This window comes from Hippopotamus amphibius, chromosome 2 (assembly GCF_030028045.1).
Source record: "Hippopotamus amphibius kiboko isolate mHipAmp2 chromosome 2, mHipAmp2.hap2, whole genome shotgun sequence".
NCBI lineage: Eukaryota > Metazoa > Chordata > Mammalia > Artiodactyla > Hippopotamidae > Hippopotamus > Hippopotamus amphibius.
The window spans coordinates 160,728,799-160,800,887 of NC_080187.1; the positions used below are offsets into that span (position 1 = coordinate 160,728,799).

Consider the following 72,089-nt stretch of genomic DNA (forward strand, 5'->3'; position numbering starts at 1 on the left):
TATCTTGTTATTTTCTCTTTCCCATCTCTTTTTTTGTTTGTTTCTTCTTCTTTTCCTGACTTCACATTAAATATTTTTATGATTCCTTCATATCGCCATTATTAGGTTATTTTTTATACTTATTTTAAAAATATCTTAGTAGTTACCCTAGGGTTTATAGTTTACATCTTTAATTTATCACAGTCTGCCTTCAAATATTATACTGCTTCATGTGCAAGGTAAAAACCTTACAACTGAATACTTACAATTCCTCCTTTCCAATTTTTGTGCTATTTTTTCACACATTCCCTTTATATGTGCTATAAACTCACAATAATTTGCCACTATTCTTACTTTAGACAGTTAATTATGTTTAGGACAAGAAAAGATAAGAAAAAATATCTCATATATCACTTTATTTTAACCATTTCTTAAGATCTTCATTTTGTTGTGTAGATACCAATTTCTTTCTGCTGTCATAGTCCTTTTGCCTGAAAAACTTCCTTTAACATTTTTTATAGTGCAGGTCTGCTGGTAATGAATTATCTTCATTTTGTTTACCTTTAAAAATCTTATTTCTCCTTTATATTTGAAATGGAGATATGGAGCCTAATTTCCTTCCTCTTTGGTATGGGCCAGACATTGTAACTTGCTACTAACAAGTATGAGGGTGAGTCAAAAATTATCTGCACTCTGGTTATATTAAAACTTCTGTTGGCTGTACTGTCTTATCAGTGCTTTCCGTTCAAAGCTACTGTCTCCCACATTACTGCTGTGCAGGTGTGAATGTGTTACATCAGTTCATTTGTAACTGTGGTGCGAGCAAAAATGGATGCCCCACTTGTGATTTGCATGAAAGAAGAGCAGTGTGCAGTGATTCATTTTTGTGGTCTGAGGGTGTACCTGGTGCTGTTATTTATTGAAGACCTTGTGTGCAGTATGGAGAAAGTGTTTTGTCGCGAAGAAGTGTGTATGAATGGACAGAGATGCTTACTGAAGCACCAAAGCCTAAGCTTCAGATTAAAGAAAGAGGACGGCTATCCAAGGGCATTGTGATCTTGCATGACAATGCACGTCTTCACACTTTTGCCCACACTGTCAACACTCTGCACAATCTTTGTTTTGAGGTGTTAAAGCATCCTCTCTGTAGTCCTGATCTTGCTCCATCAGACTTTCACCTGTTTGATTCCCCTGAAAGGAGCCCTATGAGGACAGAGATTCACTTATGATGAAGAAGTGGACAGCAGTGCATTCATGGCTCGCAGCTCAGCCTAAAACATTTTTTAAAGAGGGAATATAAAAGCCTGTTGACAGATGGACAAAGTGTATTGAAAAGCAAGGAGATTATATCAAAAAATGTATTTATCTTTTCTAAAATTTAATTAAAATAAATTCTACAGCCAGAGTGTGGATAATTTTTGACTTACCCTTGTAGAATCAGATAGAAATGACAGTGTGTGACTTGAGAGACTAGGTCCTAAAAGGCACTGTGGCTTCTCTCTTGCAGCCTTTCTCCACAATGGGTGACAGAAACACCACACGAAGTCACTCCTGAATTTCTCACCCACAGAAACTTGGTGATAAGAAATATTTGTTGCTTAAAGCCACTAAATTTGGGGGTAATTTGTTGCACAGCAGTATATAATATTAAGTTCTCTGGGTTTCCTGGATCTGTGGTTTGATGCTTTCACTACTTTTGGAAATTTCTTGGCCACCATCTTTTGAAATGTTTCCTCTGCCCCAATCTCTCTCTGTTCTCCTTTAGAGGTTCCAATTACATGCATATTAGACTGCATGATATTGTCCTGCAGTGGTTGGATGCTCTATTTTCAGCTTTAAAAACTTGCAAAATCAGCCCCATCATTCCCCCTTTAAGTCATCAATCCAAGCTGAGCAGCACCCCCTTCTCTGAGGGACTCCACAGGGATGTTTCTCTAAGCTCCTAAATTTTAATAATTCCAAACTCTTCCCTTTGTTTCCACAGCCCTAGAGGGGTTAGCTGCTTCCTGAATTTGCTAACACTGTGATAGATTATTGTTTTCTTGTTATCTTTTCAGTTAAATAACAACTTATCATAAGTAACAATTTCTATTAAAATCTTCTCTGTTCAAGTAACAGGTATGTTTTCTAAACCTTGAATGAATCACAAATTAGTATGGAAAGTCCCAATAAACCAATCCTCAAAGCTGGGATTTTGAAATTTGTTTAGTTGTGCACTGGACTTGATTGTAGGGCTGAGTTTCTTGCTAATAGAAAGTGCAATGTTGTGATCTGTTGCAGGACATGGCAACACAATTAGTTTTACTCCAACTTCTTTGATCACGGAAACTTTTGTTGAAAGAAGCATTTTATAGAGCTGGTATTCAGTAGAGCAAAGTGGGAAATGATGGCTTCATCATACTTCTCTGTCCAATGTATCTTCCTTAAACACATCAACACATGTTCAAGTTGCTGCTCCTGTTTTACCTAAATTGAGAATTTGTACTCATCATTTGAGCCTCAGACTCCATATTTTACATCAAGTGTTTAGAGCTTTTTCTGACACTGAATCCAGATACCTCCCCAAAGGAACTAATAGGTTGTATTGCTTTGTACATATCTCTAATATGATCATTGTCACATTATATCATAGTTGTTTGCATATATATATATATATATGCCTCACCCATGAGAACTGGAGCTTTTCAAGAGATAGTCCTTGCCTGATTCATCTGTGTACCTTCAAACCTGGTCAGAGTGTCTGGCATATAGTAGGTATAATTAATTTGTATGGGTATCATTTGTGAGAAGGTTATGGAGGCTAGCTGTATTTATTCATTAAGAAAAATTTGAGCACTTTGAATTTGCTGTTCCAGAGGAGAATAAACAGACACGCTTGATTATTTGAAATGAATTGTTTATGGCATTTTTACTACATGTTACAGTTTCCCCTCAAGTAGGAACTTTTTTTTTTTTTTTCCCATTTTACAGATCTGTTCAACTTAGGCAAATAAATTCAGCTCAACAAGCATATGCTCTGTGCCAGAAACTATGCTAGGCCTTAAGTATACAAACATGATACATTTAAATTCTCATAGCTCAGTGGGGAGACAGATTCATAGTCAAGTAAATTTCAGTATCAATGTGATAACTACAATAATGGAAGCATATAAGAGTTGTAGGAATTGTTTAACAGAGAAGATAAACTCTTTATGCCAAGGAATATGAGGAAAGACTTCACAGAAATTTCTGAACTGGAGTTTTTAAAGGAGGAATAGGAGTTTTCCAATCAGATAGGAGGCAGGGGCACAGTTAAAAACGTGGAGGCCAAAAAATAGTAAAGCTTTGAAGAAGTAAAAGCAGTTTTGAGGGCATTAAGCACCAGATGGTTTGTGGCAGAAAATGAGGCTGGAAATTTAGGCAAAGGCCAGATCGTGAGAAGAGCCTTAGTTACAATTCTAAGGAATTTGGGCTTATCCATCAGGTGATAGGGAGCCAGAGAAGGCAAATTACATTTTTCCTTTTCTACATTAGGAAAAAGGTGTATTATATACCATCTACTGAGCACATATAATATCTCAGGCTGAGATGTACTTTATTAACGATGGTATTCTTATAATATGCAAAGCAAGTTCCCAAATGTGTTTCACACCAGTGTCCTGAATATTTGAAAACAAAACAACCTTATACTTAGATGAAAATGAATAATCTGAAACTGGTTGCTAATATGTTTCAAAACAAAAACTTCTAGTTGCCTCATTAGAATTATTCTCTAACAAGAGAACCAGAGCCATAGAAAATATGCTAACATTGCAGAGAATCATGAGCTTAGGTTAAATATGGGGATGAGTGGCTTGAATGAGAAGGTTGCTCAGTTTGGGATTAGATATTGTGAAATCTTGTTATGGGCATCTCTAGACATAGGCTGGATTATAAACTGTATATCTTGCTATGAACAAGGGAACAGACAAGATTACTTAAGATTACTTAACCTTTGGGAAGGAAAGCCTAATTAAGAGGCTCCCTAGAGACAGGTCAAAGGCATTCTTTTATCCCTACTGCCCTTAATCCCAGTTCCTTGATGCCTTATTCCTCCCCTTTCATTCAGCCTACTCTAAAACTGAAGAATACACATTGTGCAAGTTTCCACCTCTGCTGCTTCTACAGTAAACAGATTAGACTATTAAAATTAAGAATTTTAAATCCCTTGTCCCTTATCTCTAAAGTAATGATCTTTATTTTTCAAGTGTTTTTGAATAGGCTTTAACACTAAAAACTCTAAACTTGTTTTTTCAATTGCACAACAAAATTTTTAATGTTGGAGACTGTAGCACTACAGAGTCCTTCAAATATCTTTTACTAAATTTATCTGATAAGTAATACTTTGTCAAATTTCAATTAGGATTTATCTCTTCTAATCTCAAAGATTCTGTTGTATGTAATTGCTTACTTGGGTTAAATTCCTGTTAGAATCACATTGACAGTTTCCCTTCTTTGAAACAGTTTTAGGATGAGCGTCTCTACCGTATTACCCAGAGAATAGCAACTGATTCATCGATTTTAAAACTTGACAGAATTATTTTGCAGATTTAAAGTAATATTCCCTTGATAGCAAATGAGGCATAAAAGTTTTTGCTTGTTTTATATCCTCTTCCTCTCATGAAAAATTAGTGATGTTAATTTGTGTACAGATGAAAACATTCTATCCAATTATGACAGTTCTGTGTGAAAGAGTTCTCAATGTTTAGAAATACGTGTGGGCACCGCTGTATCCCTGACCAGCGATCTTTCTACAGGCCACTCCACAGAGCCATATTAAAATTTCGACTTTTAATTTGGGACTAAAACTCTAACATTTAAGTTTTCTCTAGCAACACTCATAAGCAACATCTGAGTCAAGGTAGGCTCCACGAAGCCCACCTTATTAGAAAACGACTCCAATCACCATCTCAAATACTGTAGCCAGCCTCACGCAGGTTGGCAATCATCCGCTCGCGGTCCTCGGCGGAACCCTGTAGCTGCACCTGATTGGTGCACGTGCTTGTCAGTCACGTGGAGAGGGTGGGTGCTCAAAGCCCGGCTCCAAAGGAGACGCGGTGCTTTTACATCATCGCGCTGCGACAAAAGCAGAAGAGGGAGGGGTGGGTCGTGAGCGCATTTCGGTGCTGGCGGGGGCGGCCTACGAAAGTGTCATGGCTGCTGCCGCTGAGCTTAGTCGACCGACCATCGGTGACAGGAGCCTGGAGCGGAGCTGCAGCCCCAGTCTCTCCCAAGAGGTGGTCTGCGAAGTCTTTCGCTCCTTGCATACGCTGACTGGACAAGTGAGTGGTGGTCTGTGGGAGTAGAGGTCTGGGAACCGTCTGGCCCCTCCTCCCCCTTTTTTTCCTCCCGCGGAGGCAGGGGGCGGCGGAGGCTCGGGGCCGCGGAGGCCCGCCGGGTTTGCGACCCGGCCCGAGTGGCCGAGACCAGGGGAGGAGCCCGGGCCCGGCCGCCTGCGGTCTGAGTGAGGTTGGCCGCGCGGGTTAGTTCACGACCGGTTGCAGGCTAGATTTCTTTGCACCTCTTCTCCCCAAGAGTGAGTGGGGATAGTGTAAGTGAAAACCCGGTTCGGTGACGAATAGGCTTGGAGAGAAATGGGTGAGGAAAAGCTCTGAGGGTTTGGGAGGCGCCTGGCGCTCAGGATCCGTGTTCTTCTAGTTCATTCATTATAGAAATTGATAGGTTAGTACGGCCTGAGATTTCTGGAAAAGCTCTCTCTGCCTTTTTTGGATGATTTGCTCTTGTGAGTCACTTGCTTTTATTTCTTTTTTCCTTCTGGCTGTTGCTTGCATCTCTTCCCCTTTAGAACTGGGTGGAAGCGAAAAGGAATTAATCTAAACTACTCTCGCGTAAAGTTGGCTGAGTTACCCATGGTTGATACTGCTTGCATCACAGCTGTTGTTTAACTAATAATTTAACTGTTAACTAGTTTAACTGGCTGATAAATAGCTTTTGTAGAAATGTCATAGTAAAATCGGGTTTAAATAAAAGTGCTCCTTACACTCAAGTCACTATTTTGTTTCATGATGTAAAGTGCAAAGCAAATTTTAAACGAGAAACAACTTGAAAATACGTTTGTCTGTTTTCAAAAAGGAATTTTTTTTTTAAATCTTAGACGGAATTAGACATTTGTGTTGAAGATAATGGTAACTTCCTTTATGAAAACAGAGCGTTTGATTTGTGAAAATTATTTTTAAAAGCCTTGGGTGGATGGAGACTCAGTCTTTTAAAAGGTTATTTCAGTATTTTTTAAAATCCTAATGTTCTGACTTAAAAAGAGCATTACTCTAAGTTAAACATTCAGTTTGGTGTAATGGAACAATTATTACTAGAATCGGGCTAAAAGTTATAGCTTTTAAACTTGTTTGTCAAGGACGTAAACAATTTTTTTTTAAGGCTTGGGGACATATTATTTCAGTCTCAAGACTTAAGACCTGTAAATGGTTTAAAAGTTTGAGAACTTTCTATGGCGTGGACATTGGAACTTTAAGGATTTTTTAAAATATCCTAATATCAAGATGAAAAAAGTTTATACTCACCTATAGTTTACAGAAATTTTTTCCCCCCACTGATGAGATACTTTTTAAAAATAACATTAAGAAAAAATTTAAACATTTCTTTTGAAATAGTTTGCATACTGAATTTTTAAAACATTTAAAAATCTTAAACATTCAGATATTCTGTAGGTAAAAGTAGAGATGTGATTAAAATTTACTTACGTCACCTGTCAAAAATGTTTAGAGTAAATATTTGGTGAGTTTTCATGACAGTGAAGGGGCCATTTATACAAGTGTCAAAAAATAAGATTGTCTCATCAATTAAATGCTAGCCAATTTGGTAATAATACTCTTTATATTTTGAGATGTGTTGTTTAAAGATAAGAATGAAAGCCAGAGTACTATACTTATAAAATTGCCCATGGTGGAAATCACTATTTCCTTTTGAAACAAGTTTAAGGAATTTTTAAAAATGTATGTTGTAAAATGCCTAGTTCATTCTGTATAGTATCATTGTGTTATTAGCTCTCCTCAATAGGAAACATAAAATTGAAAGTTTAAAAAGTATTTTCTATCCCAGATTTCCAGTTTACTAATTTTAAATTTACTGCTTGCCTTTGGTTGGTCCATTTTACCAAGCTGAAGAAATATTTATTGTTAGCTTGGATTTTTGTATTGATTTAATAAAGTTTTACTGAAATATATATTTTAAATAGTCCATATTGATGGCAGACGAATACATTTTCAAGTGAATGCCTTACAAGTTCTATAGGGTAAAAATGCATAGAATTCATACTACTAAAAGGGAATTTGTTGAATAATAGTTGGATGTATTTGGATAGTTTTAAAGCTAATTTGTGACATTATTATGTGATTTTCTTAAGAGATCAAGTATCTAACTGCACTTGAAAGCTTACATAATTCTGCTGAACTGAAGTGAGAATGTGATCCAAACATTAATTTCTGTAAGCTATTATTTTCTCTAGAAAATTTGATGCTTTGCTTTTGTTGGGGATTTGCCTGCATTATCCCCAAAGAATTGTAAAAGTATAGTAATAGTTTACTTTCATGTAAAAGTTGTTGTCTAAGGAAATCTTTATAGGCATTAAATAATATAAATTAAGATTAATGTGGTTATCTTAATATAAAACCTTAGTTAATATAATATAATGTTTGCCACCACAGTCTACACAAAACTTATTTCTTTACACTTGTCTAATATGAACTTTAAACATTTCTGGTCAGAAGGTGGTAAATCTGTCATTAACGTTCATTCATATAGTGCCTTTTTTGAGAACTTTGGATCTTTTCCGTGCCTTATACATCGATTCATCTTTTTGTTTTATTACAATCACAATTCATAAGGTCTGTATTTGAACTAATGTAACACATCTTTATTTTGTAGAAAACATGACTAATTTTAAATAAATGATTTCTGAAAAAGTAATAGTTAACTTGATTCTGTGATGTAGTATATCCTTATAGTATGCTATAAACACGTGTCCCTAAAAGTATGCTATAAACACGTGTCCCTAAAAAAGTTTTTGGTGATTCACTTGAAAGACTACAGATGGAGGCCTACTCTCTAAAGTTTTCACTCATTTTGATATTAATTTTACATTCAGGTTCTTGGTAGTTTTCTGTATGTAATTTTATTGTAATAGGTCACACATAACTAATTTATAAGAAATTTTCATATAATGAGCCCTCATACTTCACTAGAAAATACTGTTTAGCAGTAAGTCTGGCCTTTCCATCTGGTCTCTGGCCATTTATTTCACTATTGTGGAAAAGTATTTGTTTTTCAATTTCAGATTTCCACAGCTAAATAATAGTTTAATTTTTATTTGAAGTAGATAAACATGTTGCCATGTATTCCTAGACTTTATAATATGTATGGATATAAATGTATGAATTGATTTTTAAATTATTTTTAAAATTGGTTAAAATTTAAAACAAAAATGTGATTCAGAAGACATCAGAGGATTGGCATTTCAGTTATGTATTTAAGTGCATATTTAACAAAAAAATGTCTATCAGGACTTCCATAAATGTACCTACCCCCTCTGTTTAATGCTCTGAGCTAGAAGCAGTAGGATTCTCAATCCGTTTGCAAGGCAGAAATACAGACACAGATGTAGAGAACAAATATATGGACACCAAGTGGGAAAAGCGGGGAGGGTTGGGGGGGAATGAATTGGGAGATTGGGATACCAAATTGTACACTCTAAATATATGCAGTTTATTGTATGTTAACTGTATCTCAATAAAAGTTCTTAAAAAAAATAAGAAGCAGCAGTAGGATTCTGAATAGGGCAAGCCTATTTTGATACCTATCCAAAGTTTTTTAGATATTAAATAATCAAAAAAGCCTCATCTTTTCACCTTTTGTGGATAGTTTCACCTATAAGATGGTCCCATTATACAGACCCAAGAATAGAATTAGAGTGAGATGTCATTCTGTTTTTTTATGAAAATTGCACCTTTCTCGGCTTTTTAAAGTGGTAACTAGGTAGAGCATTTTTATGTATCATTGAAAACTTGAGAACTTTGAGCTGAATGGCGTGTTATTTTATAGAAATCTTATTTTATGACAATCCCATATTTACAGCTTAATCATGTAATTTTTGTGATGTTGCTCGTTTGCTCCTTTGAAGCTTAACCTCAGAGATGATGTGGTGAAAATTACAATCGATTGGAACAAGCTCCAGAGCCTCTCGGCATTCCAGCCCGCTTTGCTCTTTAGTGCACTTGAACAACACGTTTTATATTTACAGGTAAATTTCGTGTTAAAAATGTTAACTAGATACTGAGACTAGAAATTAATTGTAGTTAAATTGTAAGCTGGAGTATTTGTCAGTTCTATCTTAACACTGTATTAATAGTGTTATTAATAAAAGGTTACTTCAGCCAGATTGGATCCAAATCTGTTAATTTATGTAGTGATCAGGACAGTTACAGGAATATAGCCCACTAGGCTGATGTGGGTATAAAGAGTGAATGAATGCAATTCTATTCAATTCTAGACTTGCACTGAAAATTCAATACAGTTGCATCTATGGTGGGTTATAATTAAGCAATAAGACACGGCAGGTGTGTGTCATGCTATGATAATGATTCCATGCCTTGGGTGAGTTTGGAGGCTCATGGAGTGCTTTCAGTGGTTCAAGAAGTGGCATTATCCCAGCATGACACATCCTGGAGTGTCTATTGCAATTAAACAGTTTCAGCATAGTTTTTAAAAAGAAAGTAATTTCTGTGACATTAATGTCTCATATTAGTAAGTAGCCAGTCACTATTTTATCATCTTTTTCTTGAGTTTGAAATAATTCATCCTTTATATTAAATCAACACTGAATTGTTAATTTATAATAGTATTATATTTTTTAATATTTCAGTTTAATAACTGAACAGTATTATGACCTTGCTAGTTTCCAGCTGAACATCTTTGCAGTTATAATTGATGTAAGTTTGCTGTTTATCTCTAATCAAAGTATAAAATATGAAGTGTCGAAAAGGTTTGGTCAGTTTATTGCTATTAAGATGTTATAAGGGTTCAGAAGAGTATTTGGTATAGCAAAAACAATGGAAGCAAAATTGTAGGTATAAAAAATAATTGGAACATTGACAGGTGTTGGTGTGTTTTGATTCATGGAGTAGACATTAATTTTCAATCCTCTATTCAGTGACTTTATGGGAAATTTTAACTCTGATGTTAAAAGTAATAGTTAACCCTAGTTTTAAAGGGTGGAAGCAATGAACTATAGGACTCAATTGAGGCCTAATTGTGGTTGGCTGGGGGGGAATGGGTAGTATAATTTACATTATACAACAGGGTTTTTTCCCCCTCTGGTATCCTGATAGGCATCTACCTCTCTTCAGCTATGGCTCTTGTTCATTTTCTTTTTAAAAATTTAATTTCATGACCCAAGAAGATATCTCACCATTTCAGGAAAAGCTTGAGTGTTCACTCAGCATAACACCTATATACTTCATGTCTATGCTCTCTCAATTCACTTTGGCCAACTGCAGTTTCAAGTGGAGAATCTCCAGTGATATAGTGATAATGCAGGGCTTTGCTGAGTGAGAGCACTGGCTCTCGTGTTAAGGAGGAAAAATACTAAGCCTTAGTGTTCTGAGGAGGCATTTGAATGACATGTTAATTAAGTGGCATTGGTGCCAGAAGCTGAGGCTTTGATTTGGCACAAAATAAAAGATGAGTGACAGAATGATTTCCTCAAAGAAAATTTTTTAAATTTCCTCAGGTTTTCTTTCTCTTTCCTTTCCTTTTTTTTTTTTAAACAGATTTATAGCAAATGATATTGGTCACAACAGCAGAGAACAGCAAAAACATGTATATATGTATATATGCCAACTTTTTATGCTTAGTTAATTGATATTGAATATTGTCTTTACGTAAAAGAAATTTATATCAATATGGTAAATATGTGAGTAATTTTGATCAGTTTGAACCTCAGCAGATGGAATTGTGTTCTTCTCAGCCTTTTTTAGCAAAACTTCAGCCTCTGATTAAAGAGGAGAATACAACTGTTGTTGAAGAAATAGGAAAAACAGAAACAGGGAACAAGAACGAAGTAAATGCCAAATTTGGCGACCTACAGGAAGAAGAAAAGCACAAAGATTGTGATTTAGGAGATGTGAAAAAGACACAGATCCATGTTGATCCAGAAGTAGTTCAAATAAAGGCTGCAAAAGCAGAAGTAAGAAGTTGGGTTTTGGGGGATGGGGGGAGTATTTTTTTTAATCTTACTATGTTTGAATTAAGACACATACTTATTGTTTGTAGATTGACAGAAGAATATCTGCATTTATTGAAAGAAAGCAAGCTGAAATCAATGAAAACAACGTCAGGGAATTTTGCAATGTTATTGATTGTAATCAAGGTAACTACTTAGAAGAAGTTAATTTTTGTGGATTTTAATGGTCTTTCATTTGTTTTTAAAAATGAATAACATTAAGAACACAGTTTAATTATTTCACAGATTTGGCAACTAAGACAGCAGAATATCCTTCTGTTTAATAATAGAGTATATTGCAAAATGGTTTTCATCTTGGTTATGCAAAAATCAGATAAATGCCAATATAAAAAAGGAAATGTTTACCACAGATGAAAAGATTGTTTTAAAGTTCCTTCTGGAAATGAAGGTAAACTGGGTGGCAGGGTTTCTCAGTCTCACGAGTAAGAAGGATCTAAGCTATATAAATTTCAAGTCTCTGAAGGTATTTGTAAAATTATGATATTAATGCATGAAGTGAACTTAGTAAAGTTAATACTCCTCAAGAGGGAGCAGTTTTCTCACTACTTCTTAGCTATTTGAAATGTTTTATGTCACGATAAAACCAATTTGTCATTAAGACTATGGTGTCTTATGCTTTTTTCCTTTCTCTCATAGTGCATACATTTGCTATTTTTCATCAGATTCTCCTTTCCTCTCCACATGATGCTATAGTATATTTACAGATCTGCAGGTATGCTGCAGAATACAAAATTGCAAAGCACTAGCATAGATCATATTCAGGCATCATAGTAATAATCAGAACAAGTAGTTCTTAGAAAAAATTATGGAGAAGAGTTCCTAATTGGAATGAACGTTTTTCTTGTTGCCTCTAATATCTCTTGGCTAATTATTATGAACACAGAATTGTCAGATGAACCTAGAATTGACTCATATCACATTGGTACACTGATTCTGTTAATAATGAAATAATATAGGCTCAAGGTGGGTCCTAAATACACCCTTTTCTACTGTTAACATTATACATGTGTATCTCTAGATTTGGTATATTTTACTGTTCAGAGCAGTGGCAAAATCTCAGGTACTACAATCCAACTGCAAGCAACCCATGAGAAAGGGTTTGTTGAAGGAGCAAGCACATGTGTCACTAATGTTATTCCTCTGTTCTCCTTGCTAACTCTATTATTATAAACCACCAGGGGATAGAAATTGACAAGAATTGAAATGCTCAGCAGGATTCCTTAGCCCATTCAATCCCTTGCTGGCTTCAAACAGGGCTGGGAAGAATTGCTGTGGAGAGTGACTAGCACTCATACATTCACTGTCTTCACACCATGCTGAATTTCTCTCTAATGGGTCAGTTAATCTATATATTTGGAATATAGCTGTGGAATGGATGATAGCTTCTTTTTTTAACCCTTAGCCCCATGAAATGGGAGAAAGAGAATGGAGAGGTGATGGCCCTTTAAACATATTTTGAGATGTTTCAAAAAGAAAAGAAAAAGAAAATGACTCTGTCTAGTATCTATATATAAAAGATAAGTGAATTTGGAATTTTATTCACACAGTTTGCATGTCAGCAGGACTATCTTAAGGAAACTTAGAGTGAAAAAATTCAGATGTATTGTAATGTGTTAGTGTGTTCCTTTTAATACCTCTCAGTTGACCAAAATATAAACAATGGGTTTTTCAAAAAATCAGATTCCCTAGGGAAAAAGAGAATTTTTTTTTTTTTCCTTCAGTATCTCTTTACCATCCATTTTTATTATAAAATAAGGGGAATGTTTTAGGAAATTACTGTAATGCATGGTTTTACTTAATGTCATTTTAAAGATTATAATATTTGAAATGTTTATATATTATGTTAATATCATTCCAACTTTCCCCCTTGGTTTATAATTTATTTGTTGATATCTAACTTGAAAGAAACTATACTTTTCAGCTTAGAAAAATTTGGAACAAATTTTCACATAGTATCATTCTTAAAATTGTGTTTTTTGAAAGGGGCAGTCTGGAAAGAGATAGCTTTTGTGATTATGGATTTTTTTTGATGAGCATTGGAAATCTAGGAAAAGTATAAAAGTATGTGTTGTAGGTTTCAAGGTCTTTTTTGTGTGGCATTCTGAAATAAAAATGTGTTAAATGCATAATCCTTTATATTAGATGTTCACTAATTTGATCAGTAAGTAATATGAAAAAATACTGTATTTTTTAAAAAGATATTTCAGTAAAAATACTGAATTTTTGTTTATTTCTATGTTGAAATAAAGTGAATAATGTCTCTTTAGCTTAGGAATTTTAACTCTCTATAATATATAAATTATTTTCTCCAAAGGCCCAGGTGGTTTTTAGGGTTATTGGCATTCATTAAAAATTAAATTAAGCCACTGAATGTTGCGGACTTTTCTACATATAAATCTGGAAATTAGATAACATCTAGATATTATATGTTTTACAAGGTAAAGATCACTAAGTTTTATCCTGTATATGATAGTAATTTAATTACCAATATTTAAAATGATATTTCCTGATAAGTAATATGTTAATATGCATTATTGAAGGGTTATCAAAATATCATACATTTGAAGTTAATATATTTAAACTTATACTCATCTAAATTCTCCTTAGAAAATAGTTGTGCAAGAACTGATGCCGTTTTTACTCCTTACCCTGGATTTAAAAGTCATGTAAAAGGTAAGTATCCACTACATAATATCTTCATCACTGACAGAAGCTTATTCTAGATTATAAGCAAAATGGAATAGAAATCACTTTCCTATCTAAATTTTATTTATTTTAAAACAAAACAAATCTTGCCTTTCTTCATACTTTGGTTGGTGGTCATGAAAAGAACATAAAGTACTGTTAGGGAGAAAGGATTTCTCATTTTTGAAATGTAAATTTAATAGGCTCAAAAGTTTCTTAATTTAGTTTCTAGAGTTGTGAATACATATGGACCACAGACTAGACCCGAAGGAATTCAAGGGTCAGGTCATAAACCTAACAGCATGCTCCGAGAGTGTGGTAATCAGGCTGTAGAAGAACGACTACAAAATATTGAGGCTCACTTGCGACTGCAGACAGGTAAGCAGAGTGCTGGGCAGTGTCCTGTAATGTACCTTTCTTTGCAAGTGGTTAAAGAAATTCCAGTTCATTTAGTCACCAGAATTTTCATTGAGCACCCGTCATGTACAAAACATTGTTCTGATTGGTACAAAAATGCAGAAAGCATAGCCCCTGCTCTCAAGGAATTTACAGTTCATGTGTTTACATTCTTCTTCCTCCTCTTAAACTTCTCAACAATGTCCTGACACTTTTGGTTTATTAAAGTCATAGCTGAAAACTAATGTAGTCTTTTTCCTGCCATCAATTTCATAACTTAACCATGACCATCACTCATTCTTATACCTTACTGTACAAGGTACAAAGTATTAATAAGTGTAATCCTAGTCCTTTAAGACCTTTAAGTGCCAGTCGCTCTGAAATTATTATACATATATCAACTCACTTAATATTTAACAGTACCCTTGTGAGATATTGGTCATGTTATCATTGTCAGATAAACAAATTGAAGTTCTGAGAGCTCAAGCAGCATGTTCAAGGTAGTAATCGGCAACTAAAAATCAAACCTAGATCTTAAAAACTGGCTGCAAAGCCTCAGTCTCCCTCCCCATTTAGTCACCAGCTCCTAGCTATTCTATCTTCTAAATATCTGCAAAAAGCACAGAGGCACAAAATATGGTTCAGGGAATTTCTGAGTCTAGGCTAGCTGGTGTATTTGTGGATGGAGGTAGAAGATAAGAGAATGAGTAAATCCTTGAAGATACTAAGAGATTAGCATTAAAATTAATTCGCTCTCCCAGAACTAGGTGAATTTACAATACAAACTGTATAACAGGATTGACTGGTTTATTAAATCTAATGGTATCAAGTAGTTAATTTTGAAAAGTATCTGTTGAATGCCTACTATACACCAAGCGCTGTGTTAGACAGGAGGGATACTGAGATGACGTAGTCACAGTTCCTGGCTTCAGTGACTTTATAATCTGTTTGGGAGAAAGATTAATAGTGAAGGGGAATGTTAAAGGGGCTGTGAAGGAAGGGTATGGTGGGGCACAAAGAGTCTCCATGTGAAGAGATTCAGTCAGTGCTTTGTTGACCCAGTGAAGCTTGAACTGGCTCTTGAAAGGTACAGAGGTGAGGCAGAGGATCTTCTAGGTAAAGGGAGAACAGGAGCAAAGTCAGATGAGTAAGTTATTCATTTTACTTTATTTGAGAGGAAGAACAATCAAGATCTTAAATTTAACAATTCTCCAAAGAAAAGAAACATATTTCTAGAGTTTCTGTGTATAACAGGTTGATATGGGCAAATGAAAATTTGCCCATATTCTTTAATTGCATAATGATTGTTTAATAATGTATTTATTCATTCAGTAAATATTGAGCACCTGTGCAGTCTATGAACTGATGCTTCCTAGGTTTGGGCAGTGTACAAGCTGCACAGCCACACCCAATGAACAAAACATAAAATTCTGCCAAGAGCTTATATTAGAGTGGAAAAACAGGCAATAAATAAGGAAAATATACAGAATGTCAGGGGGTTGCAATGGTTTGGAGAAAACTAAGGGAAAGAAGACAGGGAGGGAGTGCTGCTTAGGAGGAGGTGGTAGCACTGGTATTTTTAAAGGTGGTCAGAGAAGGCCTTATGATATGGTAACTTTTGAGCCAAGACCTGAAGTTGGCAAGAGCAAGCCTTATGAATACAGATGTAGAGAGAACCACAAGTGCTAACATTGTAAGAGTACTTGGCCTAGTTGAATAAGAGAAAAGAATTAAATGGCTGAAATGGTATGAATGTGGGGAGAATGTCCAAATTGTATAGGACATTATAGAGTATTGTAGAGGCTTTGGTTTTTAATCTGAGTGAGATGGGAAGGTGTTGGAAGGTTTTGAGCAGAGATCTAACACTATCTGAATTACATTTTAAAAGGAACAGACTTTAAGTACGCAAGGCAGAAACAAGGAGACCAGTTTGGGGGTTGTGATAATCCAGGGAGAGATGGTGGTGGTCTAGACCAGAATGTTTGCATTGGAGGTGCTAAGAAATGGAAGGATTTGGGATATAATCATAACCTTGAAATTTGAAAAACCTTAATTTTACCATCCCCCTCCCTAGAAAGTTTGTTAGTTAAGAATTATGGTAAAGCTCCTTTTTAATGTTCCTCTGGGTTAAAGGAGAAAATATGACATATAAAGAGAAGTATAAATTGTAGAAACTGATATGACATATTGCAACCACTGAATTTTCAGTTGTCACTATGCATTTTTCTCCTCCTAAGTAACTATCAAAGTCTATGAGAGACACAAGTTGTTCTATATAGGAACTATTCAGTGTCTTGTAAAATGAACTTATAAAACAAAATGCCTAGCAACATAGGAAGCATAAATGGGGCTTGAGGAGAAGTGTAGTATAATAATATATCCCATAGTGTATAATATGAAAATGTTTGCTAAAGATTTCATTCTGTCTTACTCTTGTTAATTTATTTTCTTAAGTTTAAATAGTTCCCATTCTTTTTGCATAAGTGTCTTTGCATGGTATTTTAAGAATAAAAATTGTAAGAAGAAAGAATTATCCAATAGTATCTCAAAAATTTTTTTTACATGTATTTAGGTGGTCCAGTGCCAAGAGACATTTATCAGAGAATTAAAAAACTTGAGGACAAAATCCTTGAATTGGAAGGCCTCTCTCCTGAATATTTTCAATCTGTAGTAAGTATAAGTGTCTTTAAGAAATAAATGTTATTTTAGGATTCTTTATCACGTAATAGTTCACTCATCAATCTGCTGTGTACAAAACACTTTTAATAGTTCAATGATGAATGAATAGTTCTGAGTATAGAGTTACCTAGTTCTTTAAAGACTGTGATTTTGAATATTGGGTTATGGACTCAACTTTTTTAAAAGGGTTACTTTTATGGTACATTACCCAAATTCTCAAATTTAAGCCATTTTTGAGGCACAGTAAATCAGCCTGAATAGTGGCGAGTCCTGTCACTCTGAACTTGCTATCGTGTAAAACAAAGGCTTCCTCTGGGACCTTATTCTCTGCTATCCCTTCTGTCTCTTTAATCCCTCACCCTTCACAGACTTCTTCCCTCAGTTCATACACATTTACATGTCTCCTGCATACTAAACAAACACACACCTCAGTCTGCCACCCTGCCTTCTTTGCTCTAACCATTAGACTCTCTGAAAGACTAGTCTGTATTTAATTCCTCAACTCTAGCATTTGTTTATTCATTCATTCTTATCCTTTTTACCAAGGACAGTGAAAAGCAATCTGTGCTGATAAGCATCTTCTTTGTCATATCAGCACGTTTCAGACAAGCCATCCTGAGCTCCTTGTGTTATTTCCCTCAGTCTTCTGGGGTGATTATACATAACACCTGCCTTTTCTGGGGCTTAGTGTTTGTTTTAAAGCAATGCAATATTAGAAAGAACTAAAATAAAATAAAAGTGAACAAAATTTTTAAATTTACGAAATTTTTAATAAAATTTACCAAAACTTCTGTTTCTGAAATATTATGTAAGATAGCTCAATTAGCATGGGCCGTTATAAGTCACTGGTGAAAATACTTAGAGTTATTTTAGGAATGACAGCCATCTTTTCAGAGTTTCAGAATGGTATTAGAGTAAGGTACAAAAAAGGAATATTTCCAGATGAAGAAGGCAAGTCAAATAACCAAAGTGAGCAGTGAATGTTAAAGCTCAATAATTTAGAGAGTTTTTGTGATTTACTTCCCTCAAATATAAAATGAGGTTTGTTAAGGTATTGAGAGCTGAAGCAGGAATTAAATGAGATAATACCAGTCAAGCACCTAGCACACTGTCTAGCACGTGGTAAAGCCTCATTAAATATTAACATTTCTTTAATTTCAGAAATTATCTATGAAGTAGCTTTATAAACATGGATAAGTCATACAGTTCCTCTGGCCTTAATTTTATACATTTTGTTGGTGGTTCTACGTAATTACGAAGATCTTTTCACTTTCAGGATTATTCTTTGTATGTATCTTCCTAGAAAACTTCATAGAGATTGTATGCCGTAAGTTTTTCCCCTTCAAGCTGCCTTCATTAAGAAATCCCTAGGCAGGTTATTTTTTCTAGTTCAGTTTCATACCTTGTTAATATAATTCTTGTTAACAATAGAAACGATCTTATAAGAGAGTATCGTAGTATTAGATGCCTCCAGTGAGATCTTGCCCCATTATTTATCTTTTCTGATTCTGATTTTAAAACTTAACATACACCTATTATTAAATTTAGTTAACAAAAGAATAAGCACTTCAAATCATAATCTTATTATGGGGGATCCATTTTACACAAGATAGAATGTTTAGAATGTTTGGTTAAGGAGCTAGAAATAGATTGTAGAGGATCTTAAATGCTGCCCCCAGAAGTTTAAAGTTTAAATGCTGTTGAAATCATTTGAGCAGGGAAGTGACTAGTGCAAGTGATGTTTAGAAATTTTCTAATACTGTTCTGGGAAATGTATGAAAAGGGAGAGAATAAAAATAAGGAGACAGTATTATTCTAGCTTACATGTGAAGTGAGATCTGAAACAAGGACATGAGAGTGAGAATAGAAAAGATTAGTGCCATAGACAGTAGGAAAGAAAAGTTGGCAAATATTGATAATTAATTGGATATGGAAAGAGACGTGGAGCAAGAGTGAGTCTGGTTTCTGGTTGGAAAAATGATACTATTGTTGGTAGAAATAAAATCTGGAGAGGGTGATATTTTTGGGTGAAATGTGAACTTAGAGTCATGGCAGGATATACAGATAGAAATATCAGGTAAGCTTTTCAAGATGTAGGACTTACACTTGAGATAATTGGGAGAGACAGTGTAGAGGTGAGAACATAGAATGGGTAAGAACACTGAGACTGTCAGAGGCCTGAAGTCTGAAACTAACTTCAGGGCAGGAAGTGTTATGAATATAAACAGGATTGGCCTGGATGTGTTGGGTTGTCATATCTGTAATAAAACTAGTTTGCAATAAAAATATTTCCAAATATATTAAACAATATGTATTTGGTTAGAAGGATCACTTCTGGATTAGTATTAGAAATGACATATCCAAATTAATAGTGAGTAACGAGCAGAAAACACTGACATGGTTTAAACGTTCAGATTGACTCTGTCCTTAAGGACTATGAATATGTATGGTGCAGGCCCAAAGACAAAGGTTTCATACCCACCCTTCCATAGCAGGTGAATGTGCCATCTCTAGGAGCTGCACTCCTTCGCTCAGAATGGAGCCAGCTCTGGGGTTGTCCTTGTGTGTAAGAGGAGATGAACACACCCTGCAGACAACAAGGCACGTTATTCACCACTCTCACCTTCCTCTTGCTAGAAGTACACATATAGCAGTTGCATAATTTTACATATCTATTCCTCAAAAGTCTATGGAAAAGACTAGATATGTGGCACAGTCTTATAGCTTCTAAAGTTAGAAAGTTAGGGAAAATCAAGCCCATTAAATTTCCTAAGGATTGAACTTTTGTTAGAAATTAAATTAATGAAAAGTTTTTAACTGAAAAGTTTCTAATCCAGGTTCACATGTAGGTGAATTCTAAACAGTTGGATAGAGATTATCTTGGGTAACCTTGAAGCACAGCATATGAAAAGGGAAAGATTAACCGAAAAAAGATATAAATTGTATTTGGTTCCTAAAAAATACTAGATTATGTAAAGTTCTTTTTATTTATGAAACAGACATAAAACTCCAAAAAAAGTTAATGTATATACAGCAGGAATTACAACAAAGATCAATATTTGTTGCACCTTTTAATGTAGTAGCTCTAAAGACCTTTACCATTCACATTCAACATGAGAAAATTTGAATGTGGTAATGTTTTAAAAATTTTAAGGGCATTGCTTAACAGACCACTTAAAAGAGACAATCTTTATGAATATTTCCAGAAAGTTACTGATTGATTTTAAATATGACCCTTGAAAACAGTAAGTATAACATTCGTCACAAGCATATTTCCACAGCACTTTGTTCATTTTATAGCACTTATCACTTATAATTATGTTTATGCATCTGTTTTTCACACTATATTTTCAGCCTCTGAAGGGCAGGAACTGTGTCTTGTTCATCTTTAAACACAGAGTGTAGTAGGCATTGAATAAATGTGCGAATGAATGGATAGGACCTGGCTGATAGTTAATTATTGGACTTTCAAAGGTATGTTAACTTTGTTCCAAAGCACTGACTAGGTGGAATCTTAACTCTAGTCTGTAATGGTTAAGTCCTGGTTCTAGAGGGAAGCATGGGGAAAGGGAGCACTGAAGGCCATGTCAACTTCATGCATACAAGGCCCTGTATTCGTGAAGGTCATGGTGGGCCTGTAGCATGAGGTGAACAAGTGGATCTGGCTAGAAAATTAAATTGCAGTCACATTTTGGCAGGCCTTGAAGGTCACACTAACCTGTTTGCAATTCAAGTGTCATTCGGGCACAGTAAAGTTTTGGAGAAAGAGAAACCTAGAATGGGTTTCTGTCTGATGGCATTGTGAAGTTGTGAGTTTGGGGAGAGTTTGAAGTCAAAATAGTTTAGGAAGCATGTCATTATCCACACCCGGGAGAAATGAAGGTCTGAATCAGGGCAGTGAGACTAGAAGGGCAGAAACATTTAAGGCACTCCACCTGTAACCCTTAACAATCGGTTACCCTTTAAAACTGATTAGAGGTAAGGAAGGAGCTTGGTCATGAAAGAGACCTCCTACCACCGAGTTTCCTTAGAGCATAGGTTTCCTGGACCTCATGTGTACGTTTAATCACCTTTTCTTAGGGACACAGGCATTATAAATGTAGCTATAAATTGCCTGCTAACTTAAAATAATGGGAGAGTAGAGACAGTTTTTTAATTATCTCTGTCCATCTCTTTAGTGTGTTCTGCTCTCAAATATTTTCTCTCAGGTACCAAGACCTGTTAAAATTTCTGCCTTTTATACTGAGATTTCCTTGTACCTAAAAAGAATAAATGTTAAAGCTAGTCCAGTGGATCCACAACAGATAGGTTTCTAAGCGTTCTGCTTGTCCAAATATTCTGCTCAGACCTAAAATAAGCCCCCCAAAATCATATTTTACTGTTTATAAGTTATTGAACCACTGATGTCCTTGTTCTGACACTTCTCACTTTGGTTTCATGATACATTAATAATCTGATTGCTCAGTGACACTGGAAACTGTCTATATTTTACAGATTAAACTGTTAGGAAACCAAGGGGAAATGTATTTTCATCAGGGTATAAAAGCTACCTCTTGGGAACGTAGGAGACTGAGCAGTGACCAAATTAAACATTAAGCCCTTACCTGCCCATAGGCCCCACTACAGGTGTCCAGCTTAGTTTGGCAAGGGAAGGAGCATGTTTATATAGGCACTTTCTTTCCCATATTTAATAATTCCAGCACTTACTGATTTCCCACTTATTATAAACTACTCCTAAGAGGCATACCTCAGTATTCTTTGAAAATAGCTTTCGACACAAAGGAAAAATGAGAATTTTTACCTTCTCTTCTAAATCTCAGTGGTCACAAATGTTCACGAGAAAATTTTGCCACCTATGTTGATAGTTTGTCAGATGTACTAATATGCTAATTTGCTATTCAAGAGCTTGTTCTATGAAACTAAGAATAAAGTCTAGAAATAATTCATTGGTTCAGGGTTTAAAAAATGCACAGCAGTGTGTTGGTGAGAATGTTATCAGCTTCAAGTAATAGAAGTTTATACTCAAACTGGCTTACACTATGGAAATAATCTTATAAATGGAAAGTTCAACAGTAATGCAATCTTCAGGGTAAATTGATTTATTAGGCTGAATCATGACTGTCAAAGAACTGAGCTCTTTCCCCTCTCAGTTCTGCTTGGTCTTGGCCTTTTCCCCAGGGAGATGGCAAGATAGCTACAGTGCTTTCTGGTGTCCTATCCAGATAACAGCAGTGTCCAGAAGAACTGTCTCCTTTGAGGGTTTTCTCTTAGAAGTGAGGAAGTGTTTTCCAAAAGCTCTCCTCCTAATCCCCAGCTGACCTCCCCTTAATTATTGACCAGAATTGGGCCCATGCCCATTTTGGTCACTGACAAGACCAGTGAGGTGCAATCAGTATTCCCTTGAGTCACATAGAGGAGCAGTAGATAGCTGCTCACTTAGACAACCACAGTGTCCACTATAGTCAGTCAGGGGTGTGTGTGTAAGTGTGTGTTTTCACCCCTTTGCCTGGTATTCCAAATTCTGTTTCCCTCTGTTCAATACTTGTTCAGTATCTTGGGATAGAAATGTTTTAAGAAAGGAAACTAAGTAGAAAATCCACAGAGCACCTCTTTCCACAATCACTCAGCTTTATTAGAAGCTGGGAATTAATGGGAAAGTGTGTATATAGCCAGGCACAAGCATGTTGCTGTGATGTTACTACTATATACTTTTAATATCATCTTTGGAGGGTAACTTCCAAAGTAGAAAAAGGCAGATATCAGTTACAGATAGTGCTAGGTGAGTTTGCGGGCTTTATTTCTGCTAGGGTTCTCCTTATTTTGTTACTATTCTATAAAGGAAAATTGTTTAGATTTTCCAAGCATTGATTATTTATTTATTTTTTTTTACATTTAATCTAGAACTTTTCTGGAAAAAGAAGAAAAGTTCAACCACCTCAAGTAAGTTACTACATTTTTGTTTCTGAAATAGTTGGATTGATGTTATACCTTTTTTTTATTAATAAAGTTTCTACTATGGTTACTTTTATCATATCCTGGAATATAAGGACTTAAAAAAAACAGGGGGCAACACAAATTAATGTGAGTCAGAGAAATAATTTTATTTGAAAGGCATGGAATAACTCAGATGGGCCAAATAAGTATTAAAATCTACCCAGATGTTAACTGTAGAAGAAAGTATCAGTTACAAAATGCTGAAAAATAATAAATGCTCAACTAATTTAAATCTCATCCCTTCCCTTCTGCAGACACCACGAATTAGCAGCATCTAAATCAAAAAGGGTGTTTGGCAGAGTTGACTTTAGCCCACCCCTGTTCACAGTTCTACTATATTGATTAATTGAATCTTTAAAAAATTTTTATAATATATTTATTTATCCAATATACTCAAAATATTATCCTTTCAACATTTAATAACATAACTATATTTTAAAGGTTGTAGTTATTATAAAATACAGGCTATATTCCCTATGTTGTGCAATGTATCCTGTGGCTTATTTATCTTATACGTAGAAGATGTACCTGTTAGTCCCCTACCCGTATCTTCCACCTTCCCCCTTGCCTCTCCCCACTAGTTGTTTGTTTTCTATATCTGTAAGTCTGTTTCTTTTTTGTTATTCACAAGTTTTATTTTTTTAGATTCCACATATAAGTGATATCATACAGCAGTTGTCTTTTTCTGACTTATTTCACTTAGTATATTACCCTCCAAGTCCATCCATGTTGTTGCAAATAGCAAAATTTCATTCCTTTCTTATAGTTGAGTAGTATTGCGTTGTATATATCTTCTTTATCCATTCATCTGTTGATGGACACTTAGTTGCTTCCATATCTTGGTAATTGTAAATAATGCTTGCTATGAACATTGATTGGGGTGCATGTATCTTTTGAATTAGTTTTTTTTTTTTTTCCTGGATATATACCTAGGAGTGGAATTGCTGGGTCATATGGTAGTTCAATTTGTAGTTTTTTGAGGAACTGTTTTCCACAGTGGCTTACACCAATTTACACTCCTACCAGCAGTGTACTGGGGTTCCCTTTTCTCCACATTCTCACCAAAATTTGTTACTTGTAGACTTTTTGATGATAACCATTCTGACAGGTGTGAGGTGATACCTCATTGTGGTTTTACTTTGCATTTCTTTGATGATTAATAATGTTGAGCATCTTTTCATGTGCTATTGATACCATCTGTATAGCTTCTTTGGAAAAATGTCTTTTCAGATCTTCTGCCCATTTTTTGATTGGGATGTTTGTTTTTTGCCGTTGAGTTGTGAGAGCTGTTTATATATTTTAAATATTAACCCCTTATCAGCCATATCACTTGCAAATATTTTCTCCCATCCAGTAGGTCTTTTCATTTTGTTGATGGTTTCCCTTGCTGTGCAAAAGCTTTTAAGTTTAATGAGGTCTCATTTGTTTATTTTTGCTTTTATTTCCTTTGTTTTAGGAGAAGATCCAAAAAATTATTGCTATGATTTATATCAGAATGTTCCACCTGTGTTTTCTTCTAAAAGTTGTATGGTTTCCAGTCTTACATTTAGGTCTTTAATCCATTGAGTTTATTTTTGTATATGGTGTTAGAGAATGTCCGAAGTTCATTCTTTTACATGTATCTGTCCAGCTTCCCAGAACTGCTTATTGAGGAAACTGTCTTTTCTCCACTGCATATTCTTGCCTCCTTTGTTGTACATTAATTGACCATAGGTGTGTGGCTTTATTTTTGGGCTTTCTCTTCTGTTCCATTGATCTGTGTGTCTTTTTGTGCCAGTACTATACTGTTTTGATTACTGCAGCTTTGTAGTACAGTCTAACTTCTCTAGCTCTGTTGTTCTTAAGATTATTTTGGATATTCAGAGTCTTTTGTGGTTTCATACAAATTTTAAAATTATTCTAGTTCTGTGAAAAATGCCATCGGTATTTCGATAGCGATTGCATTGAATCTGTAGATTGCCTTGTAGTGTGGTCTTTTTAACAATATTAATTCTTTCATTCCATGAATGTGGTGTATCCCTCCATATGTGTCATCTTCAGTTTCTTTCATTAGTATCTTATAGTTTTCCGAGTACAAGTCTTTTACCTCCTTAGGTAGTCTATTCCTAGGTATTTTATTCTGTTTGATGGAATTATGTCCTTAATTTCTTTCTGGTAGTTCATTGTTAATGTATAGGATTCAATAGATTTCTGTATATTAGTTTTGTATCCTGCAACTTTACCAAATTCATTAATTAGCTCTAGTAGGTTTTTGATGGTGTCCCTAGGATTTTCTGTGTATAGTGTCATGTCATCTGCAAACAGTGACAGTTTTACTTCTTCCTTAGCAATTTGGATTCCTTTTATTTCTTTGTTTGATTGCTGTGACTAGGAGTTATAATACTATGTTGAATAAAAGTGGTGAGAGCAGACATCCTTGGCTTATTCTTAGAGGAAATGCTTTCAGCTTTTCACCATTGAGTATATGATGTTAGTTGTAGGCTTGTCATATATGGCCTTTATTATGTTGAGGTATGTTCCCTTTATGCCCACTTTCTGGAGAGTTTTTATCATAAATGTTGAATTTTGTCAAAAGCTTTTTCCGTATCTATTGAGATGACCATATGATTTTTATTCAGCTTGTTAATGTGTATCACATTGATTTGCAGATATTGAAAAAAATCCTTGCATCTCTGGGATAAATCCCACTTGATCATGGCATATGATCCTTTCAATGTATTGTTGAATTTGGTTTGCCAATATTTTGTTCAAGATTTTTGTATCTATGTTCATCAGTGATATTGGCCTATAATTTTCTTTTTTTGAGGTATCTTTGGTTTTGGTATCAGGGTGATGATGGCCTTGTAGAATGAGTTCAGAAGAGTTCCTTCCTATGCAATTTTTTGGAATAGTTTAAGAAGGATAGGTGTTAATTCTCTAAATGTTTAGTAAAATTCACCTCTGAAGCCATCTTGTCCTGGACCCTTTGTTGTTGGGAGTTTTTGAAATTACTGATTCAGTTTCATTACTGGTAATTGGTCTGTTCATATTTTCTGTTTCTTCTGAGTTCAGTATTGGGAAATTGTAAATTTCTAGGAATTTGTCCATTTTGGCATATAGTTGTTCATAGTCTCTTATGATTCTTTGTATTTCTGTGGTGTTGGCTGTAACTTCTTTTTCATTTCTGATTGATTGGGCACTCTTTTTCTTGGTGAGTCTAGTTAAAGGTTTATCTTTTTTTTTTTTTTTTTAAGTAAACGGCTGTTATTGATCTTTTCTGTTGTTTTTTTGTTTCTCTGTTATTTATTTCTGCTCTGATCTCTGATTTATTTACTGCTACTAACTTCGGGTTTTGTTTGTTCTTTTTCTAGTTGCTTTAGGTGTAGGGTTTAGGTTGTTTGAGATTTTTCTTGTTTCCTGAGATAACCTTGTATTGCTATAAGTTTCCCTCTTAGAACTGCTTTCGCTGCATTCCACAGATTTTGGAATGTTGTATTTTTGTTTTCATTTGTCAGCAGGTATTTTTTAATTTCCGCTTTGATTTCTTCAGTGATCCATTGGTTATTTAGTAGCCTTCACGTGTTTGTGTCTTTTGCAGGTGGTTTTTTGTTTGGTAGTTGATTTCTAGTCTCATAGTATTGTGGTTGTGGTTGAAAAAGATGCTTGATATGATTTCAGTTTTCTTAAGTTTACCAAGGCTTGTTTTATAGCTTAGCTGTGTTCTGCTGCTTTCAGAAGGAATGTTCTTTATATATGAATAAGTTTTATATATGAATCTGCTCCAGTGTGTCATTTAAGGCCAGTGTTTCCTTATTTTCTGTCTGAATTGTCTGTCCATTGATGTAAGTGGGGTGTTAAAGTCCCCTACTATTATTATATTACTGTCAGTTTCTCCCTTTATTAATATTTGCTTTATGTATTTAGGTGCTCCTATGTTTGGGTGCATGTATATTTACAATTGTCACATCCTTTCCTTGGATTGATCCCTCAATCATCATATAATGTCCTTCTTCGTCTCTTGGAACAGCCTTTATTTTAAAGTCTGTTTTTCTCTGATATAAATATTGCATTCCAGCTTTCTTTTGATTTCCAATGTGCATGGACTACCTTTTCCCATCCCTTCACTTTCAGTCTGTGTCTTTAGATCTGAAGTGAGTCTCTAGTAGACAGCATATATAGAGGTCTTGTTTTTTATCCATTTACCCATTCTGTCTTTTGATTGTAGCATTTAGTCCATTTACATTTAAAGTAATTATTGATATGTATGTTCTTATTGACATTTTATTAATTGGTTGGGGATTGTTTTTTGTAGGTCTTTTTTGTTTTCTCTTGTGACTTGATTATCTTTAGTGTTATATTTGAATTCTTCTTTTCTATGTATATATTTATTACAGATTTTTGGTTTGTGGTTACCATGAGGTTTTTGTATAGCAGTCTATATATATACACATGATTGTTTTAAGTTGTTGATCTCTTAATTTCAAATGCATTTTAACAACCCTGCATTTGTACTCTCCTCCTCTCACTATCACTGTTTTTGATGTCATATTTTACATCTAATTTTTTTGTGTATCCCTTAATTGTTTATTGTGGACGTAGGTAATTTTACTACTTTTGTCTTTTAACCTTCCTACTGTCTGTGCGTGGATGATTTACTACCTTTACTGTGTTTCCCTTTATTGATGAGCTTTTTCCTTTTGTAATTTTCACATTTCTAGTTACGGCCTTTTCTTTTTTTGCTTCTAGACGTTCATTTAACATTTCTTGGTGCTGCTGAACTCTTAGCTCTTGCTTGTCTGTAAAGCTTTTGATCTCTCCATCAAATCTGAACAAGAGCCTTGCTGTGTAGCGTATTCTTGGTTGTAGGTTTTTTCCCTTTTCTCTCTTTAAATATATCATGCAACTCCCTTCTGATCTGCAGACTTTCTGCTGAAAAATCAGATGATAGCCTTACGGGAGTTCCCTTGTATGTAACGTTGCTTTTTTTCCTTGCTCCTTTCAACTTTAATTTTTGCCATTTTAATTACAATGTGTTTTGGTATGTTCCTTTTTGGGTTAATCCTGAGTGGGATTCTCTGTGCTTCCTGGACTTGGATGTCTGTTTTCTTTCCCAGATTAGGAAAGTTTTCAGCTATTATGTCTTCAAATATGTTCCCAGCCCTTTTTTCTCTCTTCTCTCTGGGACCCCTAAAATGCAAATATTAGTGTGCTCAGTGTTGTCCTAGAGGTCTCCTGAGCTGTCATTTCTTTTTGTTCATTTTTCTTTTGTTTGTTCAGCATCACTGATTCCCACTATTCTGTATTCCAGCTCACTGATCTGTTCCTCTCTTTCATTTAGTCTTACTGTTGATTCCTCCTAGTCTGTTTTTCATTTGATACTGTGTTCTTTGTTTTGTTTGGTTGTTCTTTATATTTTCTAACTCTTTGTTAATAACTTCTAACTTCTCTCTCTGTGCATCAGTTCTTCTCCCAAGTTCTTTAGTCATATTTACGATTACTACCCTGAACTTTTTCTCAGGTAGGTTTCCTGTCTCCAGTTCATTTAGTTCTTCCAGGCTTTTATCTTGTTCTTTTGTCTTGAACACATTCCTCTGTTGCCTCATATTGTGTAGGTTGCTGTTTTTACTTTTATGTATCTGGTGGTTGGTTATGTTTCCTGACAGTGGAGTAGTGACCTTTTGTTATCTGAGCTATATGCTCTAGGGGTTCCCCCTATGAGGGCTGCACGGGTCCTTCTGTTGTGGCTGGCTATGTGGGTGGTCTAGTAGGCTTGGTTGGCCCTGAGTCTGGTTGGCTGCCAGGCCCTGCCTTGTGTGGAGGCTGCCAAACGCTGGTTGGTGGGACTGGGTCACAGAGTGGCTGACTGTAGAACCCCAGGTAGCCCTGGAGCTAATTTTGGCCCACTGGTGGAGTCAAGGCCCAGGAGACTCCAGGGCTGTTGCCTGCACATGGTAGGTGAATCCAGGTCCTGGGGCTAGTGTTGGCTCACTAGCAGGCAGAGCCAGGTCCTGGAGTCCTAATTCTACAGCCAAGGGCTCCCAAAGCTCATGTTGGATTACTGGTGGGTGGGCCAGTCCCTAACACAGTTGAGTGTGGGGTGCAGGACATCCTGAAGCTTGTGTTGGCCTGCTCGTGGGCAGGGCCAAGCTGGTCCTAGTTTAGGGTATGGCCTACTGGTGGGCAAGCTGGGTGTGCAGGCTTTGGAGCTGTGGTTTTCTTATGGTTGGTATTTGTCCCTTGGTGGGTGAGGCTGGTTCAGAGGCTAGAGCAGGCTAGAGCCAGCTCCCTGAGGGCAGGGGATTCTGGGACTGGTGCCTACTCACTTTTGTGGGTGGAGCTGGGTCCTGGGTTCTGTGGTTGCCAGGGCTGTGTCCAGAGGCGGCCGTGGGCTCAGGAGGTCTTAAGGCAGCCTGTCTTCTGGTGAGTGGTGCTGTGTCCCAGCCCAGTTAATTGCTTTGGCCTGTAGCACTGGTGCCTGCAGGCTGTTGAGTCAGGACAGGGCAGGGTCCTGGGGCTAATAATCTAGAGGGAGGAGTCCACAATGGCACTGGCCAGCACCCAATGTCCATATGTTAGAACAAGCTCTTAAAAATGGCTGGCCCACCAGCCAGTCATTGTAACCAGGGTGAAGCTGCAATTACCTCCTGTCTCTTTGGGAGACTTTCCAAGATCAGCAAGTTGGTCTGACCCAGGCTCCTATTAAATTACCGTTTCTGCTCTGGGTCCTGGAGCATGTGAGATTTTGTGTGTGTGCCCTGTAAGAGTAAAGTCTTTATTTTCCTGAACCCTGTGGGATTCCCAAAAGCCAGCCCTGCTGGCCTTCAAAGCCAAATGCTCTGCACTGGTCTTCTCTCTGCACTATATTTGGGCTTTGTTTTGTTGATGATTTCCTTTGCTGTGCAAAAGCTTTTAAGTTTGATTAGGTCTCATTTGTTTATTTTTACTATTTCTTTTGCTTTGGGAGACTGATCTAAGAAATTGCTATGATTTATGGCTGGAAAATGTTTTGCCTGTTTTTCTTCTAGGATTTTTATGGTGTTATGTCCTATATTTAGATCTTTAAACTATTTTGAGTTTTTGTATATGGTATTGGGGAGTGACTTGATTTACATGTAGCTGTCCAGCTTTCCCAACATTACTTGTTGAAGAGACTCTTTTCTCCATTGTATATTCTTGCCTCCCTTGTTGGTAGATCAGTTGACCATAGGTGCATGGGTTTATTTCTGGGTTCTCTGTTCTGTTCCATTGATCTATATGTCTGGGGGTTTTTTGTTTTTGTTCTTTTTGTTTTTTGTTTTTGCCAATTCTGTGCTGTTACTGTAGCTTTGTAGTATAGTTTGAAGTCTGGAAGGGTTATATCTCCAGTTTTGTTCTTTTTCTTCAGGATTGCTTTGGCAATTCTGGGTCTTTTGTGTTTCCATGTAACTTTTAGGATTATTTGTTTTAGGTCTGTGAAAAATGTCATAGGTATTTTGATCGAGATGACATTAAATCTCTAGATTGCTTTGGGAAGTATGGCCGTTTTAACAGTATTAATTCTTCCAGTCCAAGAGCACAGTATACCTTTCCATTGGTTTGATTCATCTTCTATTTCCTTTATCAGTTTTTTCTTTGTTTTATAGTTTTCAGCATATAGGTCTTTCAGCCTCCTTGGTTAAGTTTATTCCTAGGTGTGTGTGTGTTTGGTTGGTTTTGGACATGGTTTTAAATAGCCCTTTTAAAAAATTTTCTCTTTCTGATATTTCATTATTAGTGTAAAGGGATGCAATAGATTTTTTAATATTAATCTTATATCCTGCTACCTTACTGAATTCATTCATCAGTTCTAATAGTTTTTGTGTGGAGACTTTAGGGTTCTCTATGTAGAGTGCCATGTCATCTGCAAATAGTGACAGTTCTAATTCCTCACTTCCAATTTGGATACCTTTTATTTCCTTTTCTTGTCTGACTTCTGTAGTAGGACTTCTAATGATACGTGGAATAGAAGTGGTGAGAGTAGGCATCCTTGGCTTGTTCCTGAATTTAGCTGGAAGGCTTTGAGCTTTTCACCATTGTGAATTTGTGAGTGTTTGCTCCTCTTTAATTTTTTGGAATAGTTTGAGAAGGGTAGGTATGAGTTCGCCTTTCTATGTTTGGTAGAATTCCCCAGTGAGTCCATTTGGTCCTGGACTTTTGATTGCAGGGAGCTTTTTATTATTATTATTACAGATTCCATTTCACTTTTAGTGATTGGCCTGTTCAAATTATGTTTCTTCTTGACTCAGTTTTGGCAGGCTGTGTTTCTAGAACCGTGTCCATTTCATCTAGTTTGTCCAGTTTGTTGGCATATAACTGTTCATAGTATTCCTTTATTATTTGTATTTCTGTGGTATTAGTTGTTACATCTCATTTGTTTTTTGTTTGTTTGGGTCCTCTCTCTCTTCTTGGGGAACCTGGCTTGAGGTTTGTTGATTTTGTTCATCTTTTCAAAAAACCATCTCTTGGTTTTATTGATCTTTTCTGGGGTTTTTTGTTTCTTTTTACCTCATATTTATTTCCTCTCATTTCCTTCCTTCTGCTGACTTTGGGTCTTGTTTGTTCTTTTCCTAATTACTTTAGCTGGCAGGTTAGGTTGTTTGAGATTTTTTTTTTTTTTCTTGAGGAAGGCCTATATATCTCTATAAACTTCCCTCTTAGAACTGCTTTTGCTGTATCCCATAGATCTTGTAAAGTTGTGTTTTTCATTTCCATTTGTCTTGAGGTATTTTCTTATTTCTTCTTTGATTTCATCACTGACCCATTGGTGCATGTTGTTTACTCTTTTCCTTTCTACTTGTCCTTTTCCTGTTTTTCTTTGTTTCATTTCTAGTTTCATACCATTGTCAGCAGAAAAGATACTTGAAATAATTTCTGTCCTCTTAAATTTGTTGAGGCTTGTTTGGTCTATCCTAGAGAACATTCCATGTGTGCTTGAAAAGAATGTATATTTTTGGTATGAATGTGGTAAGAATGTGGTATTTTTGGATGTAATGTCCTATAGACATCAGTTAAGTCCAACTGGCCTATTGTGTCATCTAGTACCTCTGTTGCCTTATTGATTTTTGGTCTGGTTGAGCTGTCCATTGATGTCAGTGAACTGTTAAAGTCTCCTACTATTATAGTCAACTCCTTTTATGTCTGTTAGTATTTGTTTTATATATTTTACTTAACTGTTTCTCCTAAATTCATAGTGGCAGAAAGTTATCTACTGTGGTCTTCTTGAAGGAGTGTCTCCACATGGGAACATTCCTGTGTAGACTATGTCCAATGTCTCTGGTGCAAGGGATGGTTTTAGTATGGGTGGCAGCCATATCTTTCCTCAGGGTATGCTGGCTGTTATCCCCTTAAGAGGGGATGTGGTTGGTGTTGGAGTATCTAAAGCCTGTGTAGGCGGGGCTTCCTCTCTGTTTGTCAGCGAGTGTCACTGACCTGTCAGGGATGGGGTCTGTTTCCCAGTTGTTGTAGAAGCCCAGAGGGTTGGGTTAGGTTAGGCTTCTTTGCCCTTGAGTGTGTGCCCTGCCCCAAAGGAGGCAGGTTGTCTCTTGCTTCAGCAGAGAGAACCTGTGCACTGCCTGCATAGGTGTTCATGGTTCTGCTTAGAAGCAGCCTGGAGCTGCACCCCTTCCTCTGCTGTATTTATCGCAGATCTAGTGCAGAGGTGTGGCATGGAGGAGTATTGTGACTGCAGGAATTGAGGGGGCTGCACTGCTGCCTGAGATCTGGGCCGCCTCTTGTGGCAGTCTTCTCCTAGAATCTCACACGAAGCTGCAGTGTGGTCTGGACATCCCAGGGCATTCTTGCTGGGAGGTGAACCACTGTGTTCCTGGGTGCTCTGACAACGGCCACTCCTGCCCCATGCGGATCACGCTCTAGGCACCCTGTTCTATTTCTGCATAGCTGGACTCTTCTTTTTCCAGTGTTTGGCCCAGATCTTGCAGGCTGTGGTGTGGAGTGAATGGGGCCAGGGGGTATTCACCCCCTCAGATTGGGAAGTGTAGTGAGGCAGCACCCACCAGTGCAAGGCTCTTTCCACCCTGGTTCTTGGGAAGCCAGCAAATGCGCACTCCTCCCTAGTAGAGCTTCTCTGGCCCTTCTGTCTGTCCCAATGGATTTCCCAGCAGGCAAGGGGGCTTGTTGCCCCTGTGCAGGACACCAGGACTGGAATTCCCAGATTGTGGCTCAGCCAGCTTGTTTACCAATGCCAGGGTCCACCCATGCAAACCTTCTTTTACTTACATATTCCTCCCAGGGGCACAGGTCCCAACCTGATGTGTTTTTTTTCTATTCTACCTGGGTTCGTAGAGACCTTCCTTGCCACTTTGGTTGTATAGTTCTTCTGCCAGTTTCCAGTTAGCTTTCCATAAGAATTGCTCCACATGTAGGTATATTTTTGATGTGTTTGTGTGGGGAGGTGAGCTCCACATCCTCCTACTCTGCCATCTTGATTCCCCCCCCCCCGACTTATTTTTTTAATTGTAAAATTTTGAGTAAATTTGAGAGCATCCATTTTTTTCCAGGAGAGGTAGTTGGTTGCAGGTAATCTATCAAAAGGGAATTTCAAGTTATTTTAAGCAGTTAAACTAATCCTAAAATTTACCTTTTTTAAAAAAAACTATTGGTTATGAGAATAGTCAGTTGAAAAAATTTTACAATCCTTTCAAAATATAAAAGGTCCAGGAGAGTTTAGTCATTAGAAAAGCAAAAGTAAGAAATATTTAAGCCTCGTTATTTTATGCCTTTAAATTTATAGTATAGTCAACATATATAGTTCAATTTAAAAATTCTCATGAGAAAAAGGTATTTACCATGCTTTTGGATATTTTATATATTTATAGTACATTTAGCACTTTATCTGCATTAAGATACTTCAGAGTCTTATTCAGCAATTTGTGTTATTGTTTACAGCAGAACTATTCACTGGCTGAACTTGATGAGAAAATTAGTGCCCTCAAACAAGCTCTGCTCAGAAAATCAAGAGAAGCAGAATCTTTGGCGACTCATCACCTCCCATGAAAAATTCCTCTCATTGTCATTTTACTTTTTTAGTTATGTGTGTAACTTACATATCCATGTAATTAATTGTATTTATTAATGTAGACTTCCCTCTGAAATCAAGGTTTATTTTCATGTGAGTCCACTTTGTAGCAAGCCATCTTCAAATATTCCAGTGTACTTTAAAATAGTTAATGCATTGAAAATAACATTGTTGGAATTTATTCCCTTCTGTTTTAAAGGAGGTATTTTGAAAACTGAAAAACTTAATTTGAAAGTACATCTTTATGTGTGTGTTTACCACAGAAAGGAAGATTTATTTTGAATAGTGATATTTAAGACTTTATATTTGTAACATTGATATTAACCAGTTTTAGTTTAAACCAGTACTTTGTACGTAATAGGCATTCAATAAAAATTTGAAATAAGTTTTAAATGAATGCATATATTCTTTACCAAGTGTCAATTTAATCTAAATAGTAGATCATACCCTTTTTCTCCTTACTGGCCATGTGACCTTGAGCAAGTTACTTAGTCGCTCTTTGTGCCTTAATTTCCTTTTCTGTTATGAACAACAGTTGAAATCATGCATGTACAGCTTTTGAAACAGTTTGGCCTAAGAGAAGTACTCAGTAAATGTTAGCTATTACGGTTGACTAAAACCAAGTCTGTCTTTAGAAAGCAGTTAAGATGTTACAGCTCATATAGTGCCTCACCTTTTTGGAGTGCCCCAGTTTTATATTATGCGGTACATATATCTCCATAGTTGCAAACTAAACATTTAAAAGATGTAGCTACTACCCATGCACTTATGATCAATTAATCTCTGACCTAGGAGGCAAGAATATACAATGGAGAAAAGACAGTCTCTTCAACAAGTGGTGCTGGGAAAACTGGACAGCTACATGTAACAAATGAAATTAGAACATTCCCTCACATAATATACAAAAATAAACTCAAAATGATTAAAAGGCCTAAATATAAGACATGAAACCATAAGACTCTGAGAAGAGAACATAGGTGAAACAGTCTTTGACATAAATTGTAGCAATATTTTCTTGGATCAGTCCCCCAATGCAAAAGAAAAACAAACGAGATGTAATTAAACTTGTAAGCTTTTGCATAGCAAAGAAAGCCATCAACAAAAAGACAACATAATGATGCAACTGACATGGGTTTAATATTCGAACTATATAAACAGCTCATAGAACTCTATCCAAAAAAAAAAAAAAAAAATGGGCAGAAGACTGGAATAGACATTTTTCCAAAGAAGACAGAGATGACTAACAGACACATGAAAAGATACTCAACATCATTTCTCAATGAATTATAGAGAAATGCAAATGAACACTATCACCTCACACCAGTCAGAATGGACATCATCAAAAAAATCTACAAACAATAAATGCTAGAGAGGGTGTGGAGAAAAGGGAATCCTCATATGCTGTTGGTTGGAACATAAACTGGTGCAGCACTGTGGAGTTTCCTTGAAAAACTAAAAATAGGGGTCTTCCTGGCAGCACCGTGGTTAAGCATCCGCCTGCCAATGCAGGGGACACGAGTTCGGTCCCTGGTGCAGGAAGATGCCACATGCCATGGAGCAACTAAGCCTGTGTGCCACAACTACTGAGCCCACATGCTGCAACTACTGAAGCCTGCACACCTAGAGCCTGTGCTCCGCTACGAGAAGCCACCCCAGCACATGTACCACAATGAAGAGTTGCCCCTGCTCACCACAACTACAGGGAGCCTGCACACAGCAATGAAGACCCAAAGCAGCTAAAAATAAATTTAAAAATAAATAATTAAAAAAAAAAAACTAAAAATAGACTTGCCATATGATCCAGTAATTCCTCTCCTGGGTATGTATCCAGAGAAAACAAAAGCACTGATTTAAAAAGATTCATGCACCCTAATGTTAGTAGTAGCACTATTTACAATAGCCAAGAAACAGAACCAACCTAAGTGTCCATCAACAGATGATTGGCTTAAGAAGGTGTAGTGTATATACACAATGGAATATTACTTAGCCATAAGAAATGAAATAGCTGCCATTTGCAGCAACGTGGGTAGACCTAGAGGATATTATGTTTAGTGAAGTCAAACAGAGAAAGACAAATACTTAATGACATCACTTACATGTGGAATCTAAAAAATTACAAATGAATGTATATCCAAAACAGAAACAAACTCACAGACGTAGAAAACAAACCTGCCATCATCAAAGGCAAGGGGGAAGTAAGGAGGGACAAATTAGGGGTATAGGATTAACAGGAACTACTATGTGTGAAATAGATAACAAGGATTTACTGTATAGCACAGGGAATTATACCCACTATTTTGTCATAACCTATAATGCAATGTAATCTGCAAAAATACTCAACGAGTATTCTGTACACCTGGAAAACAATATTGTAAATTCACTATACTTCAATTTTAAAAAGTGGGTTTTTTTTTTTAAAGCAGCTATAATCAAGGAACAGATGTTTAGCTCAAGAATTCTTTGGTTGCAAGAATCAGAAATCTAACTACAATAGTTTGTAAAGCAGAGTTGTTAAAAAGCATCAGAAATCTGGAATTTAATTGCAGTAAGTATAGCTTGATATTGCGGCATCCAGAAAGTCACCAGCAGTTCAGTTCATCTCTTTCTCTGTGTCTGTAGCTGCCTCAGGCTCTGTCTAGTTCTTCTCTGTCCCCTACCCTCCTTGTTTTCTCCTCTCCGTGTCTCTTTCTGTCTTCCTTATTCTTTTTCTCTCACACGTAAGCATCTATGCATCTGCTTTATTCTCTCTCTGTGAACTGGTTTCTATGAAGGCTCTTTGTTTCTGCTTCCTGACACGGGTGACACATTAGCCCTGTCTCCATCACCTTGGTTGCTCATGCTTTTGAACTTCCACAGTGCACACTCTGCACCCAGCTCCACAGAACCTCACAACTCCATTGACCACTGCTTACTTACCTGTCTTTGTATCTTAGTTCAAGTCCTTCAGAGACTGAATCTCAGTGTGATCAGGGTCTCAATCAGTTGGGGATGATGGGGCAGGACCACTTCATGGGAATATAAGGAATATAAGGTACACATAATCTTATACCACCATTTGTGGAAGCCTTGAAAATGGCGTCACCTGGTAAAAGAAAAAAAAGCGGGGCTTTAAAATCATTTCCAAGAACTGCATGTGGACGAGTTGTTTCCACTAATGTCTTACCACTATATTTCTTGTCTGCAGGGCAAACTTATCCTTCAAGGTAATCTTGCCTAATGTGATCCAGTATTATAGATACAGCAACAAATGCCTTACCTTTAGTCTCTATCTGGTGCTTGTAATCACCATCCTAGGAGCCAGAACAACCTCCTCTGAGGTTATTGGCACATTTTACTACCATCACATCAGCAATACAACAGGAAAAACCTCAACAAAAATGATTAGACAAGAAGAATGACTTAGAGGTGGGGAAGAAACCTAGAAAACAGGATCATATACTGGTCACTAGTTTGCCCCTAAATAAATGCCACACATCTGTTTCTTGGCTCTTAGTAGTAGAATAAGTTCCTAAGTCATGTCTGACACTCCTAGGATCTGGCCATTAGAAGGATTTCCTTTTTCTGTTATCCTTCAGGCTTGCTCTTCGGAAAGACATTAGAGAGTCCTCCTCTCTCCGGTAAGTATTGTCTGGTGCCAGCATCCTTTTCTACTTGAGTCGGAGTCTCCAAGAAGAGGCCAGAACGCAATCCCATGTTGGTATGAGTTGGTATAGTTGCTTGTTTAAGACTAAGGGTCTTCTGGTGATAACTACCCAGTATTTTAGTGGGCTTTCAATCATTGTCTTTCTTGAGTACATCATTGACTAAAAGGTGATGCCAGGAATTTCTTGGAGGGCAGGGGGCAGTAAGCTTGCTACCTTAATCACCAGGCCAGCTAATGACCATTCCTTCAGGATTTTTGTTACTCAGCTCTTTTTAGACCCCATTATTCTTAATGGCTTTGTCCTCAAGAGAATAAAGGAGGAAAAGTGACTTGAAAGAGGACTGTAGGACAGGAAGCACTTCTTTCCTAGTCGGCCCTTAAAAATCCTCCCCTCCATAGGTTACATACCAATCTAGGGATGTGTTTTACTAAGGATTGGGAATTGGGGTGGGGGCTGGGGATGATAGGCATGTTCTTCCAGTGGAAGAGGGCTAGGCTTCCCCAACTAGCCTAGCTATTACTAGCCATTGTCCTCTCAGCTGCTAGGCTCCTGAGCCCTGAGCTGTTTTGAATGCTGTCTGGATCTTATCTTCAACAATCTCAGCAGAAAAGAATTCCCTTTATGAAACATAGATACATCATTTCCTGCTGTTTCCTATCTACTTTTAGCCAGACAACCCGGTACAGAAAACTTGTTGCCACTAACTTTTAATTATGTCCGTAGGGAATTAACACATTCCTGTATTTCAATATTTGATAACTTAAATCTGAAGCTTTGGCTTTAGCGATATGTAGCTTGGGCCCAAGAGATCTGGGGCAGTTGTTTAGGTATTTTGCCACCCCTTACCTCTATGCCACCTGTTTTCTATGGAATTGGGAATCCTCTCAGTCACCCCTGCCTCTACGCCATCCCTCTGCCTTGACTCCACAGCTAGTTCTACATTTTTCACTCAGAGCCTATTACAATCCTATTCCGGGCACTGATTCCTGTTTTAGGGATTTCTTGTTTCCAAGACCATAATGGCAAGTAGGAGGAAATTAGCAGAAGAATTTTCACAATTATTAAGAGAATCAGAAGGTGAATGCATAGAGAGGACAGTTTACATCCTAATGATGTTGATGAAACTGATCATGTAAGCAAAACCTCAGACTATGAGTCTGCAGGTGCATGTTCTAAATGAGTTTTCTCAAACTCAAGAATGGATGAGTGAACCATATATTTCTAAGGACAACAAGGAAATATGGTATACTCATCCACTTACTCACCAGGAAGGGCTTCATCATGCAGTATTTTACAACAAGGACCTGGGCCATCTAATTTTGCTAAGTGGATAGTTTGGCAGTTTTTTTCACTTTCATGTTGTTTAGCTACCAAAATTTACTTGATATAGTTCCTAAGCGAAAAATGCTGAAGACAGGTATGTACACAAATGTGATTGAAAGTAAATAAATGATGTAGAAATGAAAAAATTACTGGACTTGTTATTCTAATTCATATTTGCAAGTCTAAAAATTAAAATGTTTTCTAACAATTGCCATCCTTCAAAAAATTATGTCAACGTTTTTTAAAGTATTGCATTTTGGTAATGCACGTGCAAGAACCAGAGTAACGATAAGCCAGCACCTAATAGAAATGTACTTGAAATCTGCAGTCACTCACTATTTACAAGATGGATCTATTCCAGGTTCATGCATGGCAAGTAATGAGCAATTAGTTACCTTCAACTGGCATTGCCCATTTCAAGTATATGTAACTTCAAATCCAAAATATTATGAAATAAAAATTGTGTTTACTATGCTTAAATTCTTTTTAAAGTTTCTAGTTAGGCTATCCCTTTATTCTAAAAATTATTCATAAAATGACATATATTCTTAAATTTTAAGATCAATGAACACAGACAGTAAATGTTATTTTTCCTGTTATATTGAGAGTTAAGATATATATTTAAAATATGAAGAGCTTTGTAAAATTCATATGCCTAGTATTAATTTCCTAATAGTACCTAAGTAAAAAAATTATCATGTATTTAGGCAAGATAAAATCACTTTCCAATATTTTCTTTTAATGGTTCCAAGAAATTTAAAGACATGAGGTCACTTCCCCATGCACTTTCTCTAGGAAACTTTAGTCAAGAGAAATGAATAAAACTGTGAGAAAATCCTTGGATTGTAAAATATTCACATGCTTATGCTTTCTAAAAAGTAAACATTTAGGTTGCTGGCAAACTGCTTTCTCTATGTAAAAAGTTGGGATACTTTCAAAAACAACCCATCCTTGTAGCACAAAATGCTTTAAATGTTTTTTACTTAATTTATTATAAGTACTATTTTCTTGTCTTTAAATGGCCTTTCTGGGATGATCTTGATCTACACTGTTATAAATCACTAGGAAATAGGAAAAATTTCCAAGCTATCTTAAAATTAAAAGTTTGAATATTGATATAAGTTTAGAGAATCAAACAGGAGTTAATGATAGATCTTTGCCATTCCAGAATTGTGAAATTAGCCCACTTTTTAAAAAGTATGAACTATTTCAAACATACAGTAAAGTACAGACAATAATATACCAAACAATCATTTGCCACTACCCTGCATTAACAGGTGTTATCATTTGCCATCCTTACTTCATGTTTTTACTTTTAAAGAAAAAGGCCAAGTAGGGATACAGTGAAAATCAATCAATCTTTCTCTCTCAGAGGGAACCACAATCCTGAAGTTGGTATGCATCATTTTCATACATTTTTTTAGTACTGTTTTATTTTTAATGTTATTTTAATTGTATCGTGCTTAAAACTTGCTACTTTTCCCTGAATACAGTTTTTGAGTTTTAACCATATTGGTCTATGTGTATCTACTTTACCTATTTTAACTGTTACTTAATATTTCAAATGTAGGAATAAACTAGAGTTTATATGTTCATTTCCCAAGTGAGGGACATCTAGGTTGTTTCCACCGTTTTACTTCTTGGCTGGTACCCTGAATTATGTGTGGTAGCCTCTGGAGTGAGTAGATTTCTGAAACACATAGCTTCCAACCCTGTAAAACAAGCTACCCTAGAGATTTGCTGAAATGTAATTTTAAAAGAGGGATGCACATTAACTAGTTATTTAATACAGAGAGAACCAGATATTTCAAATGGTAGATAGGAAAGTTTAACCAAGAATAAAATGTATGCTCAATTTTTAACTGTGAAAGTCCTCTTTCATGTATCATCTCAATTGATTTAAACATTTAGGGCTTAATAGCATGGGAAGTATGCTTTAAAATTCACTGTTGCTAAAGAACTTCAGCCTTCATGTGGCAGCCCATTAAATAGCTGCTATTCATCATCCTTTTTTTCTTCTTGTTTTTGGAATTGTGATCTCATTTTTCTGTCTCAACAGAAAGACAAGCATAGACGACCTCTCATGCCGACTAACAAATCTGGAGAAAAAATGTGACTGATCCTTGCGAAGTCATGGCCTCTGACCTTTATTTGCCTTTATAAACAAAACTGAAAAAAAAAAAAAAAGGAATTGAAAAGGCATTCCTTTAACCTTAGTCTGTTGTCTGAGGCTATCATCCTAATGTAACACTATGGTAAAAAAGGAATTATGGAAAATTCATTTATTCACTCAACTTATATTAAATAACAAGCACTATTAAGGGGCTGGGTATACAATGATACACAAGAAAGATGGAACTGCTGCCCTCGGAAGCCTTAAGCAGTATATGTCCTTATCCACAGCATTGACAACAGCCCCAGTTACTTCTTTTCAAGAAAACTAGGGGGATCTGGAAAAGCCAAGAAGCATAACTATTATGATCAAGAGAATGTATGAATGAAAATAAACATAAAAGCTCACCATTAGGGTTTGTGTGTCTATAATATATTATGCTGCTTTTAAATACAAATTACAGAAAACTCTTACCCAACTGGCTTAAATAATGAGAGGTTTGTTATTACACACAAAGAGAAGTCCAAGATTGGTTAATCCACTAGTTTCATTAGAGACCCGGGTTCCTTCCATCTTTCTGCTCTGTCACCTATAAGCCTTCATGGTGGCAAGATGGCTGCCACACTTTCAGGCATCACACCCAGATAAAACAATGTAGGCAGGACAGCAGAAGAAGCTGTCTTCTGCCACTTCTTCTCAAGCGTCTCTTTTTTGTAATGAGACTTCTTTTTACATCTCATTGGCCAGAATTGCATCACATGCACCTTCCTAAACCAATCACTGCCCAGAGGAATTACATTTCCATGACTGGCTTAGACTAATTTAGTTCAATTTAAAATACTGAGCACCCAACATGCCAAATGTTCTCCACTTTTAACTAAAAAAAAAATAACTAAATGAACAAACCAAATATATAACAAGCATTGTGTAAAGCTCAGGGATATACAGACAGTGAAGTAAATGGGAAATTAAGATCCCTGTGTTAAATAAATTGATGAACTAATTTGTTTCTAATGTTTCCATGTGACTATGCTTTGCAACAGGGAAAGAAGGTCAATGTTGGGAGGTGCCTATTCCCCCATTAAGTCCTTTTCATAATTTCTTGCTCTCAGAAAAACAATTACAAACCTGAAAATTCAAATGGGAAATAACAGAAATTAGGCATCACTCAATATTTATTGTTCATTTCATCAACGAAGCACCATTATGGAGGAACATTTTCTTCCCTCAAGAAATAGAAATATGTCCCTGACTCTGTTTTATATTGTGCCAAGAAGTCAAATTTTACGTTTTATGTCCATGATAGAGAAGGAATTATTCTTATATTAAATAATACTGCCGACAATAGGGAAGTAATTTATGTTTTCAAAGTACCTTCTCATACAATAATCTGAATTGTATCACATGCTTACTCTAGGAAGGGATAACCTGCTGCATTGATTCCTCATCTTTTGGATGTGAGAACTGCGATGTGTTGAAAGTTAAAAGCTTTGCCCAAGGGCTTCATGGCTAAGTAGTTACAGAATCAAGATTAAAACCTAATTACTTCATTCCTAATCCAAAGCTTTTGGGTCAATTTAACAAGTTTCATGCAACTTAAAATTATTTGACACTCTAAAAACCTTTTAAAGGACTTAAAAAAAAATTCAGAATCTCTCTTCTGAATAAATTCAAATATAATGCCTTTTAGACCTTATCCTCTCCAGTGTAGCCCCTGAAATTAGGTCCCCTGAAATCTAGGAAGTTTAGGTATATTAGGTTCAAAATATTTCCTTTTCAAATGTTACTATCACCTTCCTCTTATTAGAAACTGTGACATATTCAAACAGAAATATAGATAAATGGAACAGGACAGAAAGCCCAGAGATAAACTATGGTCAACTAATCTATGACAAAGAAGGCAAGGATATACAATGGAGAAAAGGCAGCCTCTTCAATAAGTGGTGCTAGGAAAATTGGACAGCTACATGTAAAAGAATGAAATGAGAACACTCCCTAACACCATACACAAAAATAAACTCAAAATGGATTAAAGACCTACATGTAAGGCCAGACACTATAAAACTCCTAGAGGAAAACAGAGGAAGAACACTCTTTGACATAAATCACAGTAAGATCTTTTTTGACCCACCTCCTAGAGTCATGGAAATAAAAACAAAAATAAATAAATGGGACCTAATGAAACTTCAAAGCTTTTGCACAGCAAAGGAAACTATAAACAAGACAAAAAGACAACCCTCAGAATGGGAGAAAATATTTGCAACTGTATCAACAGACAAAGGATTAATCTCCAAAATATATAAACAGTTCATCCAGCTCAATATCAAAAAAACAAACAACCCAATCAAAAAATGGGCAGAAGACCTAAATAGGCATTTCTCCAAAGAAGACATATGGATAGCCAAGAGGCACATGAAAAGAAGCTCAACATCACTAATTATTAGTGAAATGCAAATCAAAACTACAATGAAGTATCACCTCACACCATTCAGAATGGACATCATCAGGAAATCTACAAACAGTAAATGCTGGAGAGGGTGTGGAGAAAAGGGAAGCCTCTTGCACTGTTGGTGGGAATGTAAATTGATACAGCCACTATGGAGCACAGTATAGAGGTTTCTTGCAAAACTAAAAATAGAATTACCATATGATCCAGCAATCCCACTCCTGGGCATATACCCAGAGAAAACCATAATTCAAAAAGACACATGCACCCCAATGTTCACTGCTGCACTATTTACAATAGCCAGGTCATGGAAGCAACCTAAATGTCCATCAATAGATGAATGGATAAAGAAGATGTGGTACATATGTACAATGGAATATTACTCAGCTATCAAAAGGAACGAAATTGGGACATTTATAGAGACATGGATGGCCCTAGAGACTGTCATACAGAGTGAAGTAAGTCAGAAAGAGAAAAACAAATATCGCATATTAACACATGTATGCGGAATCTAGCAAAATCTTACAAATCAACCGGTTTGCAAGGCAGAAATAGAGACACAGATGTAGACAACAAACATATGGACAGCAAGGAGGGAAAGCGGGGGGTGGGGGGGCATTTGGGGTGTGGGATGAATTGAGAGAGTAGGATTGCCATATATACATTACTAATAAGAAAAAATATACCAAATTGTACACTCTACATATGCAGTTTATTGTATGTCAATTATATCCCAATAAAAGTTCTTAAAAAAAGAAACTGTGACATATTCCATATAAACTCAGAACGCAGCAAGCCTTGGCCTAGACACTTGTGTGACTTTAAATCCTGTTTACATCTTGATTCAGAAAGAGGCAAAAGTCAAATTTAAAAAGAACAAGATTACCTAGAATGAGATCCTCAAGAGCAAATTTGAGAAAAATCTCACTAGAAGGAGCATGGTATAGGAAAAATGACTCTTCCCACTTTCCTGGACTTCAGGAGGGTAAAAGTGAAGAAATGTTTTAAATCTGTCACACTTCACTTCTGTTTTTCAAAAGTGAAGGATAGGTGACAGGAAACTAAACACAGCAACAGGTTCAAAGAAAGAGAGATTTTCTAACTAAAACTAGAACGAAGAAGCAACAATTTCCTTAAGAGGATGGTAAAAGCCACTTCCTCTTGGGAACACTGATTTACATGGGGGTTACAGAGAGCACAAAATTGACATCTCCTGCCCAGACCAGACTCCTCTCCCCGTGGTGCACTCGCATCACCGCTTAGCTGTCCTGAGTCCCATTGAACTCAGCACTGCTGAAACTAGACTCCTGATCTTTTCCTCTGACGCCTTCTGGTCACATCCTTCCCATCTCAGTGATGGCCAGCCACTCCCTTCTTTGCAGGCCCTCAGGTCAAAAATCACCTTTAACTCTTTCTTTTATCCCCCACATTCAATCTGTCGGAAAATTCTGTTTTCTCTTCAACATATATTCAAGATCCAACCATTTCTGTTCACTTTACCGCTACCACTCCAGTCTGAGCCACCATCACAAGGACACCCCTTCCCCCCCCAACCCCTGTCGGGGGTCTCCCTGCCTCTGCCCCAGCCCCTCCTTCTCTGTTTTCAACCCAGCAGTCAGAGTGATCCCTTAAAATCGGAAGTCGGTTCACGTCACTTCTTTGCTGAGAGTCCTACAATGGATTCTTAGTTCACTCAAGAGAGAAAACAAAATGCTTCCAGAGGCCTACAGGGCCCTGCAGGACCTGCCTGCCCCCATCCTTCTCTGAGGGTCTCCTCGCCACTCCTCGAGCCCAGACACACTGGCTGCCTCGCTGTCCCAATAGGCTCACCATATGCCTACCTCCCATCCTAGAACACTCTTCTTCAGACTGTCCCACATGCAGGTGTCCCTGCACCTCCTTGCTCAAAGCACACTCTCAAAGACATTGACGTGCCAGAAAAAAACACCAGGCACCAGTAAAATTTTAATTTGCAATAAGCAATAAATAGCCTCCTACATCCCACACATACTGCACAGAACACATGGATACCAAAAAATTAGTCAGTGTTCATCTGAAATTCACATTTAACTGGGTGTCCTTTTGTGTCATTTCTGTTTTCTTCTAAATCTGGCAACCCTACGATGGGTTCTGCCCCGACCCAAGTACATCCTGCCATCCCTCTACCCCCACATTCCAGATTCCTCTCACCTGCCCTATTTTTTTTTCCTTTCCTCCTAAAACTCAGTTTCTTCTAACAAACTACATAATTTACTTAAATATTACGTTTATTGTGTGCTCCCTCTTCTGGAAAGCCATCTCCATGTAAGTGGTTCCAGCATAAAAGCTAATTTAATTTGTGACTGAAGAATTTTATTTTTCAGCATATTTCTTTCCCACTGTTTTGAAGGGTTGAAAGTTTTTATGAAAACCCTTGGGAAAACGTAGGCACTGCTACCTCTCCATCCTTACTATTTTTGTACGTTGAATACATATGCACATATGTTAATATCACTGATTTCCACTTAAAGCTAACTGGCTGGGACGAAGTGAGAGAGTAGCAAAGACATGTATATACTACCAACCGTCAAAGAGATAGCCAGTGGTAAATTGCTGTATTAAAAAAAAAAAAAAGCTAACTGGCTGCTGTAAACTGTAGAAATGAGGTTTGTCTTCCAACAAATACACCAAACACATAGCTGACAAAATAGAAAATTCCCACGGGGGAAAATTACCTTAAAAAAAATCCAAACACTGTGATTGAATTTTCCAGTTATGCCTTTCTTTGATAGCAGCCAATTACAAATATATATTTTAAATGAATAAATGCACTTCTGCAGCAAGACGGCCATCTGTTGAATGCTATAGCTTAATAAGAGCCACAGCATATGTGACCACCTTGTTCTTTGTTGATTCCTTCATTCAACTTATAGCTGTTGTTTAGCTGCTGTGTGTGGAGCACTGTGTCAGGCGGAGGGGAGGGGATAGTGGGAGAAAGACCATTAAGAGGGAAGAAGGACCCAAGTCTGAAGGGCTCAGTAAATCAGCTTAAGGAGCTGGTGGAAGAAGCAGGGGAAAGGCCCTGGCAACTCGCTCCTTAGAAAAATTCCTCTGTCTTCTGGCTACAGTGTGGGAACAGATTACTACGGTTAGGTACATTACACTTGATTAAGAAGTTATTACTATAAACAGGGTCTTAACCTTAAACCTCTGGGCCTCCAAGTAAAAATTTCAGAAAAGAGCCCCTTTGAAGAAACCACAGTAGATCTGTTTTAAATATCTTATTAGTCTGTTTAAATGTAGTTTTTAAAGTTATTATATAAATAGGAAACTTCTGCAATTGCATTTGATCCTGTGAATTTCGACTAATGGAGGAGTTTAAAATGGAGAAAAAATGCAGAAAGAGCGGACACGAAGTAACAACTGGAAGGATTTACTCCAAGCAGACAAAGGACAAGACCTCATGTGTTATCTCATTTAATCCTTACAATCAGCCGAGAGGTTCTTGTATTATCATCCTCATTTGCAGATAATGGATCAGAGATTCAGAAAGGTGAGTCCCGCCCTCTGTAAGGGGCAGGGTTGGTTAACCTGCCCCTGCCCTCGCTAAGCCCATGCTCTTTGTGCTACAAAAAGCTGCAAATACATTTATAGTGCAGCTAAGTTAGGCAGCAGATGGGTCGGGGGACAGTTGAGGTAACTCTGAATAACAACAGAATAAAAGGGGAAAATGGTCAGCTAAAGCAAAAGCAAAATTTTAATTGGAAAAATAAAATATGAGGAATTATCCTTTTGATAAGAGCAAAGAAAGGCAAATTTTCTTCTCAAAGGAAGAGATATGGAGTAATGGAGGGTATCAACTTTGAATTTCTTGGCATATGACAGCTACAATCATAAATATAGTTTCTATTGAACTACAGAATTCAAGAGATGGTCTTCTTGCTGAGGTACTAATATTAAAGATAAAATGCTACAAGAAGAAATCCACTTATTAAATCACTTAACACAACCCACCTCACATAGCCTGGTAATTGTCATTGGCCAAAGAGGTCTGATCAGCATTCGGAGCCCCTGAAAGCCAGCTGCTTTAGCGTATGTGGCTGCCTGGCAGGGTACCATTCCTTGCTACAGGGAACAGTTGGGTCTCCCGTCTTCAACAGGCGCTTTCATCCCGGTCTGTAACAAAAAATCTAGAATACAGACTCTCTTTGGAGGGAGACCCAGTCACTCCGAAAAATCACTTCATGCCCTTTCAAAGACACAGGCTAATCCAGGGCCGTGGTTACACACCTACTGAGATTCGAGGAGCGTAGGAAATGTCTCCTTCCTGAAACCAGCCTCCCTACCACCCGGAGGAGATCTTGGGTTAATACGTGTGGTTGCGTCACAACCCACTCACCTCGTGAACTGGCCAGTCAGCTACCAAAACCTCGAAGGAATGGAACACAGATTTGGTGAGCTTGGATAGGGAGGGTGCGAGGGGAAAATGCTGGTCCCGGGTAACCCGCCTCAAAGAGAAGGCCAGCTCACCAGGAAGCAGGTGAATCTATTTAGATAAAGAGGACAGGCGGTATATCCAACAGACCATGGAGTCTTGTGACCATGGTCACTGCTCAATGTTCCCTGAAGAACTGTTGAGGTGTTATAAAAAGTAGGGATTAGGAGTCAGCCCCAAACTAATGCTTATTTAACAAGTTTTCCACAGGTTATATCTGAACAGGCTAAAAACTGCTTAGTTGAACATATATTTATAGATCCTTTGTATATATTTATATATGTATATATATATATACACACATACATATATATAATATACACACACACACACACACACACACTTATATATATACGTACACCCTTTCCATGGGGCATCGTGTGAGCCATGTGTGAGCTTTTCTAAATATAGGTGGATGTTTTTGTGCCTTTCTACTTATATTAATAAAGCAGCAAAGAAAAAAAGATGAAAAAAGGAGTGGGCAAAGAGAGAGAGGCAAGGCCAAACTTAGGAATTCTCTTCGCCCCTGTCTGGCCTCTTGGGGCTTGTAGACAGCATCACTTAGGCAGGCAAGGCAACCATACATCAGTGCACCTGTGTCCCTGAGGTGGCCTTTATGGAGCAGTTTATTTTTGCTGAGACACAAAGTCTAACTGGCGTTCGCTCCCTGGAAATGGAAGAGGGGAGTCTTTGGAAATTCCGATGCAGTAAAGCAGCCGCCAGTACACTGGATGAGAAAAGGAGGGAGGAGAAACATTCCCACCGCCAGAGCGTTTTGCAGATAATTAAAGCAAAGACTGTGACTCGCAGCAGGGCGATTTGAATGTACCTGGCACGGGGCTTGACTAGAGCTCTTTCAATGTCTCTTCCTGTGCAGTTATGCTATTAGCTTTCAGAATATCTACGTGGGGGGAAACACTTTTCTGCAAGCTATTCCATTTTTCAATTACTAAAGAGCTTTAAGTTTAAAAGTTCACCCCCAAACCCATCATGTTCCCATCTTGGGCATCCCCCTGTCTAATGGATAGTAAGGAAATCACTCTTTCAGACACTACAGTCCACATTACTCAAACATCCAGCTGCCCTGTTTCACACAGGGAATAGGCTATGCAATAAACCTATCTGATCTTTATTGTCTGCTTCAGGAATGTATGCAGGGTTTTCTTCTTTGCTATAGAAACAGATTTCTTCTTTGCAGTGTAGCAAGTGATTCAGCTCTAGGAGGCTAATTTCTTATAGTTGAGTGCAGGATCTTAATAAATAAACCAAAAAGTGAAGTGCTATTTTGAACAGCCCTCACACCAGCAGGAAGAATCAATGAATGAGGAACCACAGAAGACTGTTCACTACACACCCATGTACTCCAAAATGTTATTTAGATCAGCACTGGATATTTTTTTTTAGTAAATTATAAGCGATTCTTCTTTCTGTATTAATTAAGAACGTACACTACTCCTCAAGTGTTTTAACTCCCCCAGTGCCAAGCTTAAGTCCTCTGGGTTCATCCTGATGCGTGAAGAGCTTTGAACACATACCAATGGTAAGCAACGACCCAGAGTGATGAAGAAATCAAGATGTGTGCAGGTGCTGGTAAAAAAAAAAAAAAAAAAAATGCCGAAAGATGGCAAACGGAAATGAGAAAGATAGCCCAGACATACTGTCAGAACAAGATAAAACCTTAAGGCTTCAAACATGTTTGATTTAGATCACGTCACACTTTAGAAGACACTGTGGGGGGGAGGGAGGTATGAAGAACATGAAAGATGTAAAGCTTTTGGCAGAGGGCCTAGCAAGGGCCTCAAAAAAAAAAGTTTGCATGAAATATTGAAAAACATTGACAAAAGACAGGGATGGAAAGAAAATATTTTTTCTGTGATCATTTTAAATAGTTTTGCAGCACAGAAGGAGATTCAAGGTACCTTTTGTCCAGGCTGGTAACTTCTGATGAGATGTCTTAGGTATACGTATTAGTCAGGGTTCTCCAGAGAAACAGAGATATAGGAGAGACAGAGATAGGCAGGCGGGCAAGCAGACAGGAGAGACTGGCTCCCGTGATTATGGAGACTAAAGTCCAATGACCTGCCATCTGCAAATCAGAGGGCTAGGAAAGCTAGTGGTGTCCAAACCCAAAGGACTGAAAACCAGGAGTCCCATTCAAAAGGCAGGAGAAGACGGATGTTCCAGTTCAACAAAGAACAAATTTGCCTTTCCTATACCTTTTTGTTCTATTCAGGCCCTCAACAGATCAAATGATGCCCACCTGCAATGGTGAAGGCAACCTTCTTTACTCAGTCCAATGATCCAAATGGTAATCTCTTCTAGAGACGTCCTCACAGACACACCTAGAAATAATGTTTTACCAGATACCTTTAGCTCAGTCATGTTGACACGTACAATTAACTATCATATTATAACTCTCCACTTACACAGCCCATTTCATTTTAACCAAGCCATCAAATCATTCCTACGCTAACATAATGCTCCCTTTCTGTAACACAAGTCTGTCTATTCATGTGTAGGCTCTTCTGCTTTTGGAGAATTCATGGCCAGTGGCTTTCTCCAAAGCTATTCTGAGAGGATGCCACTGGGATTTTCAACCCAGATCCTGTAATTCAGAGGCTTCCCTGACAGGGGAGGGCACAACCTACATGTAGTAATATCGAAGTGTCTTATAAGAAATAAAACCAGAACCCAAAACCCATCTCTGAGGGCTTCCCAGTAATGATCTCTCCAACAGCCTCATGGCTGGAAAAGTAATCTCAATGAGTCTTCCTTTTATGGGTGAAGAACAGTCTCAGGAAAACTAAATGTTTCAGATTTTGCCTTAGCTTTATTCCAACATGCAAGTTTTCTTCATTGATAGGTTTTTCATGGCAGTGATGACTAGTTTAAGACTCTCTTGACAAATATCCATTAGAAAGCTTAAACAGTGTTTCCTTTGGCCTCTTTCAAGGTAAGTCCCTGCCCCCAGGTTCAGTACTGATTTCCTTAAACTAAATACATACTTTGCTCCTAGGAGAGTCAATGTCCACTTTTACCTAAGCATAACTGAGCAAATGGATTTTTCAGCTTGAGTTAGGGAGTGAAAAACAAACACATGCTAATTTTATGGAATAATCTCTCCAGGAAGGAACAAACCATATCAAAACAATCCACTTTGTAGACCTCCAATTAAACTATGCCTGTGCTGGACAAAATACTTCTCACAACCGGGAGTAGAAAGGTATTGTTTCAAACCTATTATGCACAAATCATCTAATTTTTCAAGGTCAATGAGTGTAATTTACCCATCTTTGGTTACTAAAGGGGTTATATATGGTGAACAAAACTTAAGAGTTCATCCATTTCATTTCTGTTGTTGATTCACCCACATTTGTTTGGCTTTTATGTCCACGTAATTGATTCGTATAATTCTGTCCAAAGCAGATGGGTAACTGCTCATGACCACTTGCAAACCATTTAGATTATTATTGTACTGATGTTTATTCAAGGCCAAATGGAGAGAACATAAAAGGTGTGATGTTCAACTTAGCATGACAATGTCATGAAAAATCTATTTGGTCTCAGCAGTAAAATAGTCTCCCTACCAATCAGTTTCATAAATCCAAGTGGATTGCTTCCATCCATGTGGTGGGACTAGCTACCCAAATTAATTACAGCACAGTGTGCTAGTTTCACAGTATACTGCAAACTCCCCAAGAGCATAATAAAAGGACCGTCATCTCCACTGCTACTTGACATTAAATTTCACACTGAAGACTTCTTACACTTTGAGTCAGAGGATAAAAAATTATAATCATTTGTTAAAAATTAGTAGATAGATGTATGTTTGATAGTCTAGACAGCCATAGTCCACTCAAATAGTTCATGGACAGCACTGATTCTAATTTTTTTCAATGGATAGACTTCTTTTTCCACTTGGTAACATAGCATCTTGAACCTCACACCTTTATTGTCTTGCTTTGAATTATAATTAGTACCACTGAAATACCACACTGTCTATTCAGAACCTTTCAGTTTTCTTTTCTAGAACTTTACTATGCAAATATGTATATATGTATTTTTTTTCTGTGTTTAGATTTGACATTTGGATAAATCTAAACAAGTTTAAGGGCCAGCGTTTAGTAGATAAATACCAAAACACTTTTTTCTTTGCCACCAGAAGCTATAAAGCTGTTTTCCCTAAAATCCGGATCAGTTAAAAATGCTTTGGAAGGACTGGAAGGGCGTTTTAGTTTTTCTCCCAAGTGCTAACGATCAACTCAGTCTACAGTGCAGACCAGAGAGGTCAAGACACTTCAGATGTGTGCACAAAAAGGCCACGCTTGGAAACGTGGATACCTGAGTGACTGGGAGAAAAAGCAAATGACCTCTAACCTGGGGTAAAGATCACTGTGGCTGAGGTTTATTAGAGATTCACCAATACCATTGTTTTTTCTCTAGATGTAAAGGAACACTACACTTCTCAGACTCTTTGCAGTTAGACAGGCACCATGCCCCTGAGTTCTGGCCAACGGAATGTGATGGAAGTGAAATAAGCCACAGACATGATATAAGCCGTTTTCTGGCCTGGCCATAACTCACCTGGTCTCTTCTTGTCAGATCTTTTTTGAGATCAGTCCAAATTTACATGGGAAAACTTAGGTCCACCTTAAAAATCAGACAGAATTTTCAGCTGAAATTCTCTAAACCAGAAAGCCTTGGAATCCTTGAAGAATGAAAGCTGTTTAGGCCAGTCTAATAAAAGCTATGAGCATTACAATCAACTCTATCTTTTAAAGACTGTGTGTCTCTAAAACTGAAAGTCCCACTTATAATACACACAGTACTGAGGGCCAAGGATTAAGATGCAAGAAAGAGATTTAAAAAAAAAAAACTCTGTCAGATGTAATGAAATCTGTTTTTGATGATCGTGCAGAGACGTCAGAAGTCCAAATGGTGCGAGCTCACCCTTCTGAACATCCGTGTTCTTTGAATTGTATGGTTGATGCAGAAGATAAGGGTGACTTGGCTGAATCTGGAGCAGCCTATGACATTCCCTAGGTTGTATTTTTAAATAAAACCCTGAAATGTAAGATGCTTTTATTGCTACTTTCTTTCAATGGCACTATCCAGACAAAACCATTTCACTTATTTTAACCTCCCTATTTATTTATTGCAAATGAATGGCAATTTATTACATTTACATTAATTCATTCATATCATAAGATCTACACGTTCTTCTCACAAACACCTATCACTAGCCTCTTTCTCTAAGTAGAGGGTTATTTAGCTTTATGGAAATGTAAACAATGCCATGCTTTGTGTATATTAATATTCAAAGCCTCAATTTAAAAGGCTACAGATTTTACAATGAAGGATATTCAACAGCTTGCTCTAAAGTGCACTTTAAGTCTTGCATTTAAGTATAAAAGTTATTTTCTTTCCTTGAGCATTTATAAACTGAAATCCTTTGAAATGCTTTCCTTCTTGTGCCTAATGGATCCTGTTCTTTTGCTTAGAAAGATATACTGCCATATGTATCAATTTTCTGAGAAGTTTCTCAACTTTTCCTGGTAAAATGCTACTATTATAGTATTACAATACTGCTACAATGAAATCATATATTTTTGTAACCCTTCTCCCTTAAGTGAATAATTATTAGTGAAAGAATAGTTTCTTCCTAAAGAAGGATTCTGAATGGTATGGTCCATACTTCTGCACGCTAACCTCAGAGAGTGAATGAGCCTGTCACTAGGGCATATAATCCTCTGGGCGAGGAAGAAGAAAATGTGCTAGGACGTAATTAAATACTTTTGAGAAAAATATAGGAAAAGAAACTTCATCTTTTGTCAAACACACTTTTGTCAACCCAGATTTTACCAGATTTGCAGCATGTCAAAACTGGTCCTTTCCTTAGCCATTTAAGTACCAAGAATGCCCACGCATTGTTCAAGACTAGTTTCCGCTTGCATGTGACAAAACAGCTAGTTGGAGAGTCAGCCGTGGTCAGTGTCTATTTAGGGCAAAATGTCAAAAAAGAATGTCCTGCATTTGGGACTCCACAATAATGAACATGGCTAAATCTGAAAATTAACAAAAGAAAGTGAACAGCTTTTTAAATTCTGGAGAACATTAGATTCTGGTGTCCTTTTTGTTCTGATTGTTGTGGCTTAACACTCTGAAAAGACCACCTGTTGGGCTGCCATTTTGTGACTGTATTAAATGCAGCAATTGCATAAAAGAACACTTTCCAAAATAACCCGGCATTATTATTCACTTATTTGATAGTAAATCTGCATTCAGAACCTGCATTAAAATATGAGGCTTTTCCCCTAAGTGAAATTTAGAGCTATAAGTTTGACATAAATGCACACTCAACGGCAAATGCTTGATTTTATGGTCCAATGCATTACCCTTAAAAACGAGTTCAAGTAAACCTTTGATATGGCAATTAGAGAGTATGCTGAATGAAGTGAAACAGTCAAAAGTGGTGGAGAGCAGACAGGGAATCCCCGAGGAAATGACACAAAACTGATAGCGTATAATTATTAGACTGACACAGAGAGGCATAATGTAGTTGGAGAAAATTACTGCTGCCTATTAAAAGAATATGATATCCTCAGCAATCCTGAAAGCATATTTTACTGGAACAATACCTCCGAATTCGTGAATAAAAGAAAAGCCACGTATGTATACATATAGCTGATTCACTTTGCTGTACGGCAGAACCTAACACAACACTGTAAAGCAACTATACTCCAATAAAAACGACTAAATAACAAATGAATGAACGAATAAATAAATAACAAGAAAAGAAAAGAAAAGCCATGTCCCAAACTCACTGGCTTTGCAATTCATTTCTACTAAAAATCCCTCCTAGAACACAGTGGAAATAAAAATATTAAGTCCAACTGATGAAAATGAAAGTTTATGATGCGACAGTTAAGAAAATACAGGAAAGAGAATACTAAAGTGAAAAGAGAAACTCTTCCTAAGACAGAAAGATCATTTCCCATAAAACTTTCTAATAACTTTTTTTGAAATATGCATCTTGCCATTAAAATGACTACTTGGAGTGGAAAAAATCACCTGTGTTGCATGAACAAGTATTTTGGACACATGACTCTGTTTTCAGTTTTGTGGCTACTTTAGAATAGCGTGGTGAGGATCAATTCTGTATTCCAGGAATTTTAACAGTACATGAGCCTGTACAGTTAATGGATTTTCTGAATTTGAAAAACAATCATTTACAAAAAATTTTACACATATTACTTTAAAAAGTTTCTAAGATTTCCTAAATGTTTCACATTTCAAGTTAATTCTGATTATAGTCTTTTCCTTGAGATGATTTATTTCTTTTATTTTAAATTTGCTCTACTTAATGACCCAGAGTAAGCTGGGTGGAATACATGAGTGTACTGTCACAAAAATAACACATCTTTACCACTGAGGTACAACCAAAAAATCTTTCCCTAAGTTTTTCAAAGTTTCTATTCATACAAGGCTTGACTTCTATAAATGTTTTAAAAAGTAAAAATTTATTTCCATGTTGTATTAAAAAAGAACTTTTCCTTCTAAAGGAAAAAATAAAAAAATAAAAGTGCTTTCCTTAAGCCTTATTTCCAAACTAGAAAAGACCATGAAAAAAGAAATTTCCAAGTTGATTGTTTGTAAAAATTTCATTGATTCATGCAAAATATATTGCCACATTAATCAATTTTCCAATAAGCTCCTTAGCTTGCAGAGACTCTTGTGAGGTATAAAGTCAGAATATTTAAGGTGTGAGTTTAAAAACAAATCCCTCTCTGAGTAGATTTAAAGGAAGACTTATGTCTGATAAATAAGCACGTTTGGATTTTATATCTTCTCTGGCTTTATATTAGGTGATGTTATTTAAAGAAAAGCTTACACCTTCCACATTCACAAGCAAACATAATCTCTGTCTTTCAAAAACATTATTTTTTCCCTTACATTTCAGAGCATTATATAGGGGAATATAACATCAAAAAATACACGTGGAAGAATACAGCAAAAAGCAAATATTCGTGAATAGGGAGGGCACTGCAATGAGATAACTCTCGTTCATAAATTTAGGATTTTCAGGGTGGAAAAATCATGAATGCATCCAAACGTCATGGACATTTATGTGTCTGGAAGAGCTCAAGACACTGAGATAAAATGGCAATTTAAAATTTTAGTTGATCTCTCCTAAGTTTAGCTTCCTAAAGATCTGTTTTCCTGACATAAATGTCGTTCAGTGGAATACTCATCACCCCTCCATAAGAAAAATGATATGAAAAACTGACAAAAGACATCATGTCATGTCTAAGACAGGTCATAATCTACTGTCAGAGACCCTTGGAAGTCAGTGACTTGGGAAATTAATACAATATAAAGCTGTTTGTGGAGCTGTTCTACACCCAGGCTAAAATATACTTCATTCTCCTAAGGAGAATAGCATCTTATAAACACCTCAAAACATAGGCAAAATTATATAATATATAATAAATATGAGTTCCCTGTCTGCTAAGACTGAGTCCATGGACCTAGTGAGATAGAATCATGGCTAGAAACTCGAGTTTATGTAGAAAAATAGGTTAGGCTTGGGGGAAAAAAAAGAGGACTATATCATTAGGAGAGTCACAATATACCTGGAATGTCAAGGGTTAATAAGAGGTAAAGAGGAGGTGAAGGGACAGGAGAGATGAGGAAATAAGAGAAATGGAGCAGATGAAAGAAAGGATTCAATGGAAGGTATTGTTGGGCACAGCTAGGTGTCAGAAACAAAACTACAAAAATGGGAACCGCTTCAACATTGCAAGGAAGATAAAAAAAAATGTATACCACATAGTAAAAAGAGAAAGAAAATAAGAAATAATAAAAAGGCTTTCAGGCGTTCCACAGAGCATATCTGTGAGAAAAAAAATAAAGCAAGCAAGCAAGAAAAGAAACAGTGAAATTGAAATTTTCTCCAAAGGTATCTCATCTAGAAGCCTTCATTGTGCCTTCCCTTTCACATCAAGAATTTAATTTTGCATTCCCTTTGTCTGTCTTGAGGCACATTTCTAGTTTATTCCATGCATTTCTTTTTCTTTAAAAGTTCTCCTTATTGGCTAAAAGAAAGGAATAAAAGTTAGATCCCTGCTTAGTCTCTTTTGTCCCAAGTTTAGGAAAGATGGGAATGTCTTATTCATCGATGTTTGAATATTTGCTCATTTTCTCTCGTGTACCATAACAGCTACAGTTTTCATTTTCTTTAAGACATTCTCCTTACAATGCTAATACTAACAGACTCTACACTATGAATTTACCATTAATCAACAGAGCTCCTTCTATATGTTCATGGAAAGGAATACAGTAAGTTGAATTCTTCTTTTCAACCCCAGGATTGTGGTTCTCAACTGAGAATACATTTTATTTCTGGCTCTTTGGGTCCAGGCTGCTGCAGGAGGTTGGGACCTCCACCAGGAGAGGTGACTTATTTGGACCACTCTAAACTTCTCCTTGAATAAACACAAATTCTATATTTGACTCTGGAAGGAACTAAATCCTTCCCTGATGCTTTTGCTGGTTTTGGTCCAGGGCTACATGAACTTACCAAATTCTGTCTGTATCTGCAGCTTGGGGTTAATTCTGACCTGAGCTAATCAGCAATCCAGAAGGATACCTGGCCAGTCACTTCCCTAAACGACAGCACATGGGAGCAGGACTAGCACCTGGGCAACTGCATCAAGTCACCAACCATTTCTCTAACCCTAGTCATATTCCCTGAGCAAGGAAACTTCAGTTCTCCTGTGTATAAATTCCAGGGTATCAGTTAGTTCTCACTTCACAGGCATGTCACCAGTGTACGGACTCCTTCCCTTCTGCTGACCAACAGTACACGACATTCGTTGAGGCCCCGTGGAATGACAACGCCACCCTTGGGCTGCTAAATGCCCAGCCCCACATATGCGCCTCCCGCTTTCACCCATCCCCCACAAGGGACCTCAGGCAGCAGCCCGTCTCCCCAGCTTCTCTCTGGTGCCCATGGCAACCCCATTTATTAATGCTGAAATGTGACTGCAGGGTTTTTTTCCCCTGGAACCTTTTTGAAATGAACTGTTGATGCTGCAGTTTTTGCACATCCTTCAACTTGTGCAGAATTCACAGCCGGAACTCCGCAGCCTGAGTCCAATCAGGTTCGCTAAGACATACCATCTAAAAGCTGACTTATGCATTCTAACTGATTAAACCTGCCATTTAACAAAAGCCTTTTACATTTCAAAATTCATTTCCCTCCTTTCACTACTTTCTCTTAATTACTATAGCAGAGAAGTATTTCTGAGAGGAAACTCTCTTGCAAACCCCTACTTTAAACTGAAGTGAACACACACACAGCAAGTACGTGTGTGTGTGTGTGTGTGTGTGTGTGTGTGTGTGTACATGTGATACTTGAAGGAATATGCATTGAAAAGCTTGTACGTATTCTACATCTAGAAAGTTCTATGTAACTTCTCTTTAATTTACTACTTCTCTGAGCTATCGTACTAACTGGATTCATATTAGTTAAGGACAGAACCTTAAAAACCTCTTTTGCAGCAATATATTTTAAAAATTGCTTGTAATTTGCTTATTTGCAAATTCCCTAGAAATAGTTTTTGAACAAAAATGACACCAACATCAGTTTCTACTAAGAGGTTTACTAGCGTTCAGGTATCATGTGATACTATTTCCTGGTTTAACCTCCTCTTTCACAGAGTATCCTCCTGATTAAGGGTACTCTCGCTTCCACTGGAAACTATTTACTCAGCTTCTCCATTTTTGCTTCTCTGATACAATTATTATTATTCTTTTAACTCTCGAAAAATCCTGCTTTAAAATTGTATTTATTTAATGTGTCTGCCTTTAAGAGATTAAAAATCCTACCACTCCTTCATGTGTACGTCACCTGTTAAGGAAACATCTTTTATAAACTGCACTAGAATGCCAAGTTAATGAGAAGAGCCAGAAGTCTATCCTGGAATCACCCACCTCTGAAATTCAGCCACTTCTTGGATAAAAAGCAACAGCTGTGAGACAGCATAGTCCTGCTAACACTGCACATCTACTTAAGGCAGGCAAGAACTAGAAAGACTTTCTACCTGAATTTGCAGGGGTGAGGGGAAGAATTTTAAAAGCTGGAGTGTAATGACCTCTCATGGGAATTTGAACCCAAACTCAGGGTTAAATCTTGCCTCATAATAAAAGATGGATAAGGCCATTATTACCAAGGAGAAGGTCTGCCAAGCACCAGGGTAGGGCATGTCTTTGGGGTGGAGACAAAGGCTGCCTCCTACAGCATTACTGAAGGTCCTAGGTACAGGGTAATTTCATTCTCTTCTGTGCAAACCCAAGCTGAACCTACAGGAGTATAGGCAAGACCTGGTGGGCTACAGCAGTTATGGGGAAGCGGTCCGTCATCCCATAGGAAGAAGGGCTTTCTGGCTGCTTTCAGGAAGGACTGGCACAGGCAGGAAGAGTGAACCGTGATAGGTTTGCAAAGCAAGGGCCAGGTAGTTACAGTAAGAGATGGTCTTCTCCCTTGAAGTGCTCTATTAATTATCCACGCGGGCAGGAATTGTTTCTCTTGAGCAGTTACTGATACAGATATTCAAACAGTTAATGAAACTCCATCTGTATAGGGGCTTCCAAGTGGGAGTGCAGGCTGAATTCATTAGTTTCAAATGTGAGGCTTTTTTTTTTTTTTTTTAAGCCAGGAGAAAACCCACAGTCCAAACAAACAGCATTTGTAAAGTTCTGAAAAGACTCTGCTTCTGGAAATGAGAAGGGGAAGAAGAAAAAAAGAAAGAAAGAAAAAAAATGCTTTCGAGCAAACTCTACTTTTTTAAAAATGAAAAACAATGGTAAAGGTTTCCATATGTGATCAAAATTTCATTCTAAAGTTACCATTGCCACTGGCTCCCAAAGGACTCAATTAACAGGAAACTGAAAAGAATATGGTATTTTCTTTGAGATGCTTTAAGAAATACTACTAAGAAGACAATAGGTTGGACAGTAGCTTTTACCTCCAAATGATAAGCGATTATGGTTCCTTCTAGGGTAGACAAAAAGGAGGCAGTAATGCTAAGAAAAGCAGGTTTATGCTATGAAATTAGATTTTCAAGTGTGCATAATTATCACTAGACCGATATTGGAATTCAGGCTGAAAACGATATGTTCGTACAAAGTCCAAACTTAACTAAGAAAAGTCTTTAAACATAAACTACAATCCCTCCCCTCCCCCCATCGTTCAGAATATTTCACCTGAGAAAGGAAAGGCGCTCACTCCACACACACTTGACTGAGGTCTCCTTCCCCAGACAGAGGCTTTCTTACAACTGAAGATGGTACCCAGTTCTCGGGACCATCTCACCCCCGGAAGTCGGTTTCCAGCTGTCCCGGATGCTATCAGGTTTAATTTCAAAGTACTGAATGAGGCTTCACAGGTGTGTGGTGATGGTAAAAAGAACAGAGGAGACAACCTCTGTCACTCTGCGTGTTAGTGCAGTTGGCAACCAAGCCAGGCAGCCGTTTGTGACTTGATTAAGCCCTTCTTCAAGTGTCTGCCTCTTTGAGTTGCTAAAAACTGGACCTTAGAAATTCTGAAGCAGTATCTGAAGCAAGCTGCTGCATAGCCTGGGCACTGACAGACTGGAGGTTCGCCTACCCCGCCGAAAGTGGACCACCATCCACACCTGGGAAGAGGCAACAGCAGCACAGCTATTAGAGCTAATGAGCAAAAGCAGGGACACCTGGGATGAAAAAATTAAATTATAAATAAATATCAGCAAACTACCTGTTCGTCTCTACCTGGGAGGACTTAGGAAGGCTCAACAGCGCCTTCATTTCTTGGACTTTCCCTTTGATCACAGAAGCAGATCCCGGAATTATTCCTTCTTTTCTTACAGGCTTTTTCCCCCCCCCCCCCCCCTTGGTCCTTAATGGAGATCTTGAACTGCAGAGCCGCCGTGTCAGAACTCAGATGGTTAACATTCACTTCTTGCTGTTTTATTGCATATTGCTGTGCGCGCCCGAGCAGCGGGAGCAGATTCGGGCAATTACAATCAAGTCAGGGCACACGCCGCGGCGGAGCGACACGGGCATGATGAGGATACTGATGAGGCACTTATCGAAAACCCCGCATCATCCACACTCATCAGCCACAACATGTCACCCCAAATGAGGCATCAGCTGCCTTCGAAAGGCTCATTGCACAGTGTTTACCGCTTCCCTCGGACCCACTTTTGATTTCACGGTCAGAGCTAGGTTCAAACAGCAGCTGTCTGGCAAAGACAGGTCTGCGGCTTCTAGCAGCTTCCCCCAGGGTCCCGGGGCTTTGTCTGGGAAGCTCTGGGGAGCAGGTCCCGGCAGGGCGAGGGGACGTGGGAAGGCAGAGAAGTGTCCAGTGCCGTTTCTCTCAAAGAGGAATCCCTTCCCCAGAAGGGGCCCTTGATTAATTTCAAGCACTAGCACACAGTAGTGGCATAATGGGGGTGGGTGGAGGGGAGCCAGAGGAGGAGCCTTTCACAGACCTCCTCAAAATAGTAACAGGATGGGTGGGACCTCTCAGCACACAGAAGTCCTAGAAAGGCCCATCCATTTGGGAAGGACAGATCCAACCAGTGTCGACAATTTTTACCGCGTTCATCATGAACTCATTCTTGGATGGTTTGGGCGGCAGGCGGTGTTTATTCGTAACCTACAGGAAGACTTTATTTCAAAAACACTGTTTTTTTTGCTATGGGAGGAAGCAGATATATTCCTAGCAACACCCCTCAAAATATTCTTTGTCACTTTGGGTTAATGCAACTTGCAGATAAACATTTGGGGGAATGTATTTGTTTACGCTGAAAAAAAAAAAAAGAAATGAAAAGTCATTGCCATCTATTTTCCAATCTGTCACTCCCGGGAGGGAGAGGGCATCAGGCTGATACATTTTTGTACATTTTTTAAATAGCTGGATGAGTCAATGTTCTTTATTTTGAAGCTAAATGTTCTTAACGTTGCAAATACTCATTCTCTGGTAAAACCTTTTCCAGTTAGAGGCAGATCAGTGGAACCAATACCAATAAAAGCCACACAGACTTTCTAATTTTTACTCTTTTGGAGACTTTTCGCCCCCCCCCCCCCCCCCCCCCCCACACACACACCCAGCAGTGTGCGCCACCTCAACCATCCAAAGCAGTGGGAAGAAAGGGCAGCCGTGGCCTCGAGCCTGGTATGGGGCAGGCATGGGATAAAGGTGGGCTTCCTCTCCCCCAAACAAATGGTCTGCCCTGGAGACAGCACCACGTGGAGATGGTCCAGGGGGACATTAGGTAGGTGCAGAGAAGCAGTGTGGGCATGGGGCAGCCACCAGACAGAGCCACAGACTCTGACGGGGGTCCAGGGTCCTAGGACCTACAAACAACCCCAAAGTACCTGACACTGGTCTAAAATGCTCATTTCTGTACTGGGTCCTGGGTGTCAGGAACTCTTCCTTTTCAGTTTAATCACAACCATTGCTACTCTATTTTCACTGTTTTGATCTGTGATTCTAAAGCAGTTGGCATTAGGCTTTGAATGGGATTTTAACATTTTTACAAAAAGTGAGGGACCAAATACTAAATACTTTGGGAGACCTCTGGGTTTGAAGAACTTTGATAAGTATGAAAACAACTTACTTTTCCTGGTAAGCCATTTTACCCACTCTTCAAAGTTAACTTAAACCAGGGTTTCCAGAAATTTCAGGAAAAGGGCTCCTTAACCTCCACTCTGTCTCAGAGGTTGTGCCGGTTTTCTTACCTTCTGGGTCCCTTTCCCTTCTAAACCTTCTAAAACTCCTTTTATGCAGTGATATTCCAATGATATTCCATTTTGGCCCTTTCTACCCAAGCTCTTCTCTAGTTTCTGGAGGTCTTAAGTTTGAGCCCACAGGTTTGTGTCCCAAACTTGGATTCAAGGGAAAAGCCCCATTAGACATGATCAAGGATGGTGACCACAAAGCTCAGAGCAGGGGTCAGCTTTGTTAGCTCTGCGGAGCCAAGGCAAAAGAAGGCAAATGTGAGCCTACATTTCCCTTTATCATGTTATCCCCTCAGCCTCTACCAGGAGAGAGGAGGCTCAGTGCCCCAAGAACCTGTGTATATTAGATTATGGTAAATGAGCACTAGAGGGGATACAAACTATAAATGCATAAAAGAAAATGGGTGGGTACCATGGGATAATGGAGAATTTTGGAAGGTTAGATTAAAAATTAACTCAAGGTGATTTGTAGTGAGGTGGCCGGACCTAGAGTCTGCCATACAGAGTGAAGTAAGTCAGAAAGAGAAAAACAAATACTGTATGCTAATGCACATATATGGAATCTAAAATTAACAGTACTGATGAACTTACTGGCAGGGCAAGAATAAAGACACAGACGTCGAGAATGGACTTGAGGACACAGAGGGGGAAGGGGAAGCTGGGACAAAGTGAAAGAGTAGTATTGACACATATACACTACCAAATGTAAAATAGATGGCTAGTGGGAAGCTATTGCATAGCACAGGGAGATCAACTCGATGCCTGGTGACAAACTAGAGGGGTGGGATAGGGAGGGTGGGAGGGAGGGGATATGGGGATATATGTGTAAATACAGCTGATTCACTTTGCTGTACAGTGGAAACTGGCACAACATTGTAAAGCAATTATACTCCAATAAAGATCTGAAGAAAAAAAAATGAACTCAAGAATCTTAGGTTCATCTCAGTCCTTCCAAATTTTGCCTGTGACTGATTTTCACCCAGTCTTGTCTATCAACCTTTCACTTAGTCTTTCATTTTAGAGCTCTTCTAGTAGGTGATACCTATCAATGACATAAAGAGAGAGAAAATTAGTATTTAGAGTTTAGCAGTAGATTATGGAGAGGATTCACTAAGTGATAAGATGCATTTGTACAGACTTTAGCAACCTTCTCACCAACAACAATGCCTGCCTTGGTATTTGGTTCTACGGGTTGGAAACATTACTTACAATTCTTCAGTAAATTTTAATATCTTTGGTTGTGTGTATGTTTTAAATTTTTATGTATTGATATCTTTCTATGTCTTGCTACTAATAGAAGGGGTAGGGGGAGGCAGGAGAAAGATTGCAAATTAAAATGCAGCATGATACATTCTAGGCAATTATCCAAACCAAATGACAAAGGAATTATTCATGTAGAGAATTCAGAGGGACTCACTGGTCAGATGGCTATTGAGTCTCTTAGTTTTCAACCTCTGGTTTAGTAATCTAGACAAAACCAATCCGGCAGGATCCTTGCTGGGAGCTCCAGAGAAGATCCAGGCAAGAAAGATGTGGTTCGCATGTGTGTATGTGTGTGCGGCGTGCATGTCTGGAGAGAGAGAGAGTGAGTGAGTGAGTGTATGTGTGTGCGTGTGTGTGTGTGTGGTGTGTTATCTCTTTGTGGGGTCATCATCTAACGCTCTTTGTGATGCACATTCTAAATTAGGCAAAAGGGATGCATCTTTCAAATGCAGATCATGTTTGCATTAGAAGAGCAATGAGAACACTTGTCAGTTTCAGAACATTTATGTGCTAGAAGTACTGTTAGCAGAAGAGCAGTTTCGATAAATTCAAGACTTTTTTTGCTGATCACAAACATTAAGCTTCACACCTGAAGCCCTCAACCCCCCGCTGTGCTCTAATCCTAGCACCATTCACCCTTAGAGACGCAGTGCTGTGCCTCGGCTCTCAAACCTTTGATTGCCCTTACTTTGAATGCCACCACCTGCAAAAATGCCTTTTGATTCCCTTTGAGCCTCTTGAGAAGGAAGTAAAAATGATAATTCATGACAAACATTAATTAATTGTTTACAAGATGATCTTTTCTTTTTCCAACTTCTGTTCAGCAGACATGGTGAACTGCAAGATTCCACTCCTGACGCCAGAATTTGTCAAGAGGCCTGCATTGTTGTTTCTCACTGAGGCATAGGACCGACTGCGGGCCATTGTTTCTCCAGCTCAAGTGGGCCTGTCTGGTTCGTGTTGGAAGAATGGGGGTGACATGCGTGAGTTCCCAAGTATAAAGGCACTACCGGTTCTAGAAAGGAACAGGAGTTTAGCCACTAATGCAGAGTAAATAAACATTTTTCACCACCTCTTGCTCCATGTGATTTTTTTTTAAAGGTCAAGAGCTGCCATTACAGTATTTTAAAAGCTTCAAATTATGTTTAAAGAATGTATCACTAAACTCACAGAAACCTTATCAGAATTTGGGAACCCACTGTGATTGTTTGGTCCTTGAGTTTTATCATCACTGGAAAGCGGACTGTAAAAGGAATGCAGATGCCCCGTTGTTTCTAATATCCTGCAATTTGCACAAAGTGAATGTGGCTCAAGTTCTTCCACATTTCCCTCAAAATATGGAAAGCGTGGGGACCGTTCGATCTCAAATTTTCCTATGGTCCGCATTGCAGGTCACACATGCTAGACAGATAAGAATAAGCCTTTGGGGACCTTTCATTATGAACATGTTTAAAATGCAAAGAATGGGTCATGTTCCTGGGAAACCTCCAATTGTGTGTGTGAAAGAGAGAGAGCCTTTTACTTCTAAAAGGCTGAGGGAGATTTCTTTTTTTAAATTAAAGAATAAAAAGCTTACTTCAAGGAAGTGTAGAGTAACAGCAGAAAGACTTCCTCAGCAACTGAGGTTTTCAGATTTCAAATTAGGAGCCCTTAGATCACGGCTGCTAGGCTAAAAATCAATTCTATATTTTCTGAGTTAATACGAAGGATTGCACTTAACAGACACGGAGACTAATAAGGTATGCAGAAGGAGTAAAAGCAGCACACACACACACAAATTCAGGCCTTAGTTTTGGCCATGATCCAGCACAATGATGTTTCAACCAGATTTGAGAAAAAAATCAATAACATCTGTGGTATAATGGTTAATTAAAGCAGCTCTTCAGCAGAGCTCAGGAGGAGAGGCTCGGCCTGAAATTCAGACAGCTGAAGCTTGATTATCAGGAAAGAATGCTTTTTTAGCTATGAGTGGATAGGCCAAAAGCTGCAATGTGCCGAAATGGGGAGAAAAATTGCTTTTATTTTAACTTTCTTTAAGTAATCAATACATGCTTTTCACCTGTATTAGGACACTGCTCAGCCCCAAGGCCCGTTACTCCACTTCAGCATAAATTCTAGCTACTGTCTTTTCAACCTTAGGTTTAAAAAGGAGGCCCATCCCCTGTAAAGCAAAAGCAAAAGAAGCAAAAGAAAAGAATATGCAGGTATGGTTGTATGTCCTTGAGAGCAGTTAAAGCTCAGGCTCTAGGATGGTTCGAAGAGTTTAATCCATAAACTATGAGCAAAGCTGACCTGACCTTGGGGCATACAGAGGTCACAGCCAAAGTACAAAGGCGCTACAATAAAACGACTAAAAATTCTCAAGGAAATAGTGACGGGCAGGATCATATTTCCCCCTTCTTTTTGTCTTCCTATTGTTTTGAGTTCTGTGCTAGGGATGTTTACCTTTTTAAGGACAGAGGTCAAAGAATCAACAATGATGTCTCCTGGCCATAGATGGTAAGGTCAGTAGGTGACTTCTCTAAAGAAAAAAACATTGGTAACGCCCCACCTACTATTTTCTTGGCCCCTTGCTTTGCCTTCTATTTCGGACATTGTTCCTGGACAGCAGAATCTGTGTCTTCACATCACTGTCAAATTTTAAGAAGCACTTGCGAAACCATACTGCTCTCTCCAGATGACACAAATCCTCACACGAATACCAGCGAATAATGTAGTTTGTCCACTGGCCTTTTATTTTTCATTCAAGTTTTTATCAGTGCCACGTATGTACCCACCACTGTGCGGGGTGTCAAGGTTCCAAAGACAAATAAGAGATGGTTCTTTATCCACGAAGCTCATCGCCTGTCTGAGGGATGTGTGCTTGCGAACAAATAATTGCAAACACGTTGTAAAGAGCTCGAATAGAAGGGTCAACAAGAGCTACGAATTTTGAAACTTTCTCCTGTACGCTCGAAAAGGAGCAGAGTGAGGGTTTGGGAGCTTTAGTGGGGAGTGACACTGGAACAGAATCTTGGAGCATGAAGAAGAATTTGCAGGCAGACAAAGGAGAACAAAAGGCAGGGAAGGCATTCCGAATTATGTATACTTATGTGAACTGTAAGGCTTAGTTCAGAAGTCTGTATATGGAAGAAGTGATACAAATGTCTTCATAATTAATCTTCATATTTTACATTGGCTCTCCCCATTTTAAGAACTATCAGGATCAGAGATTCCAACACCGTCCTTTAAAGCTATCACAGCCTATTAGTTATTTTTTTTCTTTAATCTGACCATACTCTCTCAACAGAGGTTGAAAAATTCAGTGGTAGCTTCTCTTTTCTAAATTAAATGCATTCAACCTCTTTGGTTTTTCCTCAGGGCTCCAGTTTTCCATCCTGTGACTTTTCCTTTTAACCCTTCTCTGAGTCCTTTCCAGACCCCCTTTCTCCACAATATCAAAATGTGAACTAGTTTTAAAGGCATCAAGGAGCTGGTCTGCCCATCAGTACAGTGTATATTAAAGTATGCTTGAGAAGAACTAGTAATAATGCCTACCACTTTTCATCTTTAAAATGGTGGTCTCTAGGTAAAATCTTGCTTCTCCGTTTACTGTATGATCTTGGGCAAGACACATAAATTCTCTGGATTTCAGTTTCCTCGTCTGAAAAATGGACATAATTTATCGACATGTCAATAACTATCTCATAAGATAGTTTTGTAGATTTAATGAACTAATAATTGTAAAGTGATAAGAATAGGCCTGGCACAGAAGAACTGCTAAATCAGTGATTGTTAAATAAATCAGTTACTAGCACTTTAGCACATGGTTCTCTGACCAAGCTTATTTTTATCATAATTTTGCTTGTCCATTTTATTGTCTCAAATGCTCCTTGCCAACCCTTCTCTACTTTGATATGGATCAAAACTCCACTATCACTTTGAATTTGATTTTGGTCTTTTAGTATGTTATCAGCTCATCTTTAGAGCCAATTATTTACTCCTAATTTTTATTTCATCATCCATGTTTTAAAATAATTTTTAAATCATGTTGTCAGATTTTCTTCCCGGCAAAGGAGTGACATTTGCCTTTATATTTCTGTGGATAACTTCTATGATTTTGTATCTTGAGGACTGATTCTACATTCTTGTATTTGTTTTTCTGATTTGGTTGTTATGCTTTTCCTTAAACTGGTATAATTTCCAGTTTTTACAGCCATTTATTTAGCAACACATCTTTAAGTGTTTTTGGAATAAGGCAAGGGTAAGTAATTAAATACAATGTAAAGTGCATATATCTTGAGCACCTATCAATTTAGGCACCAGGCTCTCTGTTGTGAATACAGAAATATGATGAGTATTGGTTAGGATTTATTTCAGCTGCTATTAACGGAAACTTGACTACATGGCCTAGCACTCCAATGTATTCTTTGTGTGAAACAAGATGCGAGTTAGGCAGTCCAGAGGATGGGAACTCCAAAAAACTCATCAGGGACCCAGAATCTTTCTTACTCTCCTATTTTAGTTTTCACCTTCAAGGTCATCTCATGGTCCAAGATAGTTGTTGAGACATTGGCTACTCCATCTGTATCCCAGGCAGCAGGATGAAAAATGGAAGTAAAGACTCCTTCCCCTAAGGAGTCTTCCCAGAACTCCCACTTAACAATCCTCCTCCCATCTTTTTGCCAGAATCTAGTCACATAGCTAGCTGCATGGAGGTTGGGAGATGTAGACTTTATCCTGGTGTCACTCGTTCAGCCAAAAAGTCATGTTAAAGTAACCGGATGAGGCCCAAGATGGAGTCATTCATGCTAAGCCCCACGTCAGCAAACCAAAACTGAACTAAGTTTCTTTGCCCAGCTCTCCCAGAAAAGGAGGGCTTATGTCAACCAATCAGTGCTCACCTCTCAGCACAAGCCACCAGGCTCATCCCCAAGACTTCCCTTTGCTCCCTGTGAGGCGAGCAACCCTGCAATAACCAATCCAATTTGCCTCCTATGACTTCCCTGTTCCTGCTCCCTTCTGCCTATAGAAGCCTTTCATTTTGTGCAACTCCTCCAAGCTCCTTTCTTTCTGTTAGATTGAAGCTGCCCAATTAATGAATCACTGAATAAAGCTGGTGAGACCTTTAAAATTTACTCTCATTCTTTAACAGTCAGGACTTTGATGCTAAGAAAGAAGGGGAGAATGAATTTTAGTGTTCAACTAGCAGTCTCTGTCCAAAATGGTCTATGGCAATGAGGAGCTCAAAGTTGAGTGGCAATGATAAGCACACAAATTATTGTGAGGGAGTGAAATGAGTGTCAATCTGTTTTACGTGTATATAAAGTTCTTGGTATCTTTTAACTTCCATTCATAGATAATGGTTTACTCTAATGCAAAGTGTTCCTTACCTCTTCCCACCGTCTGCTTTCCCCCAACCCCTGCCTTCCTCCAGGCTGAGCCAGGTACAGTGAGATATGATTTGATCTGATATCCCAAAGAACAGTCTCCATGGATTTGCAGGGGCAGCTAGAAGGTAGGGAGTAGGCCTTGGTTACTTTTGTAGAGAGTGCTTGACTGGGGGAGGTGCTGGACAGTTGCTGGTAGAATGATCCCTTGTGCTTAAAAAAGTGATTTTAAAAGACTATCCAGCTTCTCCTGGATTCTTTGCTACTGAAGAAAAATGTTCGCCTCAGACCATTTCTACCAATGTAGAGTGATTTTCCCAAAGTTCTCATCTCATGCCGTTGACCAAATAGCACATAACTTTGGGCATATCCTTTAACCTCTCCAGCCTGAATTCTCCTAATAGTCCTATCTTGAAGTTCTAAGCATGGAGAAAAATAAGAGTGCCATTATAAAAAGATTAATTTTATGTTTTTCTAAAGACTTCATAAACTACAAATTGATTCTAGGATTTCTTTTTCATTTGGAAAGGAAAAATGGTATAAATATGTGTGATGCAGATATTTTTAATAGAAAACACACACACATCCCCCCCAAGTGAAGAGCAAATGAACTGATATGAAAAATGCCTTGAAAATGATATTAAGTAGCATTATATAAACATAAACATGAAGGGTTGTATTAGGTTTCTTATATTAATAACATTTTCACTAGGATTTCCAAAGAGAGTAAAGGCAGTAGCTTCTGTTCTTATAGTTAGGGAGGAAACATGCACACATATGAAACCACCAGGGAAAATTTCAATGCAGAAAATGAGTTTATATTGTGCAGAAAGGCTGCCTGTGAATGCTGAGGATGCATTTTGGTTTTAAATTCAAGCAATGCCTATGATGGAGTATAATTCATTCATTCAATAATGGTTATTTGTAGGAAATAATGGAGAAACAATGACAAGGAGTATTAAGCTAGAATGAAGTAAAGAGTGTGACAAAAGTGATACTGACATAGCACAAAATCTTGCTGCTTGAATATTCAAAACCTGCATACCAATTAAACTCTATCACTGAATTCAGTTCACTTCTAAATGAAACTCATTGTTATTTTCTGGATTCATTTCATTCGGGAGAAGACTAAAATAGACTCACAACCATTCAGCTAGCAACATCATCAGCTAAGTGTTACCTACTACAGAGAATTTCAACCTTCTATCAGGGTTTTTAAATTTCTTTGGTTTTGGATTTCTTTGTTTTTGGTTTTTGGTTTTTGGTTTTGTTTTTTTGAGATTTAACCACTGTGCACTAAATACAGCATTAGAAGAACTAATAGTGATGCCCAGCACTTTTCACTTCACAAAGTCTTTTATGCACATTAACAAATTATTTCAAGTAACATTTAGCAAGGCAGGTTGTATATAAAATAATTTCCATGGACTTCCCTGGTGGTGCAGTGGTTAAGAATCCACCTGCCAGTGCAGGGGACACAGGTTCAATCCCTGGTCCAGAAAGAGCCCACATGCCGTGGAGCAACTAAGCCCATGCGCCACAACTACTGAGGCTGCACTCTAGAGCCCGCGAGCCACAACTACTGAGCCTGTGTGCCACAACAACTGAAACTGAATGCCTATGGCCCATGCCCTGCCACAAGAGAAGCCACCTCATTGAGAAGCCTGTGTACCGCAAGGAGGAGTAGCCCCCTCTCGCCACAACTAGAGAAAGCCTGTGTGCAGCAATGAAGACACAATGCAGCCAAAAATAAATTAATTAAAAAATAATAATAATTTACATTTTACAGATAGGAGAATAAGACAATTACTTAAGGCAATATTCACTCTAGAGAAAGGTGAGGGGTTTGAGGTGGTTATAGTCTCAATAAGATAAAAGAAATTCTTCAGTTCCCAAAATGTGTTCTGGACAAATGTGTCTTTTATTTCTGAAATGCTCTTTTACCATTAGACTACATAGTAGAATCAAACTGAACAAAAATAAATTGTGTCTGACCTGGACTAAGTCCTGCTGCACTGTGTCTAATTCATCGTTAGTTAACCTTGAGCACCATAAATACGTTTTGACTTAGGACCATCTGTCTTTTTTATCATTTAGTCTCTAACTCTCTTTACATACCATCATATGTAAAATTTGCAGAACAGTTTTACACTTACTTTTTAACCATACATACTTACTTACCTCCCATGTTTATATGAAATAAAGGGTGTGAGTGTTTGAAAACTCAAGAATCTCCATTTCAGTAGTCTTCTGCATGGTACACTCTGATGTATTCACTCCCAATCCCCTGAAAGGCAGAGAGAGAAAAACTCACACTGACTGAAAAACTAACAACTCCTTGCCAATATCTTGAAGGAATTTTTTACTAACCATATGATTGAGACAATTGCAATAAAAAAGATAATATCAGTACATGATATGTCTCAACAAAGAGAACAGTCCCTTCCGACCTGTGGCTAACATTTCTGATTGGCTTGTACAACAGCTCTATTTCCAAGTTCCTTCTCCCTTGCCACAGAAAGACTTGTTTTCCAGACATACCAGTGCAGCCCCCTTCTCCTGCCTCGTGCCTTGAATGGGAAAGTGAGAGAGCTGCCATCTTAAGACCACGT

The 72,089-nt window shown here is 37.7% G+C and overlaps 1 protein-coding gene across 4 annotated transcripts; it reads left to right on the forward strand.

Annotated features, from left to right (window-relative positions):
* The first annotated feature begins 5,081 nt into the window (after positions 1–5,081).
* On the forward strand, positions 5,082–34,441 carry MBIP (MAP3K12 binding inhibitory protein 1). Of its 4 annotated transcripts, none has more exons than XR_009051378.1 (10): positions 5,086–5,279; positions 9,152–9,271; positions 10,997–11,215; positions 11,302–11,398; positions 13,880–13,945; positions 14,183–14,335; positions 16,926–17,023; positions 20,387–20,506; positions 22,934–22,972; positions 33,929–34,027. XR_009051378.1 is itself a non-coding variant. In XM_057722237.1 (9 exons), the coding sequence occupies exons 1-9, from the start codon at positions 5,151–5,153 to the stop codon at positions 34,034–34,036; spliced, it is 1,029 nt and encodes a 342-aa protein (XP_057578220.1). In that variant the 5' UTR covers positions 5,082–5,150; the 3' UTR covers positions 34,037–34,441. The 4 variants fall into 4 exon arrangements, 2 of the variants coding, with proteins under 2 accessions (XP_057578220.1, XP_057578221.1); XR_009051379.1 differs by having other exon boundaries at positions 33,932–33,992; XM_057722237.1 differs by lacking the exon at positions 20,387–20,506 and having other exon boundaries at positions 5,082–5,279; positions 33,929–34,441.
* The last annotated feature ends 37,648 nt before the right edge of the window (positions 34,442–72,089 follow it).

Excerpts from the sequence above, each read along its gene's own strand:
- MBIP (XM_057722237.1), top strand. The coding sequence starts at position 5,151 with ATGGCTGCTGCCGCTGAGCTTAGTCGACCGACCATCGGTGACAGGAGC. Across the intron at positions 5,280-9,151 it reads TGCATACGCTGACTGGACAA|CTTAACCTCAGAGATGATGT; the intron begins GTGAGTGGTGGT and ends GCTCCTTTGAAG. Across the intron at positions 17,024-22,933 it reads CTGAATATTTTCAATCTGTA|AACTTTTCTGGAAAAAGAAG; the intron begins GTAAGTATAAGT and ends CATTTAATCTAG.